The sequence below is a fragment of the Dermacentor andersoni genome, chromosome 8, assembly GCF_023375885.2.
Source record: "Dermacentor andersoni chromosome 8, qqDerAnde1_hic_scaffold, whole genome shotgun sequence".
NCBI lineage: Eukaryota > Metazoa > Arthropoda > Arachnida > Ixodida > Ixodidae > Dermacentor > Dermacentor andersoni.
In genome coordinates, this window is record NC_092821.1 from 137,231,723 (window position 1) to 137,303,811 (window position 72,089).

At 45.9% G+C, this 72,089-nt stretch overlaps 1 long non-coding RNA gene and 1 pseudogene across 1 annotated transcript; both read left to right on the plus strand.

Annotated features, from left to right (window-relative positions):
• Positions 1-20,602: 20,602 nt before the first annotated feature.
• Positions 20,603-24,252, plus strand: LOC129383289 (uncharacterized). Its single transcript, XR_008611163.1, has 3 exons — positions 20,603-20,758; positions 21,736-21,850; positions 24,045-24,252. It is a non-coding gene; the product is annotated as an uncharacterized lncRNA (long non-coding RNA).
• A 3,278-nt stretch (positions 24,253-27,530) lies between these two features.
• LOC126526083 (U2 spliceosomal RNA) lies at positions 27,531-27,711 on the plus strand (annotated as a pseudogene).
• Positions 27,712-72,089: the final 44,378 nt, after the last annotated feature.

Here is a 72,089-nt window from a genome sequence, read left to right on the forward strand (position 1 = left end):
GAAATGCCCGTTTTGCTTGGTGGAAGACGGCCGTGGGAAATCTTTAATGGCTTGGACACGGGATAGGACGGGTTGCAGGCCATGTTCGCCTACTCGATGGCCCAGGAAATCGCGAGAAGCAAGGCCAAACTCACTCTTCGAGATGTTTACAACCAGACCATGTTGACAGAGGCGTTCAAACACCTTAGGTAGGTCAGATTCGTGTTCGACAGCAGAGTGACTGAATACGATAATGTCATCTAAATAGACGGTACAACAAGTCAGGCCACGAAGTACTTGATCGACGAACGGCCAAAAGGAGTAATGATTGCGGTTTGAGGAATGTTGGAAGGCTCGACAGGAATGTGATGGTAGGCTTTTACTGCATCCGCCTTGCTAAATATGCAGCACCTATGAAGCGATGCGGTCAAATGGTGGATGTGAGGTACAGGGTACCTATTGGGAATCGTCACTTTGTTTAAAGACCAGTAATCGTCACACGGTCGCCAATGACCCGTCTTCTCGGGCACCATGTGTGAAGCAGATGACCAAGGGCTAGCGGAAGGAAGAACGAAGCCCAACGCGAGCATGTGTTCGAATTCTTCCGTTACAATTTTCAGACGGTCTGGTGCTAGGCCGCGAGGTCGAGCGTATATTGGTGGTCTTTTAGTCACAATGTGGTGCGTGACGTCGTGCACTATAGGAAGATTAGGCGAGGGTGGTTCGAACAGCTCTGGAAATTCCAGCGGGATGGTGGACCATGGTTTCGGTACCTGGGTGTGTGCTTGTACGAGATGCAAAGGGGGTGCAGACGTGGTGATACCTTGTACGGACGGGTTTATTGAGGAGACAAGAAGGCCGCAGTTGCGAAGCTCGACGAGAAGGTTAACTTTCCACAGAAAATCAGCGTCGATGATCGACCCGCGGACGTACGGGACGGCGAATAGCCATTGAAAAGGGCGTCGCAGACCATGGTCAAGAGTGACAGATTTCTATTCGTACGTTTTAATGTTGGAACCATCGACGGCTGTGAGAAAAGACGTGTCATGAAGATGTCTTCTGCGGTCTTGAACTGTAGGGGGAATGACACAAATTTCCGCATCACTGTCTACAAGATAGCGAACTTTCATGACGCGGTCGGTGACGTAGAAGAGACAGCTTGATGTAGAGCCAGTAGCTCTAGCCGTCATCAGTGATTGGCCCAACCGTTTTCCGGAAAGTTGCAAGGCGGACGGCACGGAAGTCGCAGTGCTTCGGCTTTTTGAACGTGTTTGTTCAGGCGTGTTCAGGCAGATTCAGACTTCTTATGACCGCTCACCTGTTCGTCCCGAGCAGGCCGCGCCGCAGAAGCAATGCAAGTGACGTGCTTACAGCGTTCTATAAAAATTATTTATGAGTCATGATGGTTAACCACCATTGCTGCCTGCCGCAGTGTGTGAAGTTTCTGACAGTGCGTCGGAGGAAGGGGCCTTCCATGGCTACAAGTGAAGTGCCACAAATATTGGTGCGTCTCAAAGGAACATTGGTCGAATATATATTTTTGTAGTAGAATTTGCGGCTCATAACATTTTTGTTTACGGCAAACCATACATCGTTTCAGGTATCAGAGGCTAGAGAGAATTCTCGCTCTTGCATATAGCTCGAAATTTTTATCGCAATTGTGCGCAACTGTTCTTTTTTTTATATGGTCCCAGTATTGGATGTAACATGTTCTAATCCTTAAGAACAAACACACCATGGTATACGCCTGCTAATGCATTGGTTTATATTATTTTCCTTTTCGTTCTTTTTCTTTTCAAGTTTTCAGCAGCCGCGGTCATTGTTGGACATGCACTTGCCAAATGTTAATTCATCGGGCTCCATAGTAGATATAATCGGCTTGGTTGCTCAATTCCGCCATCTCTTAACTCATATACTGCCATAGAATTGTCACTTCTGCGACTCACTACCGCCCTCGCCCCTAGTGTGTCCTAGGAAGGCATCACGACAGAAGTAGTTAAGACACCACCGCTGCGACATCCGAGGCGACTTGAGGACGACGATGTCACAGCGCCCATAGCAGCATCACAGCGAGAACTGCGGTGCCAGGGGTGAATCTCCGCATGGCTCCCATTGGCTCTCTTTAAGCAGACGCTTTTTCGAAGCTAGCACCAAGGTTCGGACGCCAAGGTCTCTCGCGCGCGCCGATCTAGGAGGCCATGCAAGAGAAACCGAGTTGCTTTCCCGCCCTCCTGATGGATGGCGCCAATTACCTCTGCCACCGAAGCGGCGGAGTTTCCGAGGCCTGCTGCGGTGACGACAACGCGTGACGGGAACGCGGCGATACTCTCTATGACTGACATATAAAACTGCTGAGTGCTGGTTTTGCGATAGCAATACTGAACATGATGCTCCGTTGCAAACCGTACTGGGAATAATGGCCACGTCCCAATTAGTTGTGCTACGTGGTCGTAGTGTCATCTAACATGGAGTAGCTTGCTCCGTACTTTGCCAGAAAACCGTCTCCAGCTTTATTAAACAGCCTTTTAGAGCACAGCTCTTTGGAGCCCGTTTTTGCGGCGAGCGTCGGCATTCCCGGCGTAACCGAGTGAACGAGCCCAGCGAATGAGCAAACGCGGCGCGCTACGGGAAAGGAAACCAGCTGCGAGGGAGAAGGGGCGCGAAGAGGAAAGCGGAGAGGACGTTTGGAGGGTTCAGCGGAACCAGGCGATGGCGGAACCATGAAGTAAGCGGAGGAAGGCATGGCGAAAGCGTGGGAAGAAAATTGTAGTGCAACAACGGTGACTACTAGGTGGCGCCAGAATAGCTCGCGTCATCTGGGGGCTTTGTCGGCAGCGGCTTCTGTGAATTGCGCCCACGCGTCACCCACTCCCTTGCCCCACGCGCTGGCTCTTGCGATGTCCAGATTAGCGAGGCAAAGGCGACAAACCTCTCTCCGTTTGCAACGTGCCGCACGAGACCGATTCTCCACGTCAGCCAATAAAGCGCGAAATGAAAACACGCATAGAGCTGCGCTCAAATTTCTAATTAGTGAGTACCGTAATCGCCCATGAATTTTTATTTTATCTCTCTATACCAGTTGTTGCTACCCAACGTCTTCTGGGGGCCACGAACACTCACCGAAACCTCGTTGCGCGGGCTACAAATTGGGCACAAACTGCTAAGCCTGAAACTCCCGGTAGCTCAGTGGTTATTATACGTTCGGCTTGCAGTAGCGCAGTGTGAAGCATCGTTAAAGGCTAACAGTGCAGCTGTAATGTGTAGCTCTCATTTGCCTGGCAAGCTGCAAGTGACGGCTCAAGTTATGCCAACGTACTGTCCTGATGTGTCGGCATATATGAGCGCCAGTAACCGCAAGAGATCTGCTACAAAGCCATGTCATTAAACACATGCCATGGGGAAGAACTCAAGCGATCTCCACATTCCTATGTTTATTTTTCAACAGTAAATCACACTTTACGTTCTCACTTCGTAAGAATTGGTGCTTTGGTCTGCACCAATGCACAAAGTTTCAATTTGCTTCACTGTATAGACTTTAAGGGGGTGGGTACTGAGGTTGTGGCCATACGGATTGGGCATACAAATAAGTAACGGACCAAGCCAAGATTCGACCTGAAGGGCACTCGCTACTATTGACTACGATGTAAGTTAGGGAACTGGGTTAAGGTTTGTTATATATCATAGTAAAAAAATTACACCTAAGAAGTTAATAACGGTGTAAATGTTTTACAGTTTACATAGCCTTTCATGATACATAGGAAGCTGAACTATATAACCCTAACTGGCGTCGCACTTGTAATTAAAGATCGGCTCGCGGATATTGACCGCCGATTAACGTGAGTCGTTCAGTCTCTGGAAAATGTACAGGCAGCGATTTAAAATCAGTAAACTTTATTAACATCGTTCACATGGCAAGGTGAACTGCGAACTAGTTTGACGTCAATAGACTTTTTCTAAGAAAGGAAGAATTACTTTCATTTGGCATTACATTATCAACCGCCACATGATAGAAACAACTAGGCTAGGATTGTAGTGCCGGCTTTTTACAATAACTGTTATGCCACGCTCAAACCAATATATTTGGTGGGCAAACATTTTTATAAATAAAGATAATAAATTTGGCTTTGCTTGCTATTTTCTAAGTGTCATTTCAAAACGAAATTAATTTCAATGCGTCCTTGATGAGCACGGTATACCTTCTTCATGCTGTTCCCTTTTTAATTTGGAGGGACCGCCTATCATATACCTGAATTAGTGAACACTGCTACAGTTCTTTTACAGTAAATCATCGTTATAAAGAATTGGGTGTGCGGTCGCACGTACTTGGTCATACCTACTGCTTCACTAAATTGATTCTTTGTGGTTACGGACACCTCCGGCCCCCAGGAAAGTTGCCAAAATGCGCTGTTTTTAACAGCTGGGTAAATTGATGTACACGCCCGGTGGACACCATTGAACTAGAGCGAAATATTATTTTCCGCAGTGTTATCTAATGCAGCTGTCTACAATTATCCGTAATCTCCGTCATCATTCGCGCTTGTGTTGCGTTTTTACAGGCCTTACAATGAGCGTCCAGGTCAATCATGAGCGTCCCAGGTCATGAGCGTCATGAGCGGTTTTCATGAGCGTTCCAGGTCAATCGCAAGCCTCTGGTTTAGTAAACGGCACCTCCCCATACGCAAGCGGTATCTTATATACAAGCTTTGTTTTTTTTATGCGGGGCGTTAAAAAAGCCTGTCGTGACTCTAGGCTCGTGTCATTTTTGCTCATCGGCTACGCTCAACACATTCCACGTAAATGTGTTGTTTGTTTTTTTTTCACAATCACGAGAGAAGCCCGTGAATACACAAAAAAAAAATACTGACGCGGGCCCGGCCGCTCGTGGCACTTTGCGTGTATTCGCGGACTTCACTCATGCTTCGAAAAACACTTGTGCACCAGGTATGGCGCAATACAAATCTGGATCTCAAGTTTTGTCATTATGCACTACCCCCGCAGGGGCGTCTGCGCAAGCAGGCGTTTGGTGCGTTGCGACACCACGTACCCGAGCACACGAGGGTTGGACCCTCCCGCGTGTAGCCGTGCGCGGCTTAGCCGTGTCCGGGGAAAGGGGGATCCTGGGGGTTGAGCCAATGCCGGGTGTTTGGACCTTTACGGCCCCTCGGCGGCGGCAACACGCCCCTTTGGCCTCGGCTTCACGTAGACGGCACCCCCGGACTGACCCACCCGGGGGAAATCGGTAGTTGCCTTTTCCTGTCTCTCTCTCCCTCCAATCTTCGTCTTTCTCTTACTTTTAATCTTTCCTGTCTTCTCCTAGCTTCCGCTTACTTCCAATTTTTCCAGGCAGCAAGGGTTAACCTTGTGTGAATAGCCAACCTAGGTTATTTCATATTTGGTTATAGTGGTAATGTACAGCTGGCGCTTGCAGGCCGTGTCTCACACGCCCTGCAGCGCCCCCTTGTAGGACTCCACGGTGGGTGGCTGGCGTTACTGCCGAAATTACAATCTCCTATGGCTACTTCATTTCCCCTACTACCTGATCGCTCCCTGAAGAGGGGGCGCACCGATGATGTCTTAGAATTTTTCGCCCGTCAAAAAGAAACTTTTCCACGCTTCCACGTAGTCCACTCCGAAACACCAAACAAACCCGTACGAACAATCTCACCATTTCTCGTGTCCAAGTCTCTCACCCAAGTTTTTGGTACAGGTTACAAAGCATCCAGAATGGCAAGCGGTGATCTCCTCTTGGAGCTCCGAAACAAGAAGCAATATGAGAACCTACCGAACCTAGTATCATTTGGCGACGCCAAAGTGACAGTAACTCCGCATCGTACTATGAATACCACCCGTGGCGTAGTCTCCGATGATGATCTCTTGGAGCTGACTGAGGCTGAGCTCTTGGAGGGCTTCAGTGAGCAGAACGTCGTCAACGTTAAGCGAATTAAGATGAGGCGTGACAACAAGGAAATACAGACCAAACATCTGACACTAACTTTTGGCACAAGTGTCCTGCCCGAGTCCATCGAGGCCGGGTATATCAAGCTCCGTGTTCGGCCATATATCCCTAATCCCCTGCGTTGCTTCAAATGTCAGCGTTTCGGTCACAGCTCTCAGAGCTGCCGAGGCCGCCAAACCTGCGCTAAATGCAGTGCTAATGAGCACACTTCTGAATCTTGTGAAAACTCTCTCCGCTGCGTAAACTGTGAAGGCGAGCACGCTGCATACTCGCGGTCGTGCCCATCTTGGAAGAAAGAGAAGGAAATAGTTACGATTAAAGTAAAAGAAAACATAAGTTTCAAAGAGGCACGCAGGCGGGTATCTTTCCTGCCAAAGAACACTTTTGCCGAAGTGGCGCGCCAGGGGGCAGCGCCACAACGGTCTCCGGCGGCTGTCCGTCCCACACCCAGTGAGCCGGCAGTGACGCCATCCGCCCCCCTGGCGGATGCAGCTAGTGCTGCTCCGTCAACCCAGAATGAGGGATCATCGACCCCGAAGGTGGGCGCAGCCGAGGCTGCCCCAGCCTCCGAGGCCCCTTCCAGCACTGGCAACGGCCAGCGCAGCCAAATCCCTCTGGGAGCCCCATCGACCTCCGGGCTGGTGGGCGCAGGTGTCTTGCCCTCCAAGGCGGGACTCCCTCTGAAAACCTCTCGCTCGCAAGAGCACTTGTCCGGCGTCTCACACGAGGCAATGGACACTACACCTGTCCCCAAGGCGCACCAAACGCCTAAGGAGCGTCGAGAATCACTCGAACGCTTCAGAAAGAACAAAACACCTATTACAGGGCCTCGAAAGGGCTCTGCAATATAAGGCATCCACTCAGTTTTCGTAAACACAGCACCAATTTACCTTAAACATGGATACACAAATCATTCAGTGGAACATCAGAGGTCTCCTTAGAAACCTTGATGATTTGCAAGAACTCATCCACAAACATAATCCAAAAGTGCTGTGTTTACAGGAAACACACTTAAAATCTAAACACACAAACTTTCTCCGTACGTATGTTACGTTTCGCAAAGATCGCGATGATGCCGTCGCATCATCGGGTAGTGTTGCGATTCTTATTCATAGAAGTATTGCGTGTCAACCTTTACAGCTACAAACGCCCCTTGAAGCAGTGGCGGTTCGAGTTGTCCTACTAAACAAACTCATCACCATTTGCTCCCTTTACATACCCCCGCATTACCATCTGAACAAACATGAATTTCACTCCTTGATCAATCAATTGCCAGAACCTTATGCTGTTCTTGGCGATTTCAATGCGCACAGCTCCCTGTGGGGCGACTCTCGTATAGATGCGCGAGGTCGCCTTGTTGAACAGTTCCTTTTTTCTTCTGGAGCGTGCCTTCTCAATAAGAAAGAACCCACATATTACTCTCTTGCAAACCAATCCTTTTCGTCAATAGATCTTAGTATAGTCTCCCCGTCTGTACTGCCTGAACTTGAATGGGAAGTTACCGACAACCCTTACGGTAGCGACCACTTCCCTATACTGCTAAGATCATATAAAGAAAACGAATATCCACCATACGCTCCTAGGTGGAAGATTGAGACAGCTGATTGGGAGAAATTTCGATCTCTAACTAGTATCTCATGGGCTGACCTGTCTTCGTTAGGAATTGACGCTGCAGTCGAGTTTTTTACAGCATTCATAATAGATGTCGCATTTAAATGCATATCAGAAGCAAAGGGCTTGGCCTGCAAACGACGTGTCCCATGGTGGAACGACGATTGTAGGATGGCTCGTAAAAAAGAGAACAAGGCGTGGGGGTTGCTACGCGCTTCTCCCACTGCATAGAATCTAGTCAACTTTAAAAAAGTAAAATCCGAAGGCAGGCGAACCCGCCGACAGGCCAGACGAGAAAGTTGGCAGAAGTTTCTATCGAGTATAAACTCGTTCAGAGATGAGGCGAAAGCCTGGAACAGGGTCAATAGGATAAGAGGGCGACAAGCACATGCACTCCCTTTGGTAAACACAGAAGGCGATACCCTACAAGACCAGGCGAACTCACTTGGGGAGCACTTTGAGCACGTGTCGAGCTCAATTCACTATTCCCAATCCTTTTTGAAACTTAAAGAAATAGAAGAACGCAAGCCATTCTTACGAAAATCCAGAGAGAATGAACCGTATAACCAGCCCTTCAGTGTCGCCGAGTTGAGAGCTGCATTGAACACATGCAAAAGCACTGCACCGGGACCTGACCGAGTCATGTATGACATGATCAGAAACTTACATGCTGACACACAACTTACACTTCTCACACTTTTCAACACTATGTGGGCTGCGGGATACCTCCCACCCTCATGGAAAGAAGCGATTGTGGTCCCTGTTCTTAAGCAGGGTAAAGACCCTTCCTTGGCGGCAAGTTACCGACCGATAGCTCTTACAAATTGTCTCTGTAAGCTTTTCGAAAAAATGATTAATCGCAGACTTATACACTTCCTAGAACTCGCCAATATGCTCGATCCCAATCAGTGTGGATTCAGAGAAGGACGATCGACTGCCGATCACCTTGTGCGCATTGAAGGAAATATCCGCGATGCATTTGTTCATAAACAGTTTTTCCTATCAATATTCCTCGACATGGAGAAGGCGTATGACACAGCATGGCGTTACGGGATCTTGCGAGACTTGTCGGGAATGGGCATCCGTGGAAATATGCTGAACACTATCGAAAGCTATTTGTCAAATCGTACCTTCCGAGTAAAAGTTGGTAATGCACTCTCACGTCCTTTTACGCAGGAAACTGGTGTACCCCAGGGAGGCGTGCTGAGTTGCACTCTCTTTATCGTTAAGATGAACACACTACGTGCTTCACTGCCACCGGCCATCTTTTATTCCGTATACGTAGACGATATACAAATAGGCTTCAAATCCTGCAACCTCACAGTATGCGAGAGACAGGTACAGCAGGGCTTGAACAAGGTTTCCAAGTGGACAGACGAAAACGGATTCAAAATCAACCCCCACAAAAGTTCCTGTGTTCTTTTTACTAGAAAGAAAGGCCTAGTTCCAGATCCTTGTGTTCAAGTCTGTGGACATCAAATACCTATCAACAAAGAACACAAATTTCTAGGTATTATACTAGACTCCAAGCTTACTTTTATACAGCACATTAAATATCTTAAAGAAAAATGTCTAAGGACAATGAACCTACTTAAAATTCTATCCCACTCAACATGGGGTAGCGACAGGAAGTGTTTGATGAACGTTTATAGGAGCCTAATTCGATCACGATTGGACTATGGCGCCGTCGTATATAACTCAGCCGCTCCGAGCGCACTAAAGACCCTAGATCCTGTCCACCATCTAGGTATCCGCTTAGCCACTGGTGCTTTCAGAACAAGCCCGATTGAAAGCTTATACGCGGAATCAAATGAATGGTCGCTCCACCTACAGAGAACTTACATCAGCTTTACATATTTCCTAAAAATACACTCCAATCATCAACATCCATGTTTTAACACTGTTAACGATATGACCTGCACTACACTATTCCATAATCGTCCTTCTGTAAGAAAGCCTTTCTCGCTTCGAATGAGGGAGCTTAGTGAAGAAATGCATGTTCCACTCCTCGAGCTTCGCCTATTGCATCCAGCCAAGCTGCTACCTCCTTGGGAGTGGCAGCTGGTACAATGCGACACATCTTTTATTCAAGTTACAAAGCACGCTCCTGAGGCCGAAATCAAAATGCACTTCCTGGAACTCCAGCACAAGCATTCCTGTGCAGAGTTCTACACAGACGCTTCGAAATCAAATGCCGGGGTATCCTATGCAGCCGTCGGCCCATCCTTCTCGGAATCCGACGTACTGCATCCGGAAACAAGCATATTTACGGCCGAGGCCTACGCATTACTCTCTGCTGTGAAACATATAAGAAAATCGAAACTTCCAAAAGCAGCGATCTATACAGACTCCCTAAGCGTCGTGAAGGCCTTAACCACAATCAGCAAACATAAAAATCCCGTATTTAATGAGCTCTATTCCGTCTTGTGTAAAGCGTACTCATCTAAGCAGCATATGCTGGGTACCTGGCCACAGGGGAATTGAAGGCAACGTTCTGGCGGACGAGATGGCCACGTCTATAGCATCGCAAGCCGTTAACCCTACCGCTGAGGTGCCTGTCAAAGATCTGAGGCCTTTCTTGCGAAGGAGATTGCGAGACCACTGGCAACGCATGTGGGACGCGGAAACAGATAATAAGCCCCACCTGATAAAACCACAGTTAGGATTCTGGCCCTCTACTACAAAATCGCGCCGAACAGATGTCCTATTCTGTCGTCTCAGAATAGGACACACGTTTGGCACACATAATTTTCTACTAACCGGAAGTGAGCCTCCAGCCTGTGGTAGATGCGGGGAGAGGCTGACCGTACTCCACGTCCTCCTGGAGTGTCGGGAAGCCGAATCTGAGAGAAAGAGACATTTTCCCTTAGCATATCGGCAGCACATTCCCCTTCATCCTTTAATGTTACTCGGCCCAGAACCGCTATTTGACACCAATGCACTTTTAAGTTATCTGAAAGATGTTGTATTGCATGTTGTTAGCCCCACATGTTCGTAGCGCCTCCTCTCTTCAGAGGATGGCGCTGTGATAGTTCTTTCGTATAGCACGTGCCTCTAGGCCCTTGTGTTTCAAGGGCTCCGGCGAGGCAACAGTGCTCCAGCTATTTTAACCATCTCATATACTTTCAATTCTATGTCATTCTTTTACGATGGATTTTAATGTTCATAGTATTCGTCATTAGTCATCGCCATAATTTTATATCACGTAGATTTTATGCGCTTTACAGCAACTATTTTTAGGCCACTTTACAGCCAAGTCACATCTCCATAATACATCGTCAACATCACCACTTGTCATGGCGCTCTTTGGCCACACCTGGCCCTTGCGCCATTAAACACCACATATCATCATCATTATGCACTACAATTTTCTCATTCAGACTTTTCATCTAACCATATTATTTAAGAAGTTGAATAATTAATTAGGACTAATTCCGTAATTCGGCGGAATGCAAGAAAAATTGTCTGTTTGTATCCAAGTGACGGCCAACAACACTAACTGGGTTCTTTTCAGCCACGTGTCATTTGCATTCTTTTAATGTTTGGCCCTAGTTAAGTGGGAAAACCGGTATAGTCTTTTTTTAATATACGAGTGCGTAGGAGAGTTTAGCATCGTGGACTGTGCCAGCATCTCCATTTCCCTTGGCCAGATGGCACATATAAAGGCTAGACCACCTCAAACAAGCAAACACGTGAAAAAAAATACACAGGAAGCCTCAATAAAATTTATACACACCTCGTATCCCGTTCGCGCATTGATCTCAGAAAGTTCAAGTGTTCACTCTTCACGTCACATGAAATAGACATAGCCGATAAAATAAGCAGTTGGTAAAAACGGATGGGAAATAAAAATAAAACTCGGTTTCCTCTCTCTCTCTCTCTTTATATGTATATATATATATATATATATATATATATATATATATATATATATATATATATATATATATATATATATATATGTGTGTGTGTGTGTAGGAAAGGAAACAGAGGGATTCGATTTCTGTCAGTCAGGTTATACGAAGAATACGGAGGGTGTCTTTTGGGGCTTCTTAGACAATAAATGTTGTTTTTAAATAGAAATACTACAAGCGCAGCAAACGTGGCTTCCTGCAGACGAGCTCCTAGCCTAGCCAGGCACAGCTTGCAGCTAATAACGCAAGCTTAAGAAGACCAATTACCAAAAATTTATTAATTATCTTCTTTATCAGTGCCTTACGAGAAGCTGTTTAAATGGCGAAATTGAACGCACTGAGGTTTTAATACACGCTCATTTTTTTATACTGTAATGTGCATCTTATTTGAGATCCAGGCAATATCGAAACCGAATACCACGGAACCGCAAGAAATGGGGCCCCACTATCAAATCAGACCAAACCGCCCGTTACAACAATCGCAAGGAAGTTTAAAACCGAAAGTCTCGAACACTTGCGGCCGTTACAGATACGTCAGGTTTTACGTGGCAACCAGATGGTGCTGTATGACTGGTCAGTATATATTCTGGCAAGTTGTGATTCAAACTTCCCACCAAATTGTTTACGGGCTGTTGCCATCTGATGCGCAGTGGGACGTGCTCCGTCTCGATATTGACTCGATTGCGCTTTGGAATTTGATTATGAATACTCGAATTAGGTGCAATTTTTAAGATTTAAAAAAGAATGGATGTGCATGAAAACGTCAGTGCCTCTAAATTGGCCATTTGGACAACTGCGCCCAAGGCACTAATGAAAAGTCAATTACTTTTTATTAATTGATCAGGCAAAGTATGCCCGCCTCGCCTAGGCACGCCTCTGCAAAAACGGCACGTTCACTCGTATCATTACTTTTTATAAACGATCTGCTTTGTGTAAAAAAGAAACCCTGCATGTATGTCTATCATACGCCTTTTCTTGATCAGAACACCCCATTATGGCTTGCTTGTTCATCTACCACCTAGTATCACGTGTACCGCATTCCTTCTTTTACGCCACTCGCTCCCTGAACCCATGACACTCGTCTTGGGGAATGTGTCAAAGACCTTGTTAATGATTAGGGGTTTGACTTCGCCAAGGCGCGGTGTATACCAGTGGAACTAGCGAGTAATGTCATTAAGGCCCTGCTCTCCCTCTTTTCTTCTTTTTTCCTTTTCCTTTTTTATTCTCTCTTTCATTATCTAAATATATGAAGATACTATGTCGCGAGATTTTATTGTATCCCTTGAGAAAGGTCGTCCTACCGACCGAAACTCTTGCACAAATAAACCGAAGATAACCACAAAGTTATGCTTCCCATCCTTCTCAATGTTTGACCAATTGAAAAATTCCGTTTTTTTCTGTTTATTCGGTGCCATTGGGAAATTCCACATTAGTGCATTTTATATGCACATATAGAATGCGCTTTTAGTCAAATTACTTGTTCAAGCCGCACTGCACATGGATTCCAAAAGCAATAGCTGAGCACTAAGTTTGGCCGCAAAGCAAGTTGTAGGTTTTGAACGGCACGTCATGAAGGTAGCAGCAGCACGGTTCTAAGGTTAAGTTGTGTTAAGATATGTTAAGTGCGAAAGCAAAGACGTCAGTATGATTAATGCTACGAAAATAATAAGGGCACTTGGGACTACTTACCGCTGCATTATTTAGCGCGTGATGTTTTCCAGATTTGTTGCTATCGACATTTAAGCCCTACTTTCTCATGCTATAGGTCGAGTGAATGACGTCAATTCATTGACGTCCATCAAGTCCACACAGGATTGACGTCAGCAGCCTGTTATACAGTGCAGCTCTTATGCTCCCGTTACTGGGTTGAGCGTCGGCGTCGGCGTGGCGGCGCGCATCCCACTGCTCGCGCGTTCGTCGTCGTTTTCTGCCACAGCTGGCTCGTAGGCGCGCGTAACTGCGTGAACGCCCTCGTGCCACTGTTCGCGCGTTCCTGGTCGTCTTCTTCCACAGCTCGCTCCGACGCCGCTCATCCTGCCAGCGTTCCCATATTGCCCCTCTCTCTGCGAAGGCACTGACAGCAGTGGCCCACTGCCAGTCGATGCTGTGATTTCGGTCTCAAATTCTTTGCCTCAAGATATCGCGAAATGAAAACGCGTGCAAAGCTGCGCTCACATTTCACATTAGGGATTATCGTAATCGTCAGACATTGTCTTTCTTTTTTTTTTTTGGGGGGGGGGGGGGGGGTTGAGAATGCCATTATTTTAATGCAAAAGCACCATATGCCCCATTTCCTCAAAATCCGGCGGCGGCGTGACCAAAACATGGTACCAAAAATGGCCGACGGTGCAGAGAGCAAAAATCAAGAAATTCTCGGATTGATGTCATATTTCTCAGTGTCTTACAGAACCAGGCATCGTGTTCTTCTTTGTTTGTTCTGGTGGATACCAAAGGCTAAAAGCTGTTGGAAAACAGCTTGACTAGGCCGATGGTCCGTTACAAGGCATACATGGGGGTTGCATCAAAATTGTAACATTGTTAGACACTCAGAATAATTTAATTGCATAAATACACGATAACAAGACCGAAAATAATATAGAGACTAAGGGAAAAAAAACATATTCAAAAAATGAAAGTATGTGTTTAAGAGTTACTAAAAAGGTTTATACAATTCGCTCTGATATAGAAACTAGATAATAAAGACTAAAAATATGAAGAAACATTCTCTGCACCAGAAGATAGAAATACATGTGTTTGGGTTACAAAATTAGTAACACGTCCAGTTATCTCTGAAGAAAGATAAACAGTCACTGATTACTTGTTTACAAAATGCATTCGCAGTTCCTTGGATGAAGAAGTATATGTACTTTTATATTTATTTAATATATGTGGTAGATTATGTTTTAAGGACTGTAGGCTATATTTATTACGAAACCACGGAACATACCACGTATCACTATTTATTGTATTGGAAGAATGGAATTTTGGTGCCGAAGATGCACTAGACATTAGGAAATTTTTGAAGGCAGTATTTCAGAAATAAAACGAATTTAGAAGGCGAAAAGTGTAGAAATATTATATTTTATAACTTTATGCTTTAAGAACGCTGGCCACGTTGTCTCCAGATAACCCAGGTTGTCAATGTGCCGAATCATTTTCTTTTGCAAAGAAACGATTTTCATAATATTTGTCTTTCCTGTAGCCCCCCACACTAAGCTACAGTAATTTAAATAAGAAAAAAATAAGGCATAATAAATGTTCAGTTTTACTGTGGTTGGAAGAAGACGCCGACATCGAGACAGAACGCCTGTGATAGCAGATATTTTTGTGCAGATATTTTCAATATATTTATCCCAAGAAAGGTGCGAAGAAATAGTGACGCCTAATATTTTACGTTCATCCACAATTTGCAGTTCTTTACCACCACACACTAAAGTTTGATTACTAGTAATAACTTTATTTTTTGCGCGAAATAACATTACTTTAGTTTTCGTAGGGTTTATTTTTAGGCAATTAGCGACTGACCATTCAGATAGCTGAGTGAGTAGATAGTTACATTTTTCCGTTAATTCTTGTGAAAAGACTCGCGCAACGCTTTTGATGGTGTGCAAGTCATCATTGTCTTCTACCCCGAGCTAGCGATCCTTCAATACAAGATAGGACGGCTGCTCTCCACCTGTCTATTTCTTGGCCAAGTGGGCAAGAGCCGCGTACGTGACAGGAAACAACAACAACAACAACACTCTAGACGTCAAATCATGAGTTTGTACCACCGCCAAAGGTCTCAGAAGGAACGCTGTGCAAGTTTACAACGTCAACGACGACATGCAGACGAATACCTCCGCGAAAAAGTTTCGCAACAGCGACTACAATGCTTTCGCCTTCCTACACGTAAGCAGTTTCTCTGCCGAATTTTAAGGCAGAAGCATTAAAGTGCTCGTTGCAATGGCTCATACCTAAAAAATACGGCTTCTAGTCGAGTGTCACAAGAAATATCATCATCAGCAATGGCTAATACTACCGTAAGCTAGAAAAAAAATTACGAAGGGTGCTTAGAACTTTTTAAAAATGTGAAGGCGAAAGAGTAGTTGAACGTTCTGCTGCTGAACTTTGTGTCATACTTTCTGCTGATCTGCGGTTGAATTTTCTGTTGAACTTTCTACAGAAGATGTGGTGTTGACCTTTGTGATGAGCGCCTTGTTGATGCGCTGTTTGAACTTTCTGATGAAAACGGCCTGCTGATCTGGGGCTGAACTTTCTGGAGAACTTTCTGCTAATCTGTTGTTTTCAAGCACCCTTCGCACCAAATTTGGTCACACATTTCACACACTGCAATAGGGGGATTGTCCACAAAGTCTTTCGTGTACTTGGCCGTCACTCTGCTGTATCGCCCTTGTTTCTCTCTCCACAGCGGCCATGCCGATCGCGACCTGACTAGCCCTCTCGAAAGCACAGTTAGAAGCTCACTCCGCTCGTTCGACATCGCCAGGAGCCTCCTTCTCACCCCCGTTTGTGCATTCACCTCCCAAGGCGGCTCGTTTTGAACGTGCGGCAGCCGCCTCTCTCTCCACCAATTCTGCAATCCCAGAACACCTGCATTGTATTAGGTCCGCGTGTTGCTCTCGTATCGCCGCTGCCGCCACTCCATCCACATCCGCTTCCTCGCGACAGCGGTTACGACAGGCGGCATTGCATTCTTAATGCAATGCACTAACTTACCCAACAAAGTGATTGACTAGAATACCTTTCCCATATCGGGGGCCTTGCCTGTATTCCAATGCGCACAGTGATCATGTACCACGCTCGCATCGGCCACATTTCCAGCGCAACCTGCCGCGCAAGACTTATCTCCTGCTGCCTGATGTCAGATCCCCTGGAAGATAGAATGTGCATGCGGCCTTTGAAATGTATTGGTTTTTCCTTCACGGCTGGTTGAGATAAGCTGATTGTGCGATGGTCATGTGACAGAGTACCCTTTATAAACTAGAGCCCCTTTCTGTTGAAAAAAACAGCTGGTATCCCAGGCTCTTTCCTCTCTTCTAAGTTTTCTGTGTGCGTCTTTTCTTTTTTCGGCTGGTTTTTTCTTAATGCAAGGCACCACATAAGCCAACAACGTGGTTTGCCACACGTTTACTTTACACTGCGACCCGTTATGTCTAGCAACAACTCCGACCTTCCGATCGCATAGCCTAATGCCTTACCAAGTGTGCAGCAGGTTCTCGGCCTTCACGTGTTACAGAAGGGTAACATGCTGCCCAACTTTTTTTGTTTTGGAATGAGTCCAGTTCACGATTCCTTCGCACGTGTTGGTAGTTTTGAAGCGAATGTATTAATTATTTGTTTAATTAATTAATTTTCAATATAGTGCCCCGGAAGAGCTACGGAGCCTTCTTGCTGTTGAGTAATGCTAATATTAAATCGATAGTAATAGTACGGTTTTGTATCGGACGTTAAGCGTATAATTTTTGAGCAGGTCTGGAGGCTGAAATCAATTATATTTTAGGTATTTTAGGTGATAAAGTCCATCTCAAGCTGTCTTGTTTGGTAAATGAAAATTGCTTAAAACAAGAATCCGAAAAAGTAATGGCCGACCTAAGGTGGCATCCCCGGATGGAGCCGCCATATTATTGCCCAATATGTTTAGCTTGTGGAATGTGAACTAGCAAGCCTCCCACTGTCACCACGGACCCTGTAATACGGTTTCCATTTCAGGGCACTTTACTCGCACGTCCACCAGACGTTGCATGCACACGAAGGCCGTGCGCAGGAAGGCAATGGACGAATATTATCACAGCTGAACCTGTACATCATTGAACGAGCTTGCCGTCGCCGAAAGGAAGGTGTATATGACTGAAAGGAATGGAAAGGGGGAATGAATGAATGAATGAATGAATGAATGGCAAGGGAAGGCGGAGGAAGTGCGCTTCCGTTAGCGCACTTCCTCCGCGGCAAGCGACTGTGTGCGCGTCGAACCAAAAGTGCACCGCAATGTTCGTGAAGCACTTTCAGACTGAAATATAACACGCCTTCATCCAATCACGAACCTTATTACGTAGTATGAAACCGATACCAAATATTCAACTTGCGCAGAAACCGGCACTAGACTGTCATCACAAATAAAAAGATAATGTTATAACAGTCGCGGCCAGATAAAATGATTGAAGAAAATGTAGATGGTAGTACGAACGCGAGGAATTCAAGAAGCAGATGGCGCGCAGCATCAGGGTAACGAAGCAATATGGTCATGAAATATTCACCTCAAAGCAATGAAACAGACATTTATAGCGCTTGTGCCCTCTACGAAAAACAGATTACTGAGAAGTATAACACCCGCAGATATTAGAATTCGCGCATGTATTTCGGACAGCAGACACAATATCATTCTTGAATATCAAGTGATTAAATGATTGAGCTAAACACCCTGAAGACTTGAGGGTGGCCTTTGTTGAGTGTTCAGCATAAATGTTGACCGCCTGCCATTCAGTCATGTGGTCCGAAATATAACTACGCGGAAGCTTTACGCCTTTTTGAAAGCACTGAAACGCGACCACCGCGCCCGGCTGCATACGTAGCGCGTTCTCGTGCTCAGCAGCTGAACGCTGGAGTTAACTACACCAAGGTATTAAGCCTTATTGTAATCAGCCCAAATCGTAATCAACCGCTCACAAATTGACAAAGTACTCCCCTCAGTGGCGCAGTGGCTAAGGCGTAGGTAGCGCTTCCGAGTTCGATGTCACACCTTCAATCCTCGTTTTCTCAGCCACCGTCCGAGTGGGCGGAATGCAACACGTGCTCGTGTACCATGCAAAGTTTGAAAACCCCAACAGGTCAAAATAATTTCGGATGTCCCTCACTATATGACGTGCCTCGTAATCAGATCGCGGTTCTGGCATGTAAAATTGCAGAATTTCAATTTTATTGCGATAGCAGTTCTGTGGACACTCGATGCAAATTTCTGACTCCAGCGCCGGCATCGCCAAAAGGTTGTGTGTAAATTAGAAGTGCGACATAATCGTATCTCACCCGGCACGACGTAGCTGTTGGGTGCGAGTGCGAGGGTGCAAGAGTTGTTTAACCAAGGTATTTAACTTAAGTCACAATAGTTATTGGTTGTGTTTTCAATAAAGCAATTATTTAGCACTTACTACAACAATTTAGTTTTGGTAAATAAAGGCTACCCCCTTCTAAATTATCTAGTCTCCCTAAGATGCTGTAACGCAACGTACGTGAGGCAGGGCCTATTTGTTTGCTTATTTACCAAGAATTGTAAAGCCAGCTATTATTTGTTTAAAGAGTGTAGACAATTTCGCATAGTTAGAAAATGGCCAAAATACATCATTCCTGTTTACGGCACTCCCCCTCCCTAAAAAAAGAGAAATGACATATCACAAACATATGTGACTATGAGTTTCGGGAGTTAACTACGTTCTCAAAAAACATTCAAATAAAGAAAAAAGTATAGACTTCCAGATGTGCCGAATTTAAAATTATACCAATAACAACTGCTACCAACGTTCTTAACCGGAGGTGAATCATACTGGGATGTCGCAAGTGTACTGCTGACGATATTAATAGTAATTTTTCAGCACAGCGAAAAAAACCATTTACGCCTGCTTGTCTGCCTTATATTGGGAATATGGCAAGGTTACAAAACCAAAATATAAGAAAAGTTACAAGCCGAACTTCCTTGATTACACAAGCTGAGGTCTTTGATAATGTTCTTGGCGGTTTTTGTGAACATCGATGGTTCATGAAAGGGACTGACAACTGGCCAGAATGTGTTGTGAGACGTTGAGGAAAAGGAAATTACCATGATTTATTGTCATGAAATCCAGCACGCTGTTCGGAACTTAAGCAAGACTTATAATTTTAAACTGACAAAGTATGAAAAACCAGTAAGTGGCGCGGCCTAGCGGTCAAGTCTTCGAGCTTCGGGTTTAGTATGTGATATTACTGTGCGTAAGCCGGCCATCGTTAAGTACAGCATACTTATTGCTTAAAATTACATTCGGTATGTTATTAGGCTGTCGAGATTCATTCTATGCGTATTGCGAAGTAAACAAGAGTGCACGCTAACGAGCGACGCTGCCTTCGTGGTAACGGGTGGAGGGGTACAGCCGGGCAAAGGTGTTCAGTGCATGGCGGCGCAGATTAAGGATTCCGTACGCGCGCGAGTTTGCAAGTTAGCATCCGAAGTTCTGTGTTCTCTGTGAGATACAAAATACCATCGACGAATTGTGCCATCACTGTGTTCCAGCGCTGCAACAATAGCACTACTAGCATGCCCTACCACTTATCTTTGGCAGGCGCATGCAGCCAGCATGCGGCAGCATGCAGCCAGCAAAAGCATGGCCTTCGAGATCGGTTTGTATTACTTGGAGGGAGCCGTCGCTGTGACGTGGATTCGGACACTAGCTAATACTGTAAAAATAAGTCAACGCTTCATAAAACATGAACCGAAGAAACATCGTCGTTTAAACAAATTGTTACTTTCTTACAGCTAGAGCCACACTTACTGTCTGCTTCACACCAATGCTGGCGTAGAATCGCTATCGCGCTCACCTATCATGGTTTCCTGCATGTTTCTTGAGTACGACTACATCCCGAATGCCGATTGGAAAATTTAAAAAAAAAGAAAGATATTCCACGGCGTTTTCCGCATTAGCGCTGTATTGGAAACTGCGACCCGTAAGCTTTCCGTTGCACTAAAGGAACGGCAACATAAAAATTGGTTGTCAGTCTCATTAAAACTCACCCTTGGCCCTCTTGACATTATAGATTTTTTTGCAGTAGGTATACTCTTAAGCCTGGTGTACCGTACATTGCCCCCTAACTTCGCTTCACCCTTTGATGTCCATTTTGCGAATTGTTTATAATAAATCTTACTGAAGTCGTTCATAAGATCGATCAATGAACCGTGTACCGGTAAGTGAAGTTCACCTGAAATACGAAAGGCCTATCAGGAGCCCCGCCGTCATGACATTCTGTGGTGTGTTTGTTCATTTAACGATATCTCAAGACACGTGGTATGTCAGAAAGCAGACACATTAAATAAAATAAAAGGTTAAATTCTTCGCAGTTTAGCTTTCGCAGAGCGTATAAATATTGGCGTTTCAAATAAACTGAGTCCTGTAAAGCTGCCATCTCACTCTATAGTAAAACCCAGAAATACAAGCTGTACCAATTATGCACGTCCTAGGATGTATGCTCTGTGTTTTTGTTATTTTTTCAACGAAAATGTTTTTTGGAGGCGTTTCGCAGGGTGAAATGATTTTTGAGATTGTGACCATGGAAAATAGTACGTATTCAAAGTACAAACGGGGGTACCTAGAATTCGTGTATTCTCTTGCTTTGCAGACCCTCTGTAACTACAACATGTTAACATGTTGTACTTACTTGAATGATTGCCGTAGTTAAGTGCAAAGCCTTACCTTGTCGTTAGAGAAGTGACGGAAACTAAGTTGAGAGCAACCAGCAATCCCTCGTCGTGTCTGATACTTTCAATATTGTAGTATGAAATTTGATGTTTTCATGCTCGAGGCAGGTTGTATTTTTATATGTTCCATTGGGAGTTTGATTTCTGTATGCTGCAACCACAGCGTTTCCCTAGATGATCATTAATGGGTTTCGTGGTGTTAGCGCAAGAACATCACCGCATGGCTACTCAGTTTTCCAGGACAATCGAAACGGTAGTCTGTTCGCGATACCATTGTACGCCTGCTCTCGAACAATATTAAGAGCGTTTTACCTCGCGCAGGAATACCAAGGGGTGTCAGCACTTTTCTTCGAAAAAATCGTGTTTCTTTAACTTGGTGGTCGTCTGCTTTATTATTACTAGAAAGACTGAAGGGCCAACTTTCGTTCCTTAAATTTCGCGCCAAAATCTCAGCGCCGCTACGCCAATGTCACGTCACGAACTTCAAGGAATATTCTCTATTTGGACCGTTGTGGCCCAGTAGAATCTCTCGAAACTTGTGAAGTTCAGACAGTGAAACCGTTACGAGTACCAAGCAAACACCGTCAAAATCTAGGACGTTCTGGGAATCATGGGACATTATTTCAGAATACCGAGATCAACAATGTTCTGTTATCTACTACAGTGTCTCCAAATATGTCTCTCTTGTTCAAGTGCCAATGCATGCGACACGGCACTCTAAACCATACCACCTTTCAGAACAAGTGAAAGACCGGTGGCTTCTAAATTAGGATGTTAGGTACAATTTGTGACTGTTCTAAACCGACAGAGTGCGGTAACCCACTTGTACGCATTTTCAGATTCCTGTCTGTTCAGAAATATGAGCATCCCAAATGGAAAATATGGGCTACCCACCAATAACTGCATGAGCAGCCCCTTGTGCGTGGGGCCGAGCAAGACAGTTTGGTATCTGAAGTGAGTGCTCTATTCGTTTCAAGTTATCAGTATAGAAATCCGTGCCAGGATTTCGTAACCGTTTAGGCTAAGTAGCAATGTTGTACAAGTTAAGCTGCTCAAGCTGCACAGCTGCTCGCATTTTGAAGCTGCTAATATGTGTACAAACTTTGCATGTTGGTTGTCATGTACTACCCCATATATTGTTACCTTACTAATGGTTTGTCAAGAACTGCATTTCCTCATTCAGCTATGAAGTGTTTCAGGCGTTCCAGTTGAAATATTTCTGAGAAGTCCAACTTTTGTCGCTATTTGCCTAATGTGATGCGAATTAGGTAAGGAACAGCAGTGTTAACGCCCTTTGGACATTTCATGAAATGAATGTCGTTCCGGAAGCAAAGTGCAAATACTCATTGCAACAGCTATCTTGCATATTGAAACTCCATTGAGCCAGCCCGTAAACGCTGCTGCAGTGACTCTTCTGCGAAGAAATGGCTGTACGAGTGAAAAAGGCTTATGCATCCATATTTAACTAAGAATACATAGCAAGCGTGAAAGAACGAGAACGAAAGTCCTAGCTGCTTACCTAATCTCCGTAAGTCAGTGAAGGTGCGGTTGGCGGCGAACGTGGTGGCGAAATATGCCAGTGCGAAAGCTATTGGAACGCTGTATATAGCGAGCGTGATTTGCTGTACCGAGACAGGAATGATTCCCCTGTAGGTGATGCACCCACGGGCACGCAGATGTATTTGTATACCCACCACAGCTCATGCCAATAAAGGAAGTTGGGCGCCCGTTTCCTCTGTAAGGATTTACCATGTGCGTTACGTGGTTGACCACATGTTGGTCAAATGAATTAGAATTTAGGTGCGTAGCTACAAAGCACGCTATCCCATCATATCGACTGGGTTATCCCATCATATCGACAAAGCACGGACAAAAGAGACATTAACACCAGAAAAAGAAAGGAAACGTTTTAGATATATAGCTAACCTCGGGCTACGCCACCAGACTGAAGCATAGACCAGCACTGTGATGTTGAAGGGAGGCCCTTAGGATCTATAAAGTCACCTTTCAAAATAAAGGTGTGTTCCAGTGCCACTTGACTCTTATAGGCCTCCCCCTGACAGTGTTCGAGTCACGCCTACACGGACCGCGGCCGGTCGTCCAGTCATTGCAATGCGTTGAACAGTGCTTACCTTTGTGATTGAAATCGAGCACAGTGGCTCGACGTTCTCTTCGAAGCCCCAGACATCGCAAGCAGCACTGTCCGTCATACCAATTAGTGCAGTCCTTGTACTACGGAGAGTACCGAAGTGATGCCTCACTTAAAAGATGTCCGGTTGGAGGTCGGAGCTACCGTCAAGGCTCTCGTATAGTGCAGTGCGCCTGACGTTTAGGGTGTTCCATTCTGCCAAAAACAGTGCGTGTTCTAGGTAACATAGCAGCCTTAACGAAATGTTGTGATGCCAGCGCACCCCATGCGACACAACTGTCTTGATTTTCAAAGAAGGAGGGCCATATCTAAGAAAAATGTATCTGGTACCTATAATGGATAGGTGGTTTCAGCAACCATCACGCAATATTTATGTTTAGTATGCTCAGTATACCTGTGCTAATGCCTATGGCAGAATGAAATCCACAGGAGTGGGGAAATGATAAAAAAAAATGAGTTTACAGTTATGATGAGAAGTGATGAGTTTACAAAGTCACGAAGACGTTTGAAACCAGAAGCACAAAGGTTAGGGAAATATATGTATTAACCTTCACTCCCTTGCTGGCTGGCAGAATGTCCCGTTGGAGGTCCCTCCACCCACAAGTAGGTGGCGGTAGGCATAAGAAAGTTTGTGAAATTCAGCACTTCCAGCCTAGATGGCGGTGCGGGTTTTTTAGGACCCGAAAGGGAAGGACGAATGCGACCGAGCAGAAAATGATCCCGGACACCTAGCCAAAGAACGCTACGTATTGAAAAATCGGGGCAGGAATTACGCAACACCACACGGGTTTTGTTTTTGAGTGACAGTGGTCCCGTCTCGCAAGAAGGGTGGTCTAACTTTAGCAGGCTGTCGTTTTCAAATCTATCACACAATACTGTAGAGTGCAAGGTTCTTATTCCTCTACGCGTATCACTTCACATATATTAACTCAAGCATAATTTTGCGAGACACATGTTGCCAGCAGCTACAATGCACTTCTTCATATGCTTTCATTCTAGTTGCAGCGAGCCTGCCCCAATTCCAAGTGGCGAGAAAAACTGCACTATAAGGGAGAACACCACTGCTCCTTATCCTAGCTGCTGCCCGATGACGGTGTGCACATAAATGTGAAGGCGGTGGTGGTGCTATTTAGACCTTCCAGACGCCAACAGCATGGCAAAATTATTGCCCCCTCCACCTCCCTCCCTCCGACGAAGTGAAGCAAGAAATAAATATTCTGATGTACTAGACTTCGGTGTAATACTGTCACGTGTTATTTTTAGAGATCATTCAAACGCACGCATCTGAGGTACTGCGCTACGCCGCTTTTAATACAAGACAAGACCACTGGCAAAAACACGAAACATGACTTTATGAATAAAAAAGCCAACACTTACGTTTTAATACACTACGCAAACAAGGAGTTGTGTTACGCTAAACTTACATATGAAATAGAGAAGAACGGTTACGGCATGACATACAGTAACAAGCTATGGAGTCAGCAGGGAGCTCACTAAGTCATCAAATGATAACAAAGCAAAGGAAATCACAAGGAAATAAACACTTCACCAGTTAGCTGTAAAGATGGCCTTTGAGCGATCCAGTTCTGGATGGCACGAACGGAAGAGAGTCAGAAGAGAGTAGCCGGTCACAGACGACCGACATGACGATGCGCTCGACTGCCACTTTGCAGTCGGGAAGTACTCACAACGGGACGTCACAGGCTTCGCAGAAGACGTGCAGCGATCGAGTGCATGCCCTTAGCATACCGGTCGAGGCACTCAGCGACCTGCTCTTCCACGCCTCGTCGCCCGGCTTTGGGAGAGCCGTCAGGACCGGGCCGACCACAGACTGCTACGAAGAAGACGCCAGGTCTTAGCGAAATTCAGAGCCGACTAGGTAGAGGCCTCGTGAGCACGGGCTCAAACGCCCGTCAAGCTCCCACCTCTGCGCCCTAACCGCCTTCTCTTATATCAAGAGCCAACACGTCTTCTTCTTTTTGACACTTCCCCTGCCGCTCTCACAGTTGTTGTCGCCTTCAACTTATGGTACGTACCCACGAAGGGGGATGGGCTCTGTACCCTCTTCTTTCCTGTCTTTGTACTTCTACTCCGTTTGCACCTAGTGTGCATCACCGATTGGTACTTGTGTTTGCCCCAGCCAAAATGCGCTGGGGCGAAATGCGAAAACGTCTTAGATTTAGGTACTCGTCAAAAACCCCAGCTGGTCAAAATTATCCCGCAGTCGCCCCACTACGGCATGCTTTATAATCAGATTGTGGCTTTGCGACGTAAAACCCCATAATATAATTTAATTTTTACTTGTGATTGTTACTTTTTTTTCTTGCGACGCTTGGCGCACTCGTGCCAAACTGACGAAGCCCGTCGTCGTTGTCATATTTTAATTTGCCCCGTGAGGAGTTTCTACCCGAATTTATTGTTGTACATTATTTACTGATCAATCATTGAGGTCGACATGGCTTCCTTTGCGACACATTTAGCACTAGAATTTATGCTTCATAACAAGACGAAGCTCATATAAATTGTGTCGTCATAAAGATCGGTTCCCGGGCATAAAGCTATATGTTCCCGGGCATTAGTTAAAATAACCATTTCCAAGTGAAGCATGTGAATTATCTTGACAAAAATAAACATGGGCATGCCCGTGCATGCGTGTGAGCGTGCGTGCGTGCGCGTGTCTGTGTGTGTGTGTGTGTGTGCGTGTGTGCATGTGTGCGTGTGTGCGTGCGTGCATGCGTGCGTGTGTGTGTGTGTGTGTGTGCGTGCGTGCGTGCGTGTGCGTGTGTGCGTGTGTGCGTGTGTGCGTGTGTGCGTGCGTGTGTGTGTGTGTGTGTGTGTGTGTGTGTGTGTGTGTGTGTGTGTGTGTGTGTGTGTGTGTGTGTGTGTGTGTGTGTGTGTGTGTGTGTGTGTGTGTGTGCGCGTGTGTGTGTGTGTGCGCGCGCGTAAACATCCGCTTAATGCGGGAATTATGATGGGTGGTGGACATTTCTACAAAGTTACAAGGCAACCAACACTCTACAGCAGGGAGCACAAGGAAATTTGCTGATGTATTCTACATTTTCTGATAACTCCCATTACAAAAACAGACTAATTATTTACCCATTTATTTGTCAATCAGCAATGCTCCACCTTTGCACAATTAATTAGATCAGAGGCTTGCAGAATATGCACAATGTTATTATTGATTGCAATAATTACGAAGACAGGAAATTTAATGTTTCTATGTTCCTGTTCCTTCCTTTGTTTCTGTTCCTACGTTCATTCGAGTTATAGAAGCTCTTCGCGGGCAAGCGAGCCCGTTAAGACGGAAGGCACGTTTTCATTTGGCCTTACCGACGCGGACAAGGAACGCCCAAATAACGCGGCCTTCCGAGAGTCAGGGTGACGTGGCACCGCGGCGTAGCCCTTTCCCCTCACGCAACATCTAGCGTGCCAAAACACAAACACCTGTTCCCATTCGCCCGCTCTGCTCCGTCGAGGCGCGCTCGTGACGTGGGATCGCAGCGAATGGGGTTTTCGGCTCTGTTTCGCTACTACAGGTAACAGACTCCGGCTTTTTCGCTCAATGGGCCATTTGATGCTTTCGCATCAATAACGAATTGCGTCCACAACTTTGGACGTGGCGCTTCAAGGCGATAGGAACAAGGTCACGCCTTAGCGTTGCCACAGTAGTGCAAGTTTTCATGCTGGAGAAAGGAAGAAAACATAGGCAGGCTACGCAGCCGTTGGAAGAATTGACGCAGACGATGGTTTGGAATAAATAATGACGAGCAAGAAATGTCGTCCCGCTGTAGATGCCACATGCCGGTTGCCATATTTATGTTTGTCTTCACTTATCACAAGGGGACTTAACACGAAGGGGCCTTCATTCATAGGGTGTTACCGTAAAGCGACTCTCATTTCGCCTGGCCTTTGTAAAGGGACAAACGCAGCGATCAGATCACGTGCGGGAAATTTCATTCCCAAAATATGAAGCGGCGGCACGGTGCGAAAACAGGCTGAAATTCAAACGGTAGCCCGTGCGCCCTTCCTCTCGAGAGAGCCCCACTTCTAGTCAGAGAGTCAAAGTCACACGAAACGCCTCTGCGTAAAACGAACAGACTGCTATGTTAGGGGTTATGACACGTGACCTCGGTAATTCGGTGAGCGCGCAACACGCAATGCCTCCACAGCAATTCCGTCGCTCATCAAAAAGAGGAAGAGAAAAAATTAAAATCCATTCTACCCTGTAAAGGTCGATGACCAGTGAAGCTGTTTAACACACGACACAGAGGTGACAAAGAATTTTGAACGAATTTACGACCCCATTTGCCCTTATATTTATATACATTCGCGTTGACCACGGGACGGCCGCCCCGAGACTCCGGAGGAAACTAGACAGGAGTGACGTTTCGACGGAAGCACCACCAAGGGAGAGCGGAAGAGAAGGAAAGTAGATATGCAAGCGCTTGGAACGCCGACAACGAGAGGGCGGTGCGAACGTAGACAAGGCCGAAGCGGGTCAGAGTGAGGTATCAGTTCTTATCATCTTAATACATGTTACGGGTTGTATCTGGATCCAGAATATTAAACTTATTTTTGCATGTTGGCGGAGTTCTTCAAGCCTGTTTCACCTCCACCGCAGATCGGCCCGGTATTGTACCACCTTCGGATTTGCCTACGGTTATTACAAGCGCAGAACAAAAATGCGCGAAACCACAGTCATATACAGCTTCGCTGCAAAAAGAAAGCAACGAACGCGGCGTAAGAGTACCATGATTCCTCGATCTTGGCATGGGAAAATGTAGGGAAGAAATATTTTTAATAAACGCTAATCGAGCAAAAAAAAGAGCAAGTATCGCCGTTGCAGAGAAGCTCGCCTCCAGGAAGCTAGGAAACACGACACTTCAATATCTGCTATCTTCTCCAATAGCGAACTTATAAAAAAGAATATTCTGGTAAAACGTTCCCTAGACGGCACCTTAGAGCTTATAGTGTACGAAAAGTGTTTTCGATGGAACGTGGTGAGGGGCATTTTAAATCCAAAGCCAGACGCAAATCGTCACAAGATTGAGCAGGGTGTAATATCTGTATCTCCGCAAACAATGTCAACAAACTCATAATCGGTCCCGCTACCAGTCAGCGACCCGCGGTAACCTTGTCACAGCGCTGATTTATTGGTTCCTTCTTGAGTGCTGATGTAAATGCCACAACAGCATACTTTAGTAGACAAAAGGACAAAACATGGCGGAGTAAATATTCCCAACAAGGTGAGGCTTGTGCATGTGTCAGCGAAAATCTAGAGACCACTCAATACATTCCTATGGAATACGAAGGGATTAACCCAGTGGGAACCGTACGTGACGTACACCTTCCAGAAGCCCTTGGATCACAATCGCCTACTTTCCTGGGATTGCGGTGCCCTATGCGCCATTCCCGTTACTGTTAAACTACCCTTTTGACTCTACATCGTTGCCCTTTCCAGCATCGCCGGGACGAGCCAACGGGCGAGCTGGTACTCAGTCCTCGCTATACGTGAGAAGAATCAGTGGCGTGAGTGGCGTGGATGTTGGCAGGAATCGATCTCTTGCTCTTTCAGCCGCAACAGCGCGACTGCACCAGCCATGCTGACACGATATCCCTGGGAAACATGAACGTCTGTCTTCATGTTCATGTTCATGTTCATGTTTCTTTAGTCCAGCAGCTTCTTTGGGCCCTTTTGCTGTGACTTTCACGCACACGATGAGCACGTACGTAGCATTTGCCTTTTAGAAGCTTTAAGGCTGCCGCTTCGCTGACCTTTTATCCGGGTGGAGATTTAGTAAGTCTTTGTCACTCTGAAATTCGAGAGAATGAAGTTGCTACGCCACGTGCCGTCTAAGCTTTTAAAGCCCTTCTCCGAAGGGTTGAGGAAGTGCTCTTTTCGTGGATTGGGCGTTCACATAGCAATGTACTGTTCGTGTATGCTTGCGTGCAGCGAAAATATATAGGAGTCACGATCTAATTTCTTGACGTGACAATGCTCTATCGGCCGCGCAGCTACATCAAGAGGATTTGTGAGTGGCAGCGCGTTCCGTTGCACTGTAGACAAATAGCTTCCGCTTTGTCGAAGCCATCACGAAAGTTTTGCTATTCACTAGCACCACCTGACCATTTGATGTAGCAGAAGCTTGATGTGGGCGAGTTGGTTTAACATACTTGATGAAAAGAAAACAGCGCTACAAAGACGCGGACTGAAAGAAGAACAAATACGACGTACAGGCTACCCGTCCTATCCAGCTATCCAGCCTGTACGTCGTACTTGTTCTTTTAGTCCGCGTCATTGTAGCGGTCTTCTCATTCGGTGTACAATGAGGTGCTGAATTTGACATTCGAGATTACGCAATTGTAGAAATAACATGATTTTAGACAACTAATTCTGACATATTATCTATTCAACGATAACAGAAAAATTCATCAGCGTGGGTAAGGCCACTGGTAACAAACTATCATTGCTTCTATCATTGTATCTCGTAGCCTTTTTTTTTTAAACAGGTTGACCTACGTTACCGGGGATACGTGGCATTAACTAGAACACATTATAGAATACTATGGGGTCACCTAAGCATTTCTTAAGATTTGTAAGTCCGAAAGCATTACTTGTCGCTGAGTGTGCCGCTGAGTTATGTCGCTAAGTTACGTCGCCGATTTTAGTATAGGGGCAATATGTTGCCCAGTTTATTGCTGCTGCGTTATGTGTTCCTGTGTAATGTTGAGCTGTTCCCTCTGCTGCTTTCGCCGCTGCTCCGCTTCTCGCTGCTTACGCTGCCGCCTTGCTCGCTACACCGCGGTGTTGCCTGCAGTTGGCCGTGCTCGTTCCGCAGCCACTCGCTATGCCTTTCACGTTGTCGAGGACTTGGGTGAGGAACGTTACGAGGATCGCTACGTTGCCACGGTCTCGTACTTCGGCGGAAGTGAACTGGCTCCTCCGACCATGCTTTAGTGTCTCGCCTGACGATGTAGGCGTGAGCGATTCAAATTCGGACGATGAAGACTACGTAGCGGTGACAGTGGCACCACTCCAATCAAGCGCCATCTATAGAATCGCCCACCAGGCAGAACCCAACCACGTGCGCAGCCTCGGAGATGAATATTTCATTACTGCCGCCTGTTGCAACGGTGCCGCAATGCAGCGGTGGCGGGGTGGTTAGTGGTCTCGGCTACCGAGTGGTGGCAGTGGCGGTGGGGCTGAGAACCGAATCCTGACCGTGGCCACCTTTTTTTTCTTAGATGAAGAAGACGTCGTTCTTGTGCCGTTTTCTTGCCGCGTCTTTCCTGCCACGGCTTTCTGATGACGGCATTGCCATGCAGTGAGCCATGTAATGCTCTCGCACGCAAAAATGACACAGCCCTGCTGCCAAGGCCAAGGTAAGCACAAAGAAAGTGCGGCCGCGAAAAAAATCGTTGTCGTCTTCGTCGATGCACAAAGCAGCCCTTTCACAACTGCCGATCGCAAAAGCACCGTCCCTGTGCCTTCTATGCCAAAAAGTTAGTAGCGGCGTCGTACTCCTTGAGAGGAGAAACATGAAAAATTTGATCCGCCAGTCCAACAGAGTGTGCTGTCTGGGCCCCGGAAGACACCTCATATGTCACGTCGGTAACTGGAAGCAAGACGTGGTTAGCGCCGCGATAGTGCGAGAGGAGCTTCTCAGACACTCCGACAAAGCAAAAAGTGCCCAGAGAAAGACCAGGAATTTGCGCCATTTCTTGTAGTAATTGTCGTAACTGCCCTTCTGAGTAACGTGGAACACGGACATGTGGTTGCGGGTGATCGTTCACGTGATGTCAGCACAGACGAAGGTTCACGTATGAACACTTTACTGGAGGTCACATCAGAAGGAGCAATGTGTCAATGAGGAGGAGAGGTTCGCGGCCAAACAAAAGTTAAAAAGGAAAATAGCCGGCCGTCTCATGTGGTGAAGAGTTATATGCGAATGTAATGAACCGTAATGCGATGGCAAAGTCTCAGAGATCATCGGACAGCGTGATCTCTGACACGCTACTGCGCATAGAAAAAAGAAATGAGAATATAAATTATAGAGGATAATATGTACAAAAGGAAGAAAAGCAATATTTGAACATTATAAACGAACACTAAAGAGGCAAAAACATCAAATGAATGCTGTTAAATTATGGCAGTGATCGTTTTTACTGCTTATTGCAAGTTTAGCAGTCCTTTAACTTGTGATAATTTCGTAAATGCAAGAAACTCCACATAAGCTGTTTATACAACATTTATTTACTCAATGAACTATAACAAGCTCTTGACTGTAAAATTTATTATTCTCAGGTGGAAGATAAACTCATACCTTCGTATCTTTTTGAGAGCGCGTGGAAATGCTTGTTGTATACGGATGTCACATGACGAGTGGTTTGGTGCGGAATAAATGACGAGCCGATTTCAGTTCTACTCGCACACATAATTGGGGCAGCATGTCGGGTATACCCCATCATGACTCATTAATACACATAGCGGATCCTCGTTCAACGGAGGAGGCGTGCAGCTGTAGAAGGATAAGAATGGATGCATATTAGTTGTATGCACAGCAACTGTGGTTATTAGTAGGGGTGTGCGGATAGTGATTTTTCATACCGAATCGGAAACGAATAAATAGTGCCAGAAGCCAATCTAATTGAATTTTCAATACTTTTCGACTACATTTCCCCTAATCCACAGCCGTTATCACAAGTATTACAAAACAATGTTAACATCCTATTATACGTAAATTTAGCAATTTTATGTCATTATATAGTACTTTATGAAGCGTTAAAAGCATAAATGTAGCATTAGAGGCAAGCAAGTAGCGTCGTCATGTGCACAGGGCCCTACATAGGTTGCGAATGATAGCTGTACAGCCTTTAAATTATGGCTACCTAAGTGACGTAGCCTGCTTCACTGTGCAACTTCTGATACTTTATGTCTACACTATGCTGGCGTGAGTGAAAATTTACCGTCATCTTGCTCTAATTTTATATACAATTGCGCACAGTTGAATGAATGAATGAATTATGGGGTTTTACGTGCCAAAACCACTTTCTGATTATGAGGCACGCCGTAGTGGAGGACTCCGGAAATTTCGACTACCTGGGGTTCTTTAACGTGCACCTAAATCTAAGTACACGGGTGCTTTCGCATTTCGCCCCCATCGAAATGCGGCCGCCGTGGCCGGGATTCGATCCCGCGACCTCGTGCTCAGCAGCCCAACACCATAGCCACTGAGCAACCACGACGGGTGCGCACAGTTGAGGTTCCGAAATATCCAAAAAGTATTCTAAAAATATTTCCGTTTACAAACAGTGACTATTCGAGTCAAAAACCGAAGCGAATCAGACACTGTTTGGTTCTATATGTGAATCTTTTGAATATTCGTACACTCCTCCTTTCAAGCGCAAGCACTAACATATGGAGCAATCAGAGCATCAGTATCATCAAAAAAAAACTGCTATGTCGTATTTCCTAGCGATAAAATTTCTACTGAGTAGAGCAGCTGCTCCGACATGCACAGTGGAATAGTAACAGTAAAGAAATGGTTAAATAAAAGGGCAAAATAAGCAGTGTGTGAACAGACAAACCAGATAATGGATCATCAAAGGTATCTGCCTGCCATAAGACATGCAAGAGTCTTCATTGTTGACATGGCGAGAGCAGGAGCTCTCCGCCGTGAAGTGGTTTCCTCATAGTCATACAGTTTGCTATGCGCAACAAAACACGCGAGTATAGCAACAAATGGTAAACAGTTAAGTGCGTGCTTCCACACTAGAGAATAAGAAACAGCTATATTTGTGGACAGCTTTTCTATGAGTACTGCCGAACCTATGGAACCCGTCTCATTTTCCGCACCCTAAAATAGTTTCTCAGCTCAGCTCACAATTTTTATGGTAGAATATAAATACGGGTTAATTTGTTGTTTACAAAGCGCACTCGTGAATATTCGTGAATATAATAAATGCATTATAGTGCTCGCACAAGCCTGATTTGTTTGCAGCAGAAGCTTGATGTGGGCGAGTTGGCTTTGCATACTTGAAGAAAAGAGCGCTACGAAGACGCGGACTAAAAGAGCAATGTGTACGATGGATTTGTTTGCTTAGTGCGCAGCACGATACCTGCACTAGTGTTTTCCGTAAGTCATGATGTCCACCTTATGCTCCTGGTCATTTGCTGTCACAGTCTAGTCACTAACTTATTTGAAAAATTAGATGGACAAGTTTGCAAACATTTGTCACCTAAGCTCACCTAAGCTGACTAAGCAGTTTTGTGTAAATGCCTAAAGTAATATTGTAATGCTTCTTGAAAAAAGTGAACATATCGCTCTAAATGAAACGTATGTGTCTTTATATCCTCATATATTTTAGGACAATGCCGATAATAAATTCAGGCAATTTGACGAGTTCGCACATTTGCGTACGTCAGCGGTTCATTCATTACAAGCGCGAATTAATAGAAACAATGAACCGATGGTGTCTGAAGCCGCGCTAGTTTAAGCCAGTGGCATACCAATGTGAAACTTATTTGGGGGAGCGGTAAACCAAAATGTAACCAGATGCTCAAGTTTCAACCACTTCTGCATACTATTTCCATGCGTCCTGATGCCCAGAACCAATCTCAACATGACCGTCGATATAACAGCCGAACTTTGCGGTTGATGTCAGATGAAGAGCAGCGAAACCTTACAGCACCATCCACTTTCCTTAAGGTAGGTAAGTCGATCGAAATGGCTACCAGTCGTGGGTAGCTGTTGAAGTGGGCAGGATTGGCGGCGTTGAGTAGGACCGGAATGAAGCTTCTGTTTATATCATTAGCAGCACGCAGCGGCAGGTAGCACAAAAATTGTTTGCACCGTAAAAGGAGGTTTTATAGTTGATTCGCGTTAGCAAGTATACTGAAATTCTGGCGCGTTTGCATCGCCGTCTCCATCGTCATGCTGCCACAGTGCAGACGAGTGGGGCAGTCCACGCGTGAACGTTTAATAGGAGTCCAGAGACGCACACTGCATTTGGCTGCAAAAGCGACGATGCAAAGTGGGCACCTGGTGAGGCTTCGCTCAACCACGACCGTTCTGGAGAGCACTCCAGACTGGTCATGGCTAAATCTTGCTCAACCGGCTCTGCCAGAGCCAGAACAGTGTTAAAGAGGAGAGGATGATTTTATCTGGCACGAACCCCAGTTCGGGTCCACCCAGACAAGCTTGGCCTATTAGTCGTCAGCCAGGCCTAGGAGCCTAAAGGCCAGACCACACTTAACCTTGCCGACGGTGGCATTGCAGTTGCCGTGCGCCACGTGGAATGTCGGTTTGCATCTATACAACATACGCGCGCCTGCATGCGCACACACATAGACACAGCTGCAAAGCAAGTTGCGTAGGTACGTGAGGCATGCAGAGCGCGAATATCTGTCTGGAACACACCAACATATTGTTGAATTCTAAAGCCCGTGGCTATCGCCGAGAGAAGTATTCATCTGTGTGGCGCGGGAGGGGACAAAAACTACTTCAATTATGACGAGAATGTCAGCGCCAGTGGGGTTTCCCATTTGGTTCGTGATGAAGGATGACGTTGTCGTCTTGAGCCAAAACCAGAATGATAGTTCTATCCGCGGTGTGAGCAGAATCCACATAAAGTGTGTCATATGGGGGAGTTTGGAGTTGGTCTGCTCTGACTTCCTGGCGTTCGCTGTTATGTCGCAGATTAGTATAACTGGGTATGAGCGTTATCGTGATTCTTGGGTTCATGTCCAATGGAGGAGCTGTTGGAGAAACAGCCGGCAGGCAGTCGACGTCGGGGCCTAGATCAGGGATGACGATGTCATCTTAGTGAGAGCTGCCGAGACGATCTTGATGGGCCTCGTGTTGGGCCTGCCGCTTTTCTTCGAGCGTTCGATGGAGTGCAGCCAATTGAACCTTAGTGTTCACGACGTAGTGGGTTACTTTCATTCCTGTGTAGTGGCAGTTGCACTCTTTTTTTTCAAGAAGGCGACTTTTAGTAAGAGTGACGAAGGGGGCTAATCGATTATGCGGGAATATTTGGCATCTTGTATGATTTTCATCAGCTCGTGTTCACGGAGGTGCGCTGGATGTGGTGAAACATTGCGCGGTAAGCTGCTGTCTCCAACCGTCTCGCGCACCCTAATCCAAATCAGCTGCTACTGTAGACTTAGCAATTACACTTCCTTTCTCTTTTTTGAGTCTACAAGCATTTGTCTTTCTTCATTCGCTGGTTATTTCTTTGAGGTGTTGTGGAAAGCGTGGGAACAAGAACAAGGACGATTAAAAATTTCCTGTCCTCTTTATAAAATTTAAAATTTGTAGGTGTCGCTAGCAAACGGCGAAAACAGCTCCTCTGTCTGCTTTTATCTAAAAAAAAAGACAGAAACCAAGAATAAAGACTGAAATTAACAAAGTTAATTTCAGTCTTGGTTCAATTTCAGTTTCAGTCTTGGTTCAGTTATTCAGTGAAATTAACAAATTAACAAAGAGATGTGTCATCACACTCAGATAAAGTCTATTTGACGATTGATAAATGCGTACTCACTTCTGCCACGTAACCACGCCATCTCTGCAAGTCACATTGGAACAGGGATATTGCAATGGCCTCGAGGTGCCGTTCATGATCCTTGTGTAGTTGACTTTACAGCTTCCTGCGATCAATGTAGTCAAAATATTATTCAGTAAACACTTTTACTGTCCAAAGGTATAGCCGTTTTTAGTGCCACAAGTAGCAAACGAAATATCTAGCTGAGAAAGTGGTAGGTGGCTGTTCAAATGAATGTTACTTTGTTCCCATTCAGAAAAATATACGCAATAATAATGACACTTCCTACTGTTTAGCTCAGTGGCGTAAATTTATTCTTCATGGTAGACACATATAACGCCGATTGCAAATGTTTCCATATCTTGATATACCAAATAAAGCACTTTATTTTGTCTTAGTTAATGCACCCTCACTACAGCTAAAAATTGCAGCGAATGCTTCGCCGTAGAACAGTCATATCACACACTGCTGCAGAAGTCCCAACGAATTTCTAACTTCGCAATTTCTAAGCGAACTACTCGTCTGCTGGCATCTGTACGTAGGCAAAAATGGCACCGATTGTTTTGAAACTTGAAAATCAAAAGGCTAGATTGGTGTAACTCGGCTACTCCACTTCGACTGTGTATGTGTTCCAACTTTACAACTCTAAACGAACTGACGGATATATCACCGTTCAACCAACCGAATGCGACTTCGCCTGTAATCCATTACCACCAAGATTTGCAGCGAGCTTAAATAAAAGGCTCTAATGGGACGTATAATGAACCCAAATGAGTAACTTATGCTACATGACTAGTCGCAGCGCACTATAAAAGTCAAAATAGCTGCTTATTCCTAACCTCAAAACACTGTCAAATCGGAACAATCACAACAGTACAGAAAGCTATAATCTCGCTATTCAGTGGCGTCAACGTTATTTCTACCTTTGTTCCGATAGCGCCCGCGTGAAATAAATGTGCCTCACCGTTCAATTACCTGAATGAGCAGGAGGGACGAAAATCTGCACCAAAGCACATTTTATGCGCTCGATTTGTAGAGAGAGAGAGAGAGAGAGAAAAGGGAAGAAGGAAAGGCAGGGAGGTGAACCAGACTGAGTACAGTTTGCTACCCTACACGTGGGGAGGGGATTGGTAGCTTTCCAAAGTATCTCAGTGGATGTAATTCCGAAAATGAAGCGTTCTTGTATGTTATCCAACGCCACCACTGCTTTGGCGAATTAAAGCTGTAATATTTCGAATGCGGTATGACCAAAAATTTCTTAAACTCGTTAGTTCTTGTTCGAAAACCAGTGTCTTTCCGTTTGTCTTGGGTGGATTGGTTGGAATTATTTGTCAATAGCATTCTTGGTATCAGAGATTTTTATCAGAGCGTTGCTCACGTTCTGCCCTGCTTACGTGTCACGCGCACCGGTGCCTTCATGAACTGCTTAATAGATATTTATGGGCTAGTTGGTGAGCCATGTTATTGAAGCAGCGCCCTCAAAACTGACATGTTCACGCACACATGAAAAAGGACATACACAGGCGCTCGACTGTGACTTCTGGACTGCATTTCGGCCCTTCTCGTTCAGCAATAGTTCTTGAAAGTTCCTAACTTCGGTTTTTAGACTGTTTTTTTAGAATACAGTGTCTATCATTTTTACAGATAAAAATTAACCTACACCTAAGAAGACGGCACCCAAATTCATGACGTCATGGCTTGCTAGTGCGGTAACTTTAATGCGGCATCGCCAGCCGTCTTTTGTTCTTGCATCATTACCGGCTTACCAAGCGCCTCGTCCCGATAGGAGGGGCTCTTCTGGCATGTTGCAAATTTACTTAAGCAGCTCAAATCATCTTTCACTTTATTGTTACTATAACTGTTGTTCCCATGGTTTGACACACGCCGTATATTACAAGTACTGTCGGCCAAAAAAAGTAAACGGACCACGGCCTAGAGGTACGGATCGGCTGTGGGGCCACACCGCGGCGCTGTTGTCTCGATCCGGGTAAAGCTCCGCAAGTGTTCCTGTATATGCTCCCACAGGAAGCAGAGTTGCACAAAACTTTTCCGGCGCCGCTTGCACCGCTATTCGCCGAGAGCTATCACATGGCGCAAATTGGCGCCCCTGCGAAGCCAACTTTACGGGCGCTTTTCCGACTCGTCGCTTCCGTCAGTACCATCGGCATTGCAATCGGTGGTCCATCAAGCATGCGTTGCATTCATCGGCTCCGGGTTGTAGGTACGTTATTCAACGATATTGCTACGGCACAATATGTGCGATCACGAAAAGGCGAGCAGTGCGAAGACGACGACGACGATGAGAAGCTAGCGCGGGCTGTTGCCTCTTGGCCAAGCGCAGCGTATTTTCTTGTAAATATACTGGTACATAGCTTTTCCTCTGCGTCTTCCTACGTAACATATCTGGTGGAGGTGGACGTTCCCTGTACCTCGTCACGGAACTTCGCAGTGGACGGTACGTCGAGCCTTCCTTCATGGCTCCCGGCGACGACAACCAAGTCGAGGACCTGGGTGTAGTGATACGAAACACATCATAGTGACAATTTTCCAGAATGACGGGGTACAGCGCACCAAACTGCACGAACTTCACGGAACGTGGCAAAGCTTTTTACGCGCTGCCGCGCGGACGGGCAGACGTGCGCCCGCGACTAGTATGGCTACTGCGTGGACCAGGATATGCAAGATGCGTTCGCCTTATTTACAGAAGTGAGTTTGCCTTTCTCACACAAAAGCAATATTTATCTCAAGTAAAACCCTTGTTAACGCTGAGATGCGTACGGGTGGCATGAGAAGTTGTTCACTTGTATGATTTTTGACGCATATGCGCAGCGCGACGCGGACTGGGTCGCGCGGCACATATACGGCAAGAATGCTAACTCACCCACTCGCCCAATTCGCTGTCTTGCTTGTGCGATTGTTGTGACTATGTGGCTATCGAAAAGTGTTTTCGAAACAGAGTGAATACTAGAGGATACAATTTGCCTGCTGCAGCCTGATCTTTCCCTCCTGTTTTTTTTATTTATTGTTGTTCTGATTTTTCATGGGACGTTGATTGATGTGCTAGGGTTCATTGCTTTTTTTTTATAATAAGCGAAAACATCGCGCACTCCCGCTTACGAGACAGCTGTGATAGCTTCAGCATTTACCGCCCGCATTATCTTGCTTATTCAATCGGCCTTAGTCGACGTGAGGAATGTAAAATTCTGCCTCTATGTTTAATAAGCGCTGTGTTATACTAAATTGACCTGAGTAGTATGAAGAGATCAAGAAAAACGTTTGGTCATATTACATTCTGCAATGTTCGAATAATTACTTCGGAAGTCTGCCATTTTGATATGTTTAGTGCAATAAAAATGACCTGTAGTTACTCTTAATAGCTTGTTGCCTTTCCAGTTACGTTGAATTCTGCCCCCCAAGGCTCCAGGAAACAGCACTCTTGCCCTGCTGCCTGCAGCCGTTGGTCATTGATTCCTTTGTACGAAATAAATATTATCTAGAACCTCCTGCATCTTGAGCCTTTGTCTACTTGCATGTTTGCTGCTACGAAGCAGCTGTTTAGTCTGCGGTATGAATGAATCGTAAAATTAAGGAAGCTTTGCATAAAATGTGCGCATATGAAAGTTAGAAACGCGTTTAAATCTACGTATCTGCAACGCATAAATCGAAAACGTGTAGCTGCTGTGAAAAAACAGTTACTGATAAAGGACGCTCTGTTAACGGTCGCTGACACCACTGCATTCACGACAGTTCGCTTGGCGGCGATCATTATTCCACTAGTTTCGGCAGCCAAAATGCGCTCACATATTTGTCCACCTTACGCGTATGAAGCGTTCTTTAAATACCCTTTAAAACATTTCTTGCCTTGTGGCCTCGGCCAGAAAACTTCATATGCATGCTGAAAAACATTGCACCGCTCTTTGTTGCAAGGTACTGCGTGTTTGCACGCCAACTTTCGAGCGGTTCGAGCCACGGGCGTAGTCAGGATTTAATTTTGGGGATCGAGGGGTGTCTTACCCCCTATATGCGCGTTCGTGCGTGTATTATATGCATACAAGCTGAAAATTTCGGGGGGCTGGAACCCTGCTTCCCTCCGGCTAGGCCAATGGTTCGAGCGTAGCCTGCATTAAAACGTGCCATCTTGCTTAGCACTTGCGAACCATTGTCGCATGTAGCTTGCGACGAGCAGAGAACAACGAAAATGGAACACCGCGTGTCCTTTGCCTCCTGCGCGCGCGAGATGTGGCTTCACCGCTTAGCTGGAACATAATGCCCGGACCTATGCGAAACTCTGCTCCCTGCGGGAGCATATACAGGGACACTACGCGGAGCGAGATAGCAGCGCCGCAGCATGGCCACACAGCCGCTCCGGCCACCTAAGCCGTGGTCCGTGAACTTTTTTGGGCGATAGTACGCCGTCCTTCTCACTTCTTAAACCTCTCCTTACCAAACGTCACTAGCAGAGTGTCAAACATCACCTTAGTCCTGGTGACATCACTCTGTCGGCTTCTCAAAGTCTCTAACCGAATGAACAGGTTTTTACTCTTTGGCCCAGCTTGCGAATGCTCTAGTACATAAACCTATACTTTACATGTACTTAAAGCTACGAGCTGTGAGGTGCATAAGCTTTTAAGGTGACTATACGTTGTACAAAATGATAATGAAAACAATTATACGTATTCAATTAAGTTATATTCAACTTAAATTACCCGCTTAACGGTGCTTTCACTTGGCTTAAATTGCAGCGTGCGATTTGGATGTGCATCTTGATGTGGATATGAATGTAGCTAATGGTAGTTTTAATTCAGCAGATAGACGACACAGAAGCTGCTCCGATAAGACATTTTCATTTTAATTACTTGAGTCTCCACTGAAACCGAAACCGTAAGTGATACCATGATGATGGCGTCACGAAAAGAGAGTGGTTCATGTGGGGGAAAGGAGGAAAGGCTAGCTCTATGTTCTGCAACCCATGCGGGAGCACGGCTCAGCGCCAGCAGGGTGGAGGAGGTGGGGCTAAAGGAGAGAGAGGGTAGGAGGCAGAAAAGTAGAGGGTCTGGTCTTCCTAGCAGAAATAATGTAACCGTGTATTCACTCTTTCATGGGTGCTTGACATGAATTTTCATAAAGAACGTACTAGGATAGCGCACATGCGTGGTTCTGGATAATAGGTTAAGCTATAATGCGCAATGTACCCAATAAAAATTGGTCCTACGAAAGACGCAGCAAAGCAGGGCTAGGAATACCTTTTGATATATTGAGCTGTTTATCATATACAAAAATCTTAATACGTGAACATTTTTGTAGAAAACCCTACTAGAGTGGCATTTCTGTGGCCTCTGTACTGAACCCGGACCTGCCGCAAAGGTTTAGTGGCTATGGTGCTCTCCTGTTGAACAGGAAGTCACGACTTCGGCAACAGTGGTGAATTCTCCACAATAACACCGGGTAAAAAACGCTGCTGCGCTTGGAGTGAATCGAACGTCAAAAAGGCCCGGCCGGTGAAAATTATTTCGCAGCCCTCCACCACAAGAGGTCCTCGTAACCCCCTGTGTAGTTCTGTGATGTTGGCCAGTACAAATTATTATACAATATAAAGTTCCTGAATAGTTGGTAGCGATAGTACGTACCCTCCTTGGAAACTTGTGGGCCCACGGTAGCTTCTCGACAGTGAAATGTAGTCAGGTACATCAACGCAAAGAGAACGGGTGCCTTTGCAAAAAACATATCTTCCTACTTAGAAAGATATCCCAGCTTCTTATCGCCTCCGATGGAAACGATATTCAGTCGAGCTTTTATATAAACGTGATTCAGGACAGTGACGTCAAGGAAGACGAAACACGCTTCACGTAAGAAGAAAACAATGCATACTTCATTCCAAACTACGCAAATGATGAGGTCATTTGTGTTGAAAGACATTTCGCCTTTGGTTAGGAGCTGCCTTCACAAAGGCATACTCTACTATAATTGGAATGACTGACAGTGCAGCATGCGAAGTCTGTGGCACCGAAGAAAACATCGACCACCTGCTGTGCCACTGTCCACGATACGCACCAGAGAGACAAGAACTTGCCAAAGCTTTCCAAAAAGTTGACAATCGGCCGCTTTCTGTGCAGGTGCTGCTGGAACACCACCCCCATCGCCCGTCGGCCCATAAAGTGGTGAAGGCGCTTTTGTGCTTCTTAAGGACGACGGGCTTGTGCGACCATCTGTGACTATTAATGCAATTTCTGTAAGACCACACACGTCAGCGAACTCACCGCAATTTCCTTCTTTCCTTCCCTCCTCTCTCTCTCCCTGTTACATTTGTTTCCCCTTTCCCATTCCCCCGGTGTAGGGTAGCCAACCGGACGCTATTCTGGTTAACCTCCCTGCCTTCTACTTATCTCTTTCCCTCCCCCTCCCCCTTTAACATATTGCTTCCTTTTTTAATGAACATCGCTAAATATTTTTGTCCTTACTGCCAAAACGAACTGGCTGTATGAGGAGTTTTGAAAATAATACCACGTCACTGTGCCATGCAGCTGTCTTTCCACGTGACAACTCTACTTTGTAGTAAGAAGCTCATAAGTTTCTGAAAAAGAAAGCAGCAGCAGATTCATATGTATTTACAGAACACAAGCGCATCAGCTACCCAAACGGAATGCACAGCAACGAAAATGTCTACTTTCGCAGAGCATTACGAAGAAAAAAAAATCACTCGCACCGACATGTTTAATGATTCTGACACGTGTACTTATTTATCCGTTTTCCGGGCATTGCATTTCACCCGCTAACAACTTACTTCTCTCTCAGCGCAAGACGAAAATTATGGGGTTTTACGTGCCAAAACCACTTTCTGATTATGAGGCACGCCGTAGTGGAGGACTACGGAAATTTCGACCACCAGGGGTTCTTTAACGTGCACCTAAATCTAAGTACACGGGTGTTTTCGCATTTCACCCCCATCGAAATGCGGCCGCCATGGCCGTCTCAGCGCAAGACACGCCTGCATGATGCGGAACCTCCTCAAATGTTATTGTTGATTTTATCTGTTGCGTATGTCCCCGCCGAACCTTGTGTAATGAGATGGTATGAGCGACACGAATTGTGTAGTACTTTATGGAAACCACGCGAGCACCAGCGATTACACTGGTACCTTCGACGCATCATTTATAAAAGCCGATACGCTTGACCCAAAGATCAAATTTTTGACGATAGCCGGCTGTGCTCGGAGCCATGGCTGTGTTTTACTGTTGGTTGTTTTTACAGCGAGGCTGTGTACAACTACTGGGCGCCCGTTGTCGATGTCCGTCCGTCTATACGCGTCACGTCAACACGAAAAAATTCCACTTTCTCGCGAATGCTCTGTAGCTCTCAGTCTAATGCAGGTATCTTAGAAAAAAATTATACTGAAATTGGCCGCTAAGACGACTCCCTTATTACGCCGAGTTTCACTTACTGGTGATAATTAGTTCACGGTGAAGTTACGGAACAAATATTACGGAATTCCCGCCTGCTGTCAATACATGGCCGTCTATAGGGAGGAAGTGCGCTTGCAGACAATGGCTGTAGCTCTTGTTTTATCAAAACTATCCCGGAACAAATTACATGGCAATGAGCCGCTAAGAATACTACAGCACTACGTCGACTTTTATCCACTTTTCATTATTAGGTAGTTCACGGTCAAGCTGTAAATATTGCGTAATTTCCGTGTGCTGTCACTAAATGGACTTCTACGGGAGGGAAACTGATAGCTCCATGTTTGTCCGCTTAAATAAGACTCTAGTCCTTCGAAGTTTCATTCAGCTAATTAACTAGGCAGTATGATCACCCACAAACTACAAAGAAACGCGTTTTCTTTCGTGCATTCTTTTGAATGCGCCCCGGTCAAAGCATATCGTCGCTCGCGTTGGGGCTCCGTTTAACGGCCACTTGCGTACTTTACACACTGTTATCACCAGTAGGCGTTGTACGTTGTAGTTAGGCCATAGTCGCCTAGACTACCTTATAATATTAGACCATATAATAATAATAATACCTATATATACATTGATGCGTCGATTGAGGTAAAACGCTTCACAGCTTCGCTACTCCTCCATCTTCACAGAGTGGAAGGGCTGATGAATTTTTTCTGTGCACAGGTTGGCTCAATAAAGAGTTATTTTCTTTATTCACAGTTTTTTATTCTATGTTCTCAACCGTCACTAAAACCTGACAATTTCTTTGGTGTGAGTAGTTTGAGGAAACAAGACTTCAAGTTATTACTTCACTTCACTACTTTCAAGCGTGTTCAAAATGCAAAACGCCAAGACTTTGCTGTTCACTGGCATCCTAGAGTGTAGGCTATTTATTATTCTGGCAAACAGCATAAATAACGAAAGAACGTTTTTATGTTCGACGATCAATAAACTTCAGCGGTGGCAGGTTGCCTTTGTAAACATCGCCTCCGAAAGGGAAGAAAACGCGGCGCTGATTCTGAAGATTTATGAGTTTGCACCGAGCTACGCTGTTACTTCAGTCACTCTTTGGGTGAAAGGCACTCAGAGGAGGAGAGGGATTGCTGCCAGCTGCAGCAAACCTGTTCTTGCCAAAGTCTCCCGCATTACTCCGCCCGAAGGCCATGTTTCGCCGTTTGTCTTCCGTGTTTGTAATATGAAAGTCTTCAGACTCTGTCGCACTTTCTAAGCCAGTCAAGAGTCAAATCAGCTAACGCCAAACCAAGCTTCCGGCCCTACATCAAAGCTCTCAAGTTGCTTGGACACTTCGAAAGCATGGCCACCTAGAGAGAAGCCGTTGTGAAGGTCTGCCGCATAATTGTGGCAGACCGTCTTTCTAAAAGAAAACCGTGTTTCTCTGAAGCATTCTCCTAACTAATCCTGAAATGACCATCCCAATAAGATAACATTACCTCGCGACTAACTGGTCACCGTTTCTTTCTTTCGCTTTTTTTAACTATAAGTATAAGTGGAGTAAGACTATAAGCGGTTGTTATCGGTACCCAAAAGGCATACTCATGGGTATGCGCTATAAGCATTCAGTAAACAGTTTCCGGATAAAGCGACCATGTGTTCCGTCATCAAGAAGGTAGTACAACTTAAAACTGTTAAGATTAATGCTCGTTGCACCACTGAGCTAGCCTCGGAGCTGGGAAAATTTGATCGCCCAAGAATGTCTGGCGCGGCAGTAGAGACGGAAAGGAAGAAAGAAAAGACTCGGGGAAAAAAAAATAGATTTTTTGATGGCCAACCCAGCGCTAGATATGGCTCGCCATTGGCAGCTGTGGTCTGAAGTATCAATTGCGGCCGCCCTATACAGTGGGGGTATTCTGGAAGTGTCCACCTAATGGACACGTCCATTTCGTCTGCTGCTGAAGTTCCGATTGGCTGGGCTTGGGTACGCGTCCCAAGTAGGCAGGCGCCTTCAGCCAATCGGGACTTTAGCAGCAGGCGAAATGGGCATGCGCATTAGGTGGACAGTTACAGAATAGCCCCACTGGGCTCGATCATTGGCGCAAGCGTCCGAGAGGGACACATCAACTTAGATTCAATGGTGATCGCTGGAGTTGAAGGGAGCTAAATAAAGAAAGTCTGGTCTGCTATCCTAAACGAAGCAAAAGGAAGAACTACTCAATGATAATCACTTGCAATAACGTCTCAAAGCAAGGAAAAAGAAGAAGACATCGGAACAGCGATTTATTCGGCTCAGAACTCATCTACTATAGCATCCGCGCTCTCCCACTATGAAGACCGCCTTCATGTCGGCGTTGTCCAACGAACATGCGGTTCATACCCACTGTTGGGTGAATTATCCCATGCTAAAATTAGAAATAAAATTTCAAGACCGTTATGCAATTAAAACCCAGTTGTATTGTCGTCGGTGTAAAATTATTCTACAACTTGCGAATACAGCCATATTTTCAGTTCCTAACAATTAGTGGGCGAATACTAAAGCACCTACTTGCCCGACGTGTCGGCAGCGTGGGATTCGAGATACCCGTTTAATACGATATGTCACAACTTGCGTCTACAATGTATTTCTTTTTTTACTTTTTTTGTAAGTCAGCGCTTAAACCGACGATGTAGCTGTGTTAAGTACTCCTTGCTTTTCATTCAGGCTTGAAGAGTGGTCGCTCCGAAGTCCTCACGTAGGAGTTAATCACGCTGAGGCCACTTTTACCTGCAACTGACGTCACGAGCGAAATGACAAAGTGCCACCGCTATTGTCTGAGCGAATTCATTTCTCTGCGAGCTGCATTGTAAACTACGTGGCTTTATCGATGCCACGTCTTTGTTGACGTGTACGCCGTCCATGCTTTCGATGCTGTTTTCCACCAACGCTCCGAGTATCGGCGTATCCTCTACTGTGGCCATATTCAACCTGATGATTACCGTAGTACTTTACTTATACCGTGCACCTCTCCGCAATTTTCACCTGCATTACAAAGAAGAACTGCACGTCAGCACACCGCCGTTTTGCCAAGAGATAATTCCACGCGATGCACACAGTGGCATCCTCGTCCAGTACAATATTCCTTGTTCCGGCCTCCGTAATATATGCACAGGTTCCACCACTTCAGAGTGTGTCGGGGGTAACGAAAGATTTGCACTCATTGCGACGCGCTGCAGTGCATTGGTTAGCACGACCGACTCCCAATTGCCCAATGCTCCAGTATTACGCGCTCAAATCCTAGTAATGACGATTGTGGATAGGTTTTCTTTTACTTTGCCCTTTGCCCTGTGCCGGTGGGGAGGCTGGAGAGGACGAGGTTGAAAGACGATGACCAAAATTATGTGTCGCCGACCACAACAACGGCCAACGTAGCATCAAGGTTAGTACGATGATTACAGGGCACAAAGAAGCTACGACGAGGGGTGACACATCGCACTGATGCTGCCACTTCTAGTAAAGGCAGCATCTTATTATTATTATTCTATTCTTGTTCTTATTAAACCTTCCAACGATGCACTCCGATGCTCTCCGACGCCAGTTTCGGAATTTCTCGATGCGCAATGATTGTCTAAACATTGAGGGTGACTGGCCTGCGCAGCATGTCAAGGTGTGTAATTTGTGACATCCTTCTGGGCCATTATTTCCAAAACCGCGTCCATGAGAAAATATGTCGGAATGTTCATTCAAAATATTTTATTGAATTCTATTTTCCTATGAGAGAACATTTCTGGGCTAAAAATAACTTTTTGTAGCGTGACAAGGTGAATAAGCCTATGGACATAGTATGACAACATTCTCGGGCAAAACAAAAGTACACGAGAGTTTATACCTGAAGAAAATATTTAACAGAATAAATCATGACACACTCAGGGCATCATGCTTTACATTACTAAGTATACAATACATGATACGTCAGAAAAACCTCACTGTACATTTTTACTGCACTCTAATAGATAAAAAAGACACATCAGCTTATTAGAAAATTTTGTCAGTTAGTATGCAAGAATTGTAAGAACGATACACCCGTTAAGTTCTAGTTTACAAAATACTGCAGCAATTCATTGTTTGTAAAGTGTATTGTGCAGTCATACTCGTTTCAAATAAAAGGAATGTTATGTTGTAGTTAATGAAATTTTAATGTCTTCGAAATTGGCCAACGAACGATGTTTCTTTTCCAGGTGCACTGTTCACTGTCGAGCTTTGTTAGCTTCGATTAGAACGGCGCAATTTCGACTGTCACAATATGAAAATGATGCTGAATGCGAAAATTCTGTAGAATTTCTATCCTTACCATTCTGCGCTGACGGCATTCGGTCACGTGAGCACGACCTGGGGAAATTTGTTGGTATATTCGTGTTAGTGCTCCCTCATATTCGCCAAACACCTGCCAAGGGAAACTTTGCAAATGTCTAAGTACTGAGGGACCCTCGTCATCTGTCGGAAGGCACTATACAACATAAGAAAGAAAATTCTGATGGAAAAAAAATACTGAAGAATAGTTCTGTCAATTGAGAAGCAGCAGCTGCAGTCAGGCGAAGTCGTCCTCAGCGCCGACGTTCCCCAAGGAATACCGGACCCCGCACGCTGAGCATACGTCCCGCGAAGTTTTATCCTGTCCATTCCCCTCCAGTATACAGCTGCCCGATAATCTCATCCTTCACCGACCACACAGCTGCTCAAAAAAGAATGCCGTGAGCAAATGATGGTCGTTATTGCAAAGCATCAAATCTTCTACTAAACTGTAACATCCATAGGTCTTAGGCGGATATGTGGCATACGACCAAAAACATCTTTTGTCAATGGAGATGACGTCAGTTTTGAAAAACCGTGAAAGTAATTTTGATGGTAAGCTCCGCAGCTCAACAAATTCAATAATGCAAGAACGTATGTTTATTGCGATAGCCATTAGATGGACACACGAAGTACACTGACGCCGTCCGCGCCGCCACTGATATTGTTATGCGTTCATGTTATAGACGCCACGCTCGCGGAGGGCTAGTCTCCATAGGCGTGATGAGAGTCGCCATATGGTTGTGCTCGTATGACATCGTCTACTTCGTTGTAGCGCAGACAGAATGACAGGGACACAGAAAGCCACATAAGAAAACAGACAGCGCTAACATCCTACAACATGTTTATTTTAAATATATTTTATAGCCGTACTTACACCCCTCAAAGCGTCTTAGGACGTGTGTACATTGCTGAGTAAACAAACAACCGAACAAACAAACAAAAAACGGAGAAACTACGACAGAGACTTTTGAGGCTTCCCTAATTGCAGAAGGCATGCGCTGAAGTTGGAAAACGACATTATAGGTTTTTTTTTTTTTTTCTCTGGTAATAAAATGAATGGATTGCACATGAATGCGCCACCAACCCCGGCGGCTTAGCGACTATGGCGTTACGCTAAGCACAAAGTAGAGGCAACAAATTCCGGCCTTGGCGGTAAAGAGAAATACAAAGAGCCCCCTTGTCCCGTGCATTTGGGGGCACGGTAAGAATCTCCTGGTGGTCAGAATTAATCTGGTGTGCCCCACTACAGCGTGCCTCGTAATCAAATCGTGGTTTTGGGAAGTAAAATCCTAGAATTCTATTCAATTCAACGAATGCGTCACCACAAAATGATGCCCAAATAATGTGGAATGTACTGTACTACAGGGTTAGTGCATTGCATGAACTTGTTATTATGTTTTCTTTTTTTTTCTCTCTTTTTCATGTATGTCTTCTAACCCTGTCGTCGTGCATTATTTTATCTAACTTATCTAATCTAACAACGACGCTTGCGTTACTCCTTCGAGCTCTCTTCTTTAGTCTGTGGGACAAACAAATTTGTAAAGAACTGCGGCAATATTCCTTTAGTTAAGGGTGGTGCTTGTATCTAAGTGAACGCACCGTCAACGCTACGCTCAGTGGCTTTAGGGACGGAGCTACGGAAGTGTTCGGCCTCGCCCTACTGCAGTTAGTATTGTCAACGTATTGTTGACACGCACACTATAAGTCCACTTGCGTTCCGGCTGGGCGGCGGTGCGTAAGAGCTGGCCTTGGAGGAACGGGCAGTCAACGCCAAACTAACGTTTAGTCATATTTCTGCGGGCACGTACTAACTCCGAGAGTCTCCTGTTGCTCGCACCTTGTACGCTAGCGAAGTGCGATGGAAATTACGAAAGATCGCCCCTGCCCTCCCGTCCTTATCCCACTTACGAACTAACGTAGTTCCACGTGTCCCGTTAAAACCCATACTATTCAGCTAGCTCGCTATCATTCTAACATGAAGCGGGACGGCACTCCAGCCGTCGGGGATTATGTTACGGAGCGTTTGGACAAAGCCGTGCGCGAGAGAGAGAGACAAAGACGAAGGGGAAAACTGTCTACTGTAGCTGCGAGTGCTCTGAGCCGTTTGTCACTGTGCGTGTACATCGCTAAACCTTTACGTGTAACTAGCTATATATGCATTTGTGCCTGACGCTTCCTCTTCGTAAAAATATGGTCTAGTAATTTGGAACAGACGGATATAATGCGAACAGACTTAGATGAACAGATAAAAAGGAGAAGGACTTGCTTCCATACACAAAAACTGGAGCCACGGATGTTGTGCATCAGACGTCCGGTATACAGGCGGTTGTGTTTGCGAAAATATAGGCGTTAAAGTATGTGCTGAATGATGTAAAGTCGGCTTTGGAAGCTTTGTAGTTATTACATATATTAATTACCCTGGATTACCCTCACATGGAAACCTCTTTGTTGTTCCACCTACTTTCCTTGCTTTTGTTGACATTTGTGGGACTTTCTACGAAATAAATAGCTTTAAAAGCATTGTCGAGTGTAGTGGTCAAATTTCTCGTGGCATTCTTCCATAAATAAGGCATTTCCCTAATCAAATTGACTTGCGCCAGTGAGTGATTGGGCTTCTATTTAGCTCCAGCCATATTATTTGTGCTTTTTGTTATGATATTGTAGGCAAGGTAGAAATATATACTTTTGGATTTTGTTACCGCGGCTACCAGTAATTCATAACGTTTACGGTAGTTAGGCAAACCCTACACTTCATTCATTGAAGGTTCCTTTTTTAAATGCCCTTTTATTTTTTTTTTAAACATTCCCGTGTGAAATTCATAAACCGCGGTTCATCTAATCGAGCCCTGACCGTTATCGTTGGAGTGTACCTCGTTTCTGCATTTAAATGCGTCGTGCAATATAAACGAATTTCCTTTGCGGATCAGTTTTCGAAGTCTGTTAAGGAGCCATATTTAAATGGCGTCAGCAGCTGTTCTCGAAATCCGCCCGCACATAAACAAGTATCGTCATAGTTATCTTTGTTTTAAGTACTTCATGTATCGTGAATGAACTATTGATAAGCCCATGGTATTATTTTCCTCTTGAAAGAGAGTGGTCCTTTACTCGAAGTGATTGGAAAAGATAAGGTCTAGGACCTGATCGAGCACACGTAAGATGCTTTACTAACTGCTATAGTCTTATAAATGTATCTATTGGAGTGCGTTCCATTCAAGACGATTGCTAACACCCTTAATAGATGCGCATCTTTATCGTCAGCATAAGTGAAATCTACAGCCAGTCAAACATAGCCGTTAAAAAGTTGGGAATAATGTACGCAAGCGCATCGCTAAAACAATCGACAAAGTCAGGCCCACTATCCGGAGACCGATAGCAAGCAGCAATTACACGTACGTGGGGATAAGCGTAATCAACCAAAGTAAACCATTTCGAATCGGTGCCTGTAGTTACAGTTAAACGTGATATTGCACTATTTTCTGCAACAGCCTTCACCTCCTTATATAGCGAAACAGTTATATATTTCTTTTTAGAAAGAACATGAACGAAAAGAATGTTCACCACACAAGACGTGTTCACAAAACCACGTCTCAGTTCCAAATATATTGTCACGTAGCATAGTGACGGTAAAGAACTCTATATCAATACTGTAAACGAAGAAACATTTTTATTGGGCGAACCTGGGCCCAGGATAACAGGCTACACTTAAAGCACAACGATAGCGGCGAACACAGTCGGCGATTGTCGAAATCTGATCTGTGGGTCAAGCGCGTCGGCTTTTATACATCATTCATCGAAGGTTCCAGAGTAATCGCTGGTGCCCGTGCGTCTTCCAGAAAGTTCTACACAATTATTTTTGTGCATACACGAAATCAGATTACACAAGGTTCGGTCACAACAGACAGCGGATAGAACCATTGATAACATTCGAGAAACTTCCGATACATGCAGGCGAGTCCTGCGCTGTGAGATAACATTTGCTGGGCGGTGAAACGTGGTCACCAAATAAAGATATACAGGTACACGAGTCAGTATCGATATTGAACATACGCATGAGCATTTTCGGCGAGAAGCAAGATAGACGACACTCGACCACATTGTCGTTACACGTGACGTGTGGATGTTATAGATGTGCCGCCGATGTTGTTGAAGGGGCATATTATTTATGTCGTCTACCCATACAAGAACGCCTTCCTGACATTTTTGACGTCATTTACGTTTTATGGCCACTGAGTGATGACTAATGAAAGCAATGTAGCCTACGCACAAACTTTGCTTTTCCTGCATTTACTGATTGTTTACTGCGTGGTTGCTCAGCTTGACGTACACGCCGGAGAGGTCTCCAGCCACGAAATAGAAGTTTAATGTCATACAGTGGGAGTCCCAGTTAACTTGGACCAAGATTAAAAAAAGAACAGGAGCTCTGAGAAACCGTAGTGACGGCATAGTAGCCGTAGTCGTGTGTACTTACACCAGTATTTTTTTCATCAGCAAATATTAATGAATTGCTTTTAATTACTGAACTTTGTAATTATTACTTGAATCTGAAACAAATCAATTACGAAGTTGTAGGGCACCTCAAATAACCTCCGAATCAAGCATTTGTTTCGTGCTCAACTTTGCCAAGTTGGGTTTTCCGAGAAGAAACAAACGCGCGCAAGACATCCAAAATACGAAATAGATACGCACTCGCGCACCACTACTCAAGCGCTCCCAAGCGAATAGTCACGGATACACGGCCTTACAAGGGGCGGCAGCTCGGTACAGGGTTTCACTCTATGTTATGGTCGCGGCATCATGAGAACCCGCCGCTGACGCATTGATAAGCGTAGCGCAGCCGCAGAGGGGGAGAGGGGTGTTTCGAAGCCGGCAAACCGTGACGGCGCACTTGGGACTGTAATTTTGCGCTCTGGTTCTGTAGATAGGCACGCCCGGAATGTATGTTCCTTTTGTTCCCTTTAGGAACTGAAACAAACCTTGCGCAGACTATGTCCATCTAATGTGTTTTGGCGGATCTATACGGCCAGCATGTGCTGTTGTAGATTACGTAAATCATTTATGCTTGACGTGTCAGCGCCTAGATAATAGACAGTTTTAGTTACACGTACGTAGAGGCTTCACGTACGCAAACGTGAAAAGCCTACGTGCCTTACGTGCACGCCATCTGAAACGCTTTTAGCTACACGTACGCTACGCGCGCCAAGAGGGACCCCGTAGCTACATCTATCGGGAAATGTGAACACGGCGGTAGCCAATTCAATCCTGTCGCCGCGTTTCGATGCAAGCCGTCTGCGCGCGCGCGGCCCGCTATCGCTTGTTCGTGATCTCGCGGAACTCCCGCGCGAAGCTGTCTACGTGCGCAAGAAACGCACGCAACGAATTGAATCTCACGTACGTCCGTGAGACGCGCGCGCGCCCGCTACGTTGTACGCATGCGCACTGCTGACACGTAGAAGCTCTACGCACGCAAAGCCTCTACGTACGTGTAACTAAAACTGTCTAATAACGGGAGATCTTAGCGGTACTACGCCAGTGACCCGCTCTTCAAGAGGACAGTCATGCCCTTCACGAATGATCAGAAGGCTAAAATGATCCTGGCTACGGGGGCGGCGCACGGCGACAAGTGCAAGACAGCCAAGCATTCCGGAGGTGGCATTGTGGAGGACGCTCTAGTTCATCAACAATACTTAGAACGTATGAAGTCCTTTGCGAGACGGGTAGCTTCACAAGAAAGCGACACAGGACTGCGACGGTAGTTCAAGAAGCGGAAAAGGATCTTTTGGCATTCTTTGCGGCTAAGCCTCACGGTAGTGTGCGGGACGCCAGCGCGCAGGCCGGAACCTCTAGGTCATCAGTGTAGAGAGAGAGAGAGAGAGAGCAAATGATAAATGAAAGGCAGGCATGTTAACCAGGACGGAGCCCGGTTGGCTACCGTGCACTGGGGAAAGAGAAAAAAGGAGGGAAAGATTAAAAGAAGAAGAGAAGGTCCACTGGGGATATCGGTCGGTCACTCAGTCCGGATCACAGGCGGTGACTCAATCCTGTAGCTTTCAAATATCGCAGCAGCGCTTTTGTGGCCTTTTGTAGCGGTGATATGCGAGGCCATGATCCCAAGATTTTGTTCAAGGCGAACGGTTTTCTAATTACCTGACTTAGAGCTGTGGAGAGGTCATGTCTTTCATTTTCAATAGATGGGAAGTAGCACATTGGATGTTTTATAGCCTGATCCACACCGCAGGCATTGCACTCCACGCTATCAGGCATTCCACTCAAACACGTCTGTAAATTGGTGAATGCGAAGCTCAAGAGTAAGCGGCACACCATTGTTTCCTCATTTCGTAGAAGCCCAGGTAACAGCCGCAGTTGCATAGATGAGTCGAGGGAATGCAATCTATGCTGAGTGCATTCAGGTGCGTATCACTTCTCGAATAACATACGGTGCGCTAGCTTGCTTAGGTGTTGGGCTGCGTCAGTCCACGATAAAGATACAGAAACAAGGGTTGCTCCTTCGTGTGATTTTCTAGCACCTTCGTCAGCGAGGTCGTAGCCGGAGATTCTGCAATGGCCCGGCAGCCACTGACGCACGGCATCGTGTCCTTTCACGATCATATGGTGGTGCATTTATCGTATCTCCGTAAAGGGTTGTTCACAGGACCCGCTACGAAGAGCTGACAGAAGACATTGTAAGGTCACCTTCGAGTCGTAGAATATTCCTCACCGAATAGCCGGCTGGTTGTTAATATAATCAACGGCACTTTGGAGGGCATCAAGCTCTGAACCAGTCGATGTTGTCGCAAGAGAAATCTTGTACCAGAGGCTTATTGATCGTGATGGTATAAGCACTGCGCCGGTGGAGCAGGAGCCCTATAACGTAAAACTATTCCAATATGTTTTTATTCCAATCTCCTGACGTCAAGTATGCGTAACCGTCGACGCAATCATCGGGAGGCCACCCGCAGGGTTGTCTGGACAGACCAATCATATTTAACAGGGATAAGCGGGCTAGTTGGTGGTCGTTATTGGAATGCATCATGTAACCGCACAAAAACAAGGGACAAAGAAGGAACACACAAGTCATATCAGATGGGGAGCTATCGTGGTTTTCGCGCCTGTCTTGTGTGTTCCTTCTTTGTCCCTTGTTTTTGTGCGGTTACATGATGCATTCCAATAACAGACCAATCAAACGGTCTCCTGGATCATAGGAGGTCACTTTTGTTTGCTTGAAAAACGAATAACATTGCCTACACTGAGTGGCTTGTCTTATCTAATTGGCTGACAAGAGGCGAGGAGCACGCTCAAGTGGAGAGGAATTCCATGGGGCCGCGCCAGTGCACTCAAAATTGATTACTCAATGAAGAAGGTAGTGCCGGCCTATGCGATTTGGTCCTGACCCGCCTAAGCTCCCGGCCAGCATCACACATGGGACGGCTGTGTGGCCTCTATAAGGAGGTCATAGGGGACACGGCTGCAAACGCTGTACAGCCTCGCCCACCACATCGACCACCAATCCCTATCTCGACGGAGCTGCCAGGTGTCTCGAAGAACCGTTCCCCAACATGTGCCCTACAGCAGACGGCAGCCTCTCTCCTCCAAGAGAGACTTGGGGACCACCTTCACATCTTCGTCGACGGATCCGTGATACCGGAGACTGGCTCATCCACAGCAGCCTGCGTTGCACCGGCCCTACGAAAGAGCAAGCTGTGCCGTCTCCCGGGGCACGCAAGTTCTACCGCAGCAGAGTTAGCAGGACTTCACCTTCCTGTGGACCTAATTGCAGAGCAGCTACCAGCGACCCCGGCAGCCATCTTCTGCGACTCCAAGGCGGCGATGTTCTGCCTGCAGAACCCTGACAGGGCTAGCCTTGGGGTAGCGCTACTCTCTTCAAGACTGACGGCCCTTCAGGACGAAGGATGCTCAGTATCTCTGCATTGGCTACCGGCACACGTGGGGATCCCAGGCAATGAAGAGGCGGACACTCTGGTAAAAAGTGCCCACCACTCAAGCGTCCCCCTCAGCCCTGCTGTAACGGCCGCAGACTTCTCGAGGCATAGGCTGCGCCTGGACATCATCGCCTGCCACCCGGACAAACGGGTATCCCTGGGCCGGCCTCCACGGCCTCTTCCACAGCACGGCCTCCTACGAAGGGATGCCTCGTTGCTGCTCCGACTGCGAGTTGGCTGCTACTGGACGGCAGCCCGCCGGCACCGCCTTGGGAAAGCCACCTCGCCAGCCTGTGCCTCCTGTGGTGAACCAGAAACCCTCGAGCACGCTGCCGCCAACCTCTAGCCTCGTCGCCGTTGTGAGTGAAGGAGTTCGACGAAGCAGGCTTTGTGCTGAAACCGCCACCCGGGACGGAGCAGAGTTCTACGAAGCCCCTTTGACGTCGGCTCCGGACCATTACACCTGTGTGTGTGTGCAACACGAGTGTGTGAGCCCGCTCCTCCAAAAGGGCGGGTCATCTACGGTGACGTCGAACGGTGACGTCGAACGATGACTGGACGAACGCTTCCGTCCACTTGGAATCGGGACCAAGTGCTTATAAACAGCGATTGCCGGCTGCTAGAGTGTGCTCGTCGTAATGAGCTGAGTGCTCGTGGTCGTGCTCGAGATGTACTAGTGAGCTGAGTGCTCGTTGTCGTGCTCGTTGTCGTTGCTAGAAATGTACTAGTGAGCTGCGTGCTCGTTGTCATGCTCGAAATGTACTCGTGAGCTGTGTGCTCGTAAGCAGTTTGCTGAATGTTAGTCTTGCGGGCTCCATTTGAGAGTCACGCTAGACTGTCGATGTATGTCTTGTCGTATATGTAAATGATGTAAATAAATCCTGTTCACCGAGTTCCTCTCTACGACCTTCAACTCCTTCAAGTCGTGGCAGCGGCGAGATCGTCCGACAACTCTTACATCTGTTTGACAGCGGTGGGATCGTCCGACAAATCTAATAAGGCGCTCCGCGGAAGGCCTAGGCAAACGCGTAGTGCCTGTGCTTGCACGCTCTGAAGTTCTAGAGGAATTGATCAGTTTGGAAATTTTTTAAGAGAAAAAAGGTCATATGCACCGGTACCATGTACACCTTGGTCATAAACTTGAACAACGAGATTTCGAAAGCAGACATGACTTTGCCACTTGGATTTTCACGGAATGTGAAGAACCGGACTTTTTCACTCGCGTGCTTTAGACGGATGGGGCTCATTTCTTCAGAAACGCAGAAGTTAATTTTCAGAACGCGTACTACTGGAGTGATAGGAATCCCCACTGGCTGGTACAACCAAGACAGCAATACCAGTCGTCGGTTAATGTGTGGTGCGGTACTTTTCATGGTCACATAATCGGATCCATCTTTTTTTCACAACACACTCACCACTCAACGCTACGCTAACGACATCCTGGAGGGCCCCGGGAACGACATCGGTTGCAACGTTCCACTTTCACACCTACGGAACATCTGGTTTCAACACGATGGTACTCCTGCACATAGTAATAGTTAATCTCGCGCGTGGCTCGACAACCTTCTTCATGGACAGTGGATTGGCCGGCACCGACCTGTAACCTGGCCTGCAAGGTCGCCGGACATGACACCGCTGGACTTCTTGGCGGCTACGTGAAAGATCGCGTGTATAGCAGCGAAGCTACCACAGCGCATGCCCTAAAGGCAAAAATAAGCAGAGCCCGCCGCGAGATCCCAACGTCGTTGGTCAAAGATGCAACAGTACAAGTGTTGGAAATGAGCAAGCACTGTCTTACTTCAGACGGTGACCTGTTTGAGCACGTGCTATAATTGGCAGTGCAAAATAACCACCCAAGACTGTTGTAAGACGTCACTGTTTAACGCACCTTCGAGATGTTACCCTATCCTTAGATTAAGAAAAGCTTGCGACAGATATAGAATTAGGTAAAAAACTGCTTTTTTGCCTCTTTTCTGGAGTTCAAGAGAAAGGAAGGATAAAGGACTAAACCAGTTGTAGCTTTGGAAGTTTCTTTGTGATTGGCTGAGACGCCTTACGTGTTTTTGGTTTACTTTTGATTGAAATAAACTCCTGAGTAGCTCTTTTCTGTTCTTTCAGAAGCTGCCTTTTTTCTGCTCTTGTGCTCCTTGGCGCACTGTTTTCTTTAACATTGTTTGAATGTCTTTTGTAGCTTTGTTTCATGATAAGCGAAGGTTATAGTTATACCGAGCGCCTCATAATCGTCAGCAGATGCTGCTGACGCACCATCTCCTGACGCATTATGCTGCTGCATAGTGCTGCTGCATGATACATCCATCTGCTGACGTTGATGGGGAGGCGGGAATTCCAATCTCCTGACGTCAAATTTGCGTAACCGCCGACGCAAGCTTCGGGCGGTCACTCGCAGGATTGTCTGAACAAACCAATGAAATGCTCCCGTCGTTCATAGGGGGTCACTTTTGTTTGCTTGAAAAATGAATAACATTACCTGCACAGTGCGGCTTGTGTTATTTAATTGGCTCACAAGAGGCGAGGAGCATGCGCAAGTGGAGAGGGATTCGATGGGGCCGAGCCGCTGCACTAAATATCGATTACCGTATGAAGACGGTGGTGAATGCGTCTGCGATTGGTCCGCTTTCTCTTACTTAGCTTGCGGTGGCTCGTCGACAATCGCGGCCGCATGCAACAGAAGCTTAAGAATAACGCTAATACGGATCCTCAGCAGAGAACAGTTGGCAGAACGAGGTCGTAAACGTGCCGAAAGTTCTCGAAAACGTTACACGGCCACGCAAAAAGTTTTCTTACACGCAAATAAACCCATGCACTGCCGCAGGGGCGAGTAGCCAGTGCGGGAGCGATCGGCGGCAGCCATCTTTTATTCCTTTTGGAAGGGGGCAGCCTGCGGCTACTCAGAAAAAAAATTCGCTTTTGTTCGGCATATAAATGCATTTTTAACGCGTACACGTCACTTTGACGTGGTGAGTTATCGCGGTTTTGTGACATCGCGTGACAGGCAGGTGAAATGACTGCAGCCCGAACACATTTAACCAATAGCCAAGGTCTAATGGCGAAAAGGCGTCGAATCAGAAATAACTATTTTTCTTTTGTTTGGTCCATTCATGCATGATCAGGTGGTGCAAGTCATATCAGATGGGGAGCTATTGTGGTTTTCGTGACGTCGCTAGACAGACAGGCAAAGCGGGAATGGTGCAAAAAGTTTTTGACCAATCGGGGAGGGCTGATTGCAGAATTGGAATAGAAAAGTTTGGAATAGCTTTACGTTATAGCGCCCCTGGTCTGAGTGGAAGAGGCACCCGTATATAGGTGGACTCCTTCAAAGTATAAAGCGTGCAAACATTGTAGAGCTCCTTGGTTGAAAGCCAAGGTACGCAGATCAGTCTTCTTTCTCATCCTTGGGACCGTAAGGTGCACTTGGGGTTGCTTTAAACACAACAAAGCTGTGCTTGAACGTGCTCAAGGTGCGAAGCCCGATGGTACGAAGGCACGACGGATGCTGACCACTTCGGAGAGTAACGATTGTGCTAGTCCTTTTTGCAGGCAGGCGAGAGAACTCGATTGCACCCGTGAAACATGACGAACTTGGGCGCTAAGCGTATCAGTGCTAATGTAAGTCGTGAGCGGATGGTCTTGAGCCATAACTGTTCCTGCTGTTGAGGCGCTCCGCCGAAGGCCTAGGCAAACGCGTAGTGCCTGTGCTTGCACGCTCTGAAGTTCTCGAAGAATTGATCAGTTTGGAAATTTTTTAAGAGAAAGAAGGTCATATGCACCGGTACCATGTACACCTTCGTCAAAAACTTGAAGAACGAGATTTTGAAAGCAGACATCACTTTTCCACTTGGATTTTCACGGAATGTGAAGAAGAACCAAACTTTTTCACTCGCGTGCTTTAGACGGATGGGGCTAATTTCTTCAGAAACGCAAAAGTTACTCTTCACAACGCGTACTACTGGAGTGACAGGAATCCCCACTGGCTGGTACAACCAAGACACCAATACCAGTCGTCATTTAATGTGCGGTGCGGAATTTTTCACGGTCACACTAACCACTCAACGCTACGTTAATGACATCCTCGAGGGCCCCGGGAACGAAGTCGGTTGCAACGTTCCACTTGCACACCTACGGAACATCTGGCTTCAACACGATGGTACTCCTGCGCATAGTAATAGTTAGTCTCGCGCGTGGCTCGACAACCTCCTTCATGGACAGTGGATTGGCCGGCACCCACCTGTAACCTGGCCTGCTAGGTCGCCGGACATGACACCGCTGGACTTCTTGGGGGGCTACTTGAAAGATCGCGTGTATAGCAGCGAAGCTACCACACCGCATACCCTAAATCAAAAATAAGCAGAGCCCGCCACGAGATCCCAACGTCGTTGGTAAGAGATGCAACAGTACAAGTGTTGTAAAGGAGCAAGCACTGTGTTACTTCAGACGGTGACCTGTTTGAGCACGTGCTATAAGTGGCACGTGCCGCTTATAAGTGGCACGCCAGTGCCGGAGCGATCGGCGGTAGCCATCTTTTATTCCTTTTGGAAGGGGGCAGCCTGCGGCTATTCAGAAAAAAATTAACTTTTGTTCGGCATATTAATGCCTCCTTAACGCGTACACGTCACTTTGACGTGGTGAGTTCTCGCGGTTTTGTGACGTCGCGTGAGAGGCAGGTGAAATGGCTGCAGCCCGAAGAGTTTTAACCAATAGCCGAGGTCTAATGGCGAAAAGGCGTCGAATCAGAAATAATAATTTTTCTTTTGTTAAGTCCATTCATGCATGATCAGGTGGTGCAAGTCATATCAGATGGGGAGCTATCGTGGTTTTCGTGGCGTCGCTAGACAGACAGGCAAAGAGGGAGTGGTCCGAAAAGTTTTTGACCAATCGGGGAGGGCTGATTGCAGAATTGGAATTGAAAAGTTTGGAACAGCTTTACGTTATAGCGCCCTGGTCTGAGTGGAAGAGGCATCCGTATATATGTGGACTCCCTCGAAGTAGAAAGCGTGCAAACAATGTAGAGCTCCTTGGTTCAAAGCCATGTTAGGCAGATCAGTTTTCTTTCTTATCCTTGGGACCGTAGGGCGCACATTAGGTTGCTTTAAGCACAACAAAGCTGTGCTTGAACATGCTGAAGGTGCGAAGCCCGATGGTAGGAAGGCACGATGGATGCTGACCACGTCGGAGAGTGACGATTGTGCTAGTCGTTTGGCAGGCAGGCAAGAGAACTCGATTGCACCCATGAAACATGACGAATTTGGGCCCTAAGCGTGTCGGTGCTAATGTAAGTCATGAGCGGATGGTCTTGAGCCATAACTGTTCCTGCTGTTGAGGCGCTCCGCGGAACGCCTAGGCAAACGCGTAGTGCCTGTGCTTGCACGCTCTCAAGTTCTCGAAGAATTGATCAGTTTGGAATTTTTTAGGAGAAAGAAGGTCATATACACCGGTACCATGTAGACCTTCGTCAAAAACTTGAAGAACGAGATTTTGAAAGCAGGCATCACTTTGCCACTTGGATTTTCACGGAATGTGAAGAAGAACCGGACTTTTTCATTCGCGTGCTTTAGACGGATGGGGCTAATTTCTTCAGAAACGCAGAAGTAGATCTTCACAACGCGTCCTACTGGAGTGACAGGAATCCCCACTGGCTGGTACAACCAAGACACCAATACCAGTCGTTAATTAATGTGTCGTGCGGAATTTTTCACGGTCACACTAACCACTCAACGCTACATTAATGACATCCTCGAGGGCCCCGGGAACGAAGTCGGTTGCAACGTTCCACTTGCACACCTTTAACACGATGGTACTCCTGCGCATAGTAATAGTTAGTCTCGCGCGTGGCTCGACAACCTTCTTCATGGACAGTGGATTGGCCGGCACCAAGCTGTAACCTGGCCTGCAAGGTCGCCGGACATGACACCGCTGGACTTCTTGGGGGGCTACTTGAAAGATCGCGTGTATAGCAGCGAAGCTACCACACCGCATGCCCTAAATCAAAAATAAGCAGAGCCCGCCACGAGATCCCAACGTCGTTGGTCAAAGATGCAACAGTACAATTGTTGCAAAGGAGCAAGCACTGTGTTACTTCAGACGGTGACCTGTTTGAGCACGTGCTATAAGTGGCAGTGCAAAATAACCACCCAAGACTGTTCTAAGACGTGACTGTCACGCACCTTCGAGATGTCACCCTATCCTTAGATTAAAAAAAAGCTTGCGACAGATATAGAATTAGCTAAAAAAACTGCTTTGTTTTGCCCCTTTTCCGGAGTTCAAGAGATAGGAAGGATCAATAGCTAATCCAGTTGTAGCTTTGGATGTTTCTTTGTGAGTGGCTGAGACGCCTTACGTGTTTCTGGTATACTTTTTATTGAAATAAACTCCTGAGTAGCTATTTTCTGTTCTTTAAACAGCTGCATTTTTTTTCTGTTCTTGTGCTCCTTGGCGCACTGGTTTCTTTAACATTGTTTGAATGTCCTTTGTAGCTTTGTTTCATGATAAGCGAAGGTTATAGTTATACCGAGTAGCTCATAATAGTCAGCAGATGCTGCTGACGCACCATCTCCTGACGCATTATGCAGCTGCATGGTGCTGCTGCATGACACGTCTATCTGCTGACGCTGATTCATGCCTCAGCTGATGCTGACGCTTATCGCACCACGCTAGTCATAGCTCGCGAAACCTCTCGAGCCATCCTACATCACGAAGCCTTATGCGATGTGCGATAAACAGATGCAGTCGTATATCTTTCAATGGTTGCTCGGAGGCGCTTGAGTAGCGGGGCGCGTGCCGCATCCTTCTTATATTTCGCGTATTTTGCGGACTTTTATCTTGCAAAAAAGAACCAGGCACACTTCAGTACGAAATAAATGCTCGATTTGGAGGTTACTTAAGGTGCCCTACGACTTTGTAATTGACATGTCTGCGATTCAAGCAATAATTAAGGTCACTAATCAAAATCAATTTATTAGTACTTCGTGATGAAGAAACAATCGCTGCAAGCACACACGGCTGCCGCTACAATGCAGTCTGTACGGCTCCTCTAGAGCTATTTGGTGTTTTAAAGATCCTGGTCCAACTGGGATACCCGGTATACGCCATTGGCTAACGCTGAGCTTTGCGATATTGTAACTCGGGGATTAAGGAAGGAAAAGCCCAGTGAATTGAAGCAATAAATGCTTTGAAATGCCGATGTTCTTGTCTTGGAGAGGTCCTGAACCACCCCTCGGGACTGGTGAAAAAAAACAGTCCGCGGAAAGCATTACGCAGCTGCGAACATCTCGGCGCAATTTTTCAGTCGTGCTCGGCTCGTGCAGCTTGCCAGCGAAGCATGAAGTCGCCTTTTTTTCTCAAACGCTCTCTTTTCGACATTTTCTCACATTTGTTCCACTTGCTATGTTTCTTCATATCGGAGATTCGCATACGCGGCTGCATTTGGCCAATAGCTGACATCAAGCAAGAAGGGTGCTTAGATCAGTGCGATTCTTCCTACTGCTACTTTGTACATTTATTGACGCACTTTAAGAAACAGGCTGAAAAAAGTGCAAACCTGCGTTTTGAATTTCTATGGCAATTACGTACTTCCGCAAGTAAGACTATCGTACTAAAGCCGACTGCTAACGCTCAGCCGCGCCCGCCCACGTAGGAATGAAACTTTGGCCACGCTGCTTATCAGCGTCGTAGCTATCGGGTCCCGCAAATGTCGATTAGTTTCGAAGACTCAACTAGCTTCGGACCGCAAAAAACTTGAAGTCAGATCACACGTACGCTTGCCAGCGCACGCTCACTCCTGGCTGCTCCTGGCTAGGCGCATTGGCATGCAGACTTCGCTTCGTATCTAGCTTTGCGCAAAATGCGCAATTTGGATGCGGCTGATATCCGTTGGTCAAGCTGGCGCAGGACATAACTGATCTATACCCTTTGTACGTCCAGACTGAAGCGCGTGAGCGCGAACGCGCACTCATGTAGTGCCTATCCTGTGTATGACCTTCATTCTACGCCATTGAAAGGACGTAACGTCAGAGAAGAAGGCCGTGCAAGCGCTATTGCGCTGTTTGAGATCTACCGGCCTTTGGGAACGTCTTCAACTGGAACACCTTTCGTTTGTGTGTGTCTCCGTGTTTTAACGCCTTCCTCTCTGTGCTCTTTCTAACCCCTATATCCCATCCCCAGTGTACGCACTAAACATTTTAACAACCTTACGGGTGTTCAAATGTGTGTTTTCTTCATTTACACTCACGCCTACACCCTTTTAGCACCATCTTTGGCCAAAACACCCTATCATAGGGGTGTATACGACACATAAGGTGTGACTTTGCTCGAAGAAGGGTGTTAAATCGGAGACTCAAGGATTTTGAACGCATCGATGCATAAACCTGGGTAACGTGTACACGTCCGCGCATTGAGCAATGTGTTTATGCATTGCATTTTTAATGCCCAAGCATTTTATGTCCATTCAGGTAGACGAGCTGGCGCTTTCTGCAACAACAATCCATATGACCCTCCTCATGCCAATCTTGCTATTTCCCTTGAAAGCATTAAGAACCGCGCCACCCGTTTTATTCTCTCAAATTATTCACGCCCTTCTAAGTCACATTCATGAAAAGAACACGAAGTCTACCTGACTTTTGGTTACGTCGAGAGTACTTTCGTCTCTCTCTTTTTTCATGAAATATGCTACTTTAACCCTTCTATCAAAGAAAATCTTTTCATCACACCAAGTTACATCTCTTGTCGCATCGACCATTAACACAAAATTGATGTGACATTCTTCCTTTTTGCCAAGAACAGCCACTGAATGGAACTGTCTTCCCGCCTCCACAAGCTCAATTTGTGACACCACTAATTCAATATCGCCGTTCAAAGTGCCTTATAATTTGGTTTTATATTCTTGCCCTGGGGCCGTATAACGTAAAACTGTTCCAACGTGTATTTATTCCAATCTCCTGACGTCAAACATGCGTAACCGCCGACGCAAGTATCGGGCGGTCACCCGCAGAGTTGTCTGAACAAACCAATGAAATGCTCCCCTCGTTCATGCGGGGGCACTTTGTTTGCTGCAAAACGAACAACATTACCTGCACAGAACAGCTTGTGTTATTTAATTGGCTCACAAGAGGCGAGGAGCATGCCCAAGTGGAGAGGGATTCGATGGCGCCGAGCCACTGCACTGCATATCGATAACCGGATGAAGAGGGTGGTGCCGGCGTCTGCGATTGGTCCGCTTTCTCTTACTTAGCCTGCGGTGGCTCGTCGACAATCGCGGCGGCATGCCACGTAAGCTTAAGAATGACGCTATAACGGATCCTCAGCAAAGAATAGTTGGCAGAACGAGGTCGTAAACGTGCCGAAAGTTCTCGAAAACGTTACACGACCACGCAAAAAGTTTTATTACACGCAAATAAACCCATGCTCTGCGGCAGGGGCGAGTAGCCAGTGCCGGAGCGACCGGCGGCAGCCATATTTTATTCCTTTTGGAAGGGGGCCAGCCTCCGCTATTCAGAAAAAAATTCACTTTCGTTCGGCATATTAATGCATCTTTGACGCGTACACGTCACTTTGACGTGGTGAGCTTTCGCGGTTTTGTGACGTCGCGTGACAGGCAGGTGAAATGGTTGCAGCCCGAAAACTTTTCACAATAGCCGAGGTCTAATGGCGAAAAGGCGTCCAATCAGAAATAACTATTTTTCTTGTGTTCGGTCCATTCATGCATGATCATGTGATGCAAGTCATATCAGATGGGGAGCTATCATGGTTATCGTGACGTCGCTAGACAGACAGGAAAAGCGGGAGTGGTCCAAAAAGTTTTTGACCTATCGGGGAGGGCTGATTGCAGAATCGGAATAGAAAAGTACGGAATAGCTTTACGTTATAGCGCCCCTGGTCTGAGTGGAAGAGGCATCCGTATATATGTGGACTCCCTCAAAGAAGAAAGCGTGCAAACAATGTAGAGCTCCTTGGTTCAAAGCCAAGGTAGGCAGACCAGTCTTCTTTCTTATCCTTGGGACCGTAAGGCTCACTTGAGGTTGTTTTAAACACAACAAAGCTGTGCTTGAACGTGCTGAAGGTCCGAAGCGCGATGGTAGGAAGGCACGATGGATGCTGACCACGTCGGAGAGTGACGATTGTGCTAGTCGTTTGGCAGTCAGGCAAGAGAACTCGATTGCACCCATGAAACATGACGAATTTAGGCCCTAAGCATGTCGTTGCTAATGTAAGTCATGAGCGGATGGACTTGACCCATAACTGTTCCTGCTGTTGAGGCGCTCCGCGGAAGGCCTAGGCAAACGCGTAGTGCCTGTGCTTGCACGCTCTGAAGTTCTCAGAGAATTGATCAGTTTGGAAATGTTTAAAGAGAAAAAAGGTCATATGCACCGGTACCATGAACACCTTCGTCAAAAACTTGCAGAAGGAGATTTTGAAAGCAGACATGACTTTGCCACTTGGATTTTCACGGAATGTGAAGAAGAACCGGACTTTTTCACTCGCGTGCTTTAGACGGATGGGGCTCATTTCTTCAGAAACGCAGAAGTTAATCTTCACAACGCGTACTACTGGAGTGATAGGAATCCCCACTGGCTGGTACAACCAAGACAGCAATACCAGTCGTCGTTCAATGTGTGGTGCGGTACTTTTTATGGTCACATATTCGGATCTATTTTTTTTCACAACACACTAACCACTCAACGCTACGCTAACGACATCCTCGAGGGCCCCGGGAACGACGTCGGTTGCAACGTTCCGCTTGCACACCTACGGAACATCTGGCTTCAACACGATGGTACTCCTGCGCATAGTAATAGTTAGTCTCGCGCGTGGCTCGACAACCTTCTTCATGTTGACTGTTGTAAGACGTGACTGTTTCACGCACCTTCGAGATGTCACCCTATCCTTAGATTAAAAAAAAGCTTGCGACAGATATAGAATTAGCTAAAAAAACTGCTTTGTCTTACCCCTTTTCCGGAGTTCAAGAGATAGGAAGGATAAATAGCTAATCCAGTTGTAGCTTTGGATGTTTCTTTGTGAGTGGCTGAGACGACTTACGTGTTTCTGGTTTACTTTTTGTTGAAATAAACTCCTGAGTAGCTATTTTCTGTTCTTTAAACAGCTGCATTTCTTTTTTTTCTGTTCTTGTGCTCCTTGGCGCACTGGTTTCTTTAGCATTGTTTGAATGTCTTTTGTAGCTTTGTTTCATGATAATCGAAGGTTATAGTTATACCGAGTAGCTCATAATCGTCAGCAGATGCTGCTGACGCACCATCTCCTGACGCATTATGCAGCTGCATGGTGCTGCTGCATGACACATCTATCTGCTGACGCTGCTTCATGCCTCAGCTGATGCTGACGCTTATCGCACCACGCTAGTCATAGGTCGCGAAACCTCTCGAGCCATCCTACATCACGAAGCCTTATGCGATGTGCGATTAAAACAAATGCAGTCGTATATCTTTCAATGGTTGCTCGGAGGCGCTTGAGTAGTGGCGCGCGTGCCGCATCCTTCTTATATTTCGCGTATTTCGCGGACTTTTATCTTGCAAAAAACAACCAGGCACACTTCAGCAGAAAATAAATGCTCGATTCGGAGGTTATTTAAGGTGCCCTACGACTTTATAATTGACATGTCTGCGATATAAGCAATAATTAAGGTCACTAATGAAAATCAATTAATTAATGCTTCGTGATGAAGAAACAATCGCGGCAAGCACACACGGCTGCCGCTACAATGCAGTCTGTACGGCTCCTCTAGAGCTCTTTGGTGTTTTAAAGATCCTGGTCCAACTGGGATACCCGGTATACACCATTGGCTAACGCTGAGCATTGCGATATTGTAACTCGGGGATTAAGGAAGGAAAAGCCCAGTGAATTGAAGCAATAAATGCTTTGAGATGCCGATGTTCTTGTGTTGAAGAGGTCCTGAACCACCCCTCGGGACTGGTGAAAAAACACAGTCCGCGGAAAGCATTACGCAGCTGCGAACATCTCAGCGCAATTTTTCAGTCGTGCTCGGCTCGTGCAGCTTGCCAGCGAAGCATGAAGTCGCCTTTTTTTCTCAAACGCTCTCTTTTTGACATTTTCTCACTTTTGTTCCACTTGCTATGTTTCTTCATATAGGAGATTCGCATACGCGGCTGCATTTGGCCAATAGCTCACATCCATCAAGAAGGGTGTTTAGATCAGTGCGATTCTTCATACTGCTACTTTGTACATTTATTGACGCACCTTAACAAACAGGCTGAAAAAAGCGCAAACCTGCGTTTTGAATTTCTATGGCAATTACTTACATGCTTCCGGAAGTACGACTATCGTACTAAAGCCGACTGCGAACCCTCAGCCCACGTAGGAATGAAACTTTGGCCACGCTGCTTATCTGCGTCGTAGCTATCGGGTCCCGCAAATGTCGATTAGTTTCGAAGAAACTAGCCTTGGACAACAAAAAACTTGAAGTCAGATCACACGTACGCTTGCCAGCGCACGCTCCCTCCTGGCTACTCCTGGCTAGGCGCATTGGCATGCAGACTTCGCTTCGTATCCAGCTTTGCGCAGAATGCGCAATTTGGATGTAGCTGCTATCCGTTGGTCAAGCTGGCTCAGGAAAAAACTGATCTACACCCATTGTAGCGCCAGACTGAAGCGCATGAGCGCGAGCGCGCACTCGTGTAGCGCCCTGTCCTGTGTATGACCTTCCTTCTACACCATCGAAAGGACCTAACGACACAGAAGAGGGCCGTGCAAGCGCTATGGCACTGTTTGCGATCTACCAGCCTTTGAGAGCGTCTTCAACTGGAGCACATTTCGTGTGTGTGTGTCTCCGTGTTTTAACGCCTTCCTCTCTGTCCTCTTTCTAACCCCTATCTCCCATCCCGTGTGCGCACTAAACATTTTAACACCTTTATGGGTGTTCAAATGGGTGTTTTCTTCATTTACACTCACGCTACACTATTTTAGCACCATCTTTAGCCAAAACACCCTATCATAAGGGTGTATACCACACATAAAGTGTGACTTTGCTCGAAGAAGGGTGTTAAATCGAAGACTGAAGGGTTTTGAACGCATTGATACATAAATCTGGGTAAGGTGTACACGTCCGCGCATTGAGCAATATGTTTATGCATTGCATTTTAATGCGCAAGCATTTTATGTCCATTCAGGTAGAAGAGCTGGCGCTTTCCGCAACAACAATCCATATGGGACCCTGCTCATGCCAATCTTGTTATTTCCCTTGAAAGCGTTCAGAACCGCGCCCCCGTTTTATTCTCTCAAATTATTCAAGCCCTTCTAGCGTCACAATCATGAAAAGAACACGAAGTCTACCTGACTTTTGGCTACGTCGAAAGTACTTTGGTCTCTCTTTTTTCACGTAATATGCTACTTTAGCCCTTCTATTAAAGAAAATCTTTTCACCACACGAAGTTACGTCTCGTCTCGCTTCGACCATCAACACAAAATTGATGTGCCATTCTTCCTTTTTGCCAAGAATAGCCACTGAATGGAACTGTCTTCCCGCCTCCACAGCCTCAATTTGTGACACCACTAATTCAATATCGCAGTTCAAAGTGCCTTATATTTTGGTTTTATATTCTTGCCCTGGGGCCGTGTAACGTAAAACTATTCCAATATGTTTTTATTCCAATCTCCTGACGTCAAATTTGCGTAACCGCCGACGCAAGCATTGGGCGGTCACCCGCAGGGTTGTCTGAACAAACCAATAAAATGCTCCCCTCGTTCATAGGGGGTCACTTTTGTTTGCATGAAAAACGAATAACATTGCCTGCACAGAGCAGCTTGTGTTATTTAATTGGCTCACAAGAGGCGAGTGGAGAGGGATGCCCAAGTGGAGAGGGATTCGATGGGGCCGAGCCACTGCACTGCATATCGATAACCGGATGAAGAGGGTGGTGCCGGCGTTTGCGATTGGTCCGCTTTCTTTTACTTAGCTTGCGGTGGCTCGTCGACAATCGCGGCGGCATGCAACGGAAGCTTAAGAATGACGCTAAAACGGATCCTCAGCAAAGAACAGTTGGCAGAACGAGGTCGTGAACGTGCCGAAAGTTCTCGAAAACGTTACACGGCCACGCAAATAGTTTTCCTACACGCAAATAAACCCATGCTCTGCGGCAGGGGCGTCAGTGTCATATTAAGGTCACATACACACTCCTGGACAAATATCTGTTGTTGCGAAATGTCATTGGTAAGGTATTTAAATTTTAGTCACTCTTATTTTTCATGGTTAAAATTGCTACTGTAAATTTATTCGCTTTTGCTGCTGTATGTGTCATGTTGAATTCACAATGACATAGTGGTTTAGTGTGCATGGTAGCATGCAATTCCTAAATTTGCAAAATAGAAATTTTTCCTACCTGTCACTTGCATTGCCCAGTTACCTGAGCTGTGCATAGTGCCCAGTCACATTAATTAAGATTGTTATTTTCAGGAACTTGTTGCTTTATCAAATTTTCCGCAGTGTACATGTATAATTGCACAGACTAAACTCTCATGATTCTCTTCTTATTTTGCTAATGCAGGATGCAAGATTCCAACATAGTCATGCACGGCATTTATTGGTCAAGATGCTCAGAGAATGGAGTCCCTGCACCTTGTGGTTAACCGTGAACAGTATCTTTTTTTTTCTTTCTGGAAGCTAAATGCCATTTGCTGCTTCAATTTCATTTTTGCAGCTCAAATGTGTACTATATTTTTTTTTAATCTTGGATCAAATAATATACACTGTTCAGTATGATAAAAAAATGACGTACAGCGCTAACGGCAAGGACTGCGACAGAGGACATACACTGCGCTGACTTCCAACAATAGTTTATTGCGTTGCCACATTGTGTGCATATATACAAGAGGGGCCATGCGCAGAAAATGAAAGGCAGTCACAAGGGGTGTTCCAACAGCAAGTCATTGTACTAAGAACATGGCTCCTTGAAAAAAAGAACATTACGATTTCTATCTCTTGAGATAAAAAACTTCTCCAGGGGTCCTCGCGATAAAGGGGGCACTAACGCACACACCACCCAGTTTTCTGATGAAATCAGCTTCTATAATTTCCCGGGTGCAGCTCTAAGAAAGAGCTGAAGCCTCTAGAACTAACACATGAGGTCCCCATTGATGATTCCTTGCGCTTTCGAGATCTTCGGCTGTGCCTTGCAAACAAACGTGTGTGCTGGTGCTTGGAAACGAGAAGTCACTCTTGCCCTTTAACTCCGCACACTCAAAGCTCGTTAAACGAGGTATTATAAAGCTTTGCCTCGTTAACAGCCTCAATAAATCTTGCTCACACAAGATGCAACATAGTTTTCCTGTACAGGTTGATCGCCTTTCTTGGGCTAGCTACCCTTTGGCCTTAATTTCAGCCATAGCGGAACAGCTTCTGAGGTGCACAAAACGCGATAAGCCCGCTCAGTCAAGGAACCAGCCGGTTGAAAGACGCATGTTTGCAGTGCCACTGTATGTGCATGATGTCTCCCATAGGCTAGAAAAGATTGGGCAGCGTGCGGGAATCACAGTCGTTTTCTCAGCCCCGGAAAAGCTGGCAAGGCTCTGTAAGCGTGTAAACGCGCCTAAATCATGTCAGAGTTGTTGCTCTGTTGGGCGCAGAAAACGTTTTGTGACATGCACGACGAATGTGGTTTACCAAATTCCCCTGTTTTGTGGCAGTAAATATGCTGGACAGACAGGCAGGTGCTTAAAAGATCAAGAGAGCACTATAGCAACGTCCATAACACTGCTCAAGGCCACTTGGGCATCCACTGCCGAGACTGCGGCTGCGTGCCCCTATTTGAAGATACGGAAGTTTTAGCGAGACACAGCTCGCAGCTCACCCAGGAAATTATAGTAGCTGATTCCATAAGAAAACAGGGTAGTGTGTGCGTTAGTGCCCCCTCTATCGCGCTGACACCTAGTGAAGTCTTTTATCTCAACAGATAGGAATCGTAATGTTTTTTTTTTTTCAAGTGACCATGTTCTTAGTATAATGACTTTGTTAGAAAACCCCCTGTGACTGTGTTTCATTTTCTGCGCATCCCCCTCTTGTATATATACACACGATGTGGCGGCACAATCAAAAATTGTTGGTAGTCGGTGCAGTGCATGTCGTCTCTCCCAGTCCTTGTCCTTCGCGCTGTACATCATCTTTTATGATGAAGTACCAACTAGCCGAAGAAACGACCCTTGTTCAATATATTTATGTTTGATACGACCATTTCTTGCTGGCAAGTGTTAACAGTGTGATATTTACCTTTAACTTATGCGTGACTACCTGTGCCTGGTGTTCTTTTAGTAACCAGAGTACGGCTGATTTATTAAACCATATTTGCTCATTTGCATACTCACATGCTACAGCAAGCTCTAATCTTGCATTACCGCATCTAAGTGCGAATAATTTAGAAATTTACTATATATTTTAAACCACTGTCTATCTTTTGTGCTCAGCAATATAGTTTAATCAACAGTGGTTTGTTTTTAACAGGCCTCCGTTGATACTGCACTTTGCACTCAAACAGTAGTAAATGTGAAATATTCAGTCTTTTGATTTATAGTAAGAAATAAACCCATTTTCAAACTGCATATTGTATAACAGACGAGTGCCGTCGGGTTACAAAAAAAATTGATAGAAAACGGAATTGTAGGTAGAAAATCTGCTCCGCAGCACCTATAGCCCGGAGAACTCTCGTTTCACAGAAGAAGAAAAACTATGTAGGCTCTAAAAATACGACATATTTCTCGTGCTCAAGTAGTCTTGTTGGAAAGAGAAAATTAGCAATAAGGCTTCTGGCTTGAACCTTACTTAAAGCACGTCTATTCTTGGAAAGCATTGTTTCAGTCTCAAAAA